The sequence below is a fragment of the Spea bombifrons genome, chromosome 3, assembly GCF_027358695.1.
Source record: "Spea bombifrons isolate aSpeBom1 chromosome 3, aSpeBom1.2.pri, whole genome shotgun sequence".
NCBI lineage: Eukaryota > Metazoa > Chordata > Amphibia > Anura > Pelobatidae > Spea > Spea bombifrons.
In genome coordinates, this window is record NC_071089.1 from 54,161,965 (window position 1) to 54,234,053 (window position 72,089).

Sequence of the window (72,089 nt, forward strand, 5' to 3'; positions counted from 1 at the left end):
ATAATAGATACCAAAAATGTTAAAATACATGTATTCCTGTTCATTAGGTAAAATACTGTTTTACTATTCCACTAATGTGTCATTTTTCTTTACAAATATTTTTTCTTTAAAATAGCACCAAACTTTAAGAGTGCGGCCTATATTCGAGCCAATGCGGTATATACTTTTTATATTTTAAATTCAATTCTGTTAATAAAATAATGATCTCCCTGGAAGGAAAATGTACATTATCTTTGAATAATGTTTTTTTGTTGTTGTTGTTTTGTCCCCTCGATGCCATTCCATATTCTGGCCAAGTACCAGAAAGAAATGTGACTCTCGCATACACTTTCCCCCAGCGAACCTGTGGTAAATAACTCGAGGGGAAAAAAGAATCAACAGAATGTTTTATTTTCAGAAGTTCTATTTATAGGAAGAACACAACATCCATATAAACAGTGAGGGTTTGTGATCTTTGGTGAACAAACTTGTTTTGGCATATTTGGTTTCATACTTACGTGCCCTGTAAAGAGGTATTTTCAGCTACAATTATTATTCATAGAAATTAAAGACTTTAGAAAAAGAACTGGTGTGTGTGTGTGTGTGTGTGTGCTTTTTTGAACCCTTAATAGTTCTACATATATTGACTCCGGCATATAAATGAAACATGAATTTGATGAAGGCTTAAACTTGTTTTTAATTTTCAAAATAAGGCATGTGATGTCCATGTCTATTTCAACAATAACACCTTTCTTCCTGTAGGGGGCAGCAGCACATAGCAATCCCAGTACACTTGTACAACACAGAAGAGGGCTGACATCTATCTGCCTTCTGTATGGTTATAAAAAGTTAATTACTATTATTTATTTATTTATATAGCACCAATTTACACAGCTCTTCTTACATAAATAATGGGGATTCTGTCACCCTATATGGCCATATATTGCTTAGCCTGCCACTACGTCAAAATACCAGAACGGTCATGGCTATATTGCTTACCAAGGAGCTGAATCAATTGGACTGCACTACATTTTAACCCAAAGCTATTTAAAGCCTTCTTTGGACATCAGTACATGACCTTCCTATCTACACTATATGGACAAAAGTGTTGGGACACCTGACCATTACACCAACAGGGACTTTTGTGACATTGCATTCTAAATACATAGACATTACTATGTAGTTGGTCCCCCCCCCCCTTTTCAGCTATAGCACCTTCAACTCTTCTGGGATGGCTTTCCACACGATTTTGTAATGTTTGAATCTTTTTGCCCATTCATTCAGAAGAGCATTTGTGAGGTCAGGCACTGATCTTGGAAGAGAAGGCCTGACTCACAATCTCTGTTCCGGTTCATCCCAAAGGTGTTCGATAGGGCTGAAGTCAGGGCTCTGTGCATCCCACAAACTCATCCAACCTTCTCTTTATGGACCTTTCTTTGTGCACTGGGGCACAGTTATGCTGGAATAGAAAATTGCCTTCCATAAACTGTTGTCACAAAGCTGGAAGCATAGCATTGTCCAAAATGTCTTGGTATACAAAAGGGGACATCCTTGCCTGTGCACTGGAAACTTTATCTCCCTAGCATTAAACAAACTATTTTTTTAACAATTTCCTTAAAGCACCTATTTATATGTCAATAGGAGAATGAATGAGAGCATTCCTTCTTTCAGAAGAATTGGCAAAAACCTGTTGTTATCATGGGGCAGGTATCTAGGTGTGTAGCCAAAAAAATATATGCATATGTAAAATGCAATGCAATTTTAATTAAAAATAGATATTTTTAAAACAATTGTTCTGCACAAACAGAATTAGCAGGTTCTTTAGTTATAAAAAAGAAAAAAATAATTATGCTAAATCATTAGGTTTGGGGAGGGTTAGTGCATCTAATGTTTCAGAATTAGAGGGTGAGGAAAAATGCATCATTTAATCATCTGATTAGGTTTGCCTTTATGATCTATGCAGTCAATTTATTATTGCTTCCTCCCAGATACTATAGCCTTGTAGTAAGTGTATTGCCCTAGATCTATCATTGCCTTTCTTGTTTGTCATAAATATTTTTATTACCATTACCATCTATTATGTACTTTACAATTTAATTTAAAATACAGTATGGGCGATAAAATATTGTGCCAAAATAAAGACCTGAGTACAATGCAAAACATGAATTGGCTACTTTGGAGAATCATTTACATACAAAGAAAATATATTATCTTAATTTCTCATTTTATTGAACAATGTTGTTCTTTTCAGGGTGAACAGAACCCATAGACAGCTTAAATGCATCAGAAGAGTTTCTTGGCAACATAAAATTGTGTGAGCAATTATACATCAGGGGGCCAGCCATAGCAAACAAACTGAAAAGCGCATGCAGCATTTATTTGAATTATAGCTTAACTTTCAACAAGACGAGAACACACATTTTGTACTTTACCCATGAGGAAATGAAAGCGTTAAACTACACTGTAAGTACTCAACTAGCTTTATAATGTTAGGCCTATTTGTCTGATGTGGAGCCTCTATACTGGGCACCATGAGTCTTATAACTGAAATCATAGTACACTTAGCATAGTGCAGGGTATTCAAAGTGCGGCCCGCGGGCCAAATGCGGCCAAGTGGCAGCAGTGCCTCAGCTCTTCGTCCTGCCCCTTTTAAGACGCGCCGTTCAAGGGGGAGGGCTCACAGAAGAGTTCCTCCTGACAGCGAGAGGATCGTCACGTCAGAGGACTGCAGGGTAAAAAACAGTAAGTATTTTTTTTGGTAAGTATTACCAAAAAAATTGTTTGGGGTTATAGGAAAGTGGACCCATATTCAAGGGGGAGATTCCCTTGGGATAAAAATTTAATAATACAAAAGGGGGGGGTGGCATTACAAAATCAATAGGGGATGGCTGGGGGTAATACACATGGCAGTGGGGCATCAATAGACAAGAGGTTGGTTGGGCATCACATTAGCCAATACACAAGGGAGGGGATTGGCTGGGGCATCACATAAATCAATATGTGTGGGGGCATAAATATACAAAGGGGGGCAATACACAAGGTTGTGGGGGGGCCATTAATCAATACTAAAGGGGGCCGGGCTGGGGCATCAATACACAAGGGGGCAATAATACAAAAGGGCAGTTAATGACAAAGCAGTGTAGAAAATAACAAAAATGTTATGCTTCAGTGAGGCAGAGCCTCAATGAAAGTGGTAGAGTCCGGTATGCGAGTGAAGAATCAACACCATAATCTGGACAGCCGGGTCTGGTACACGAGAGGTTAACGTAATCAGGATAGCCGGGTTTGGCACACTAGAGGTTAAGGCAATTAGGATAGCCGGGTCTGGTACACGAGGGGTTAACATAATCAGGATAGCCGGGTCTGGTGTCTCCTGTGCTAGATATGTCCCAATCCACTGTAAATGCTATTATTATGAAAATATACCATAGACAGACCATGGACACTCACAGAGTGTCTGCTAAAGTGTGTTGCATGAATGAATTGCCTGTCCTTTGTGGCCTCACTCACTACAGAGCTTCAAACTTTATCTGGAAGCAATACCAACACAAGCACTGTGTGTTAGGAGCTTCATGATATGGGCTTCCATCATGGCTAAGCAACTACACAAGCCGAAGATCACTATGCACAAAGCCAAGTGTTGGCTGGAGTGGTGTAAGGCATACTGCCACTGGACTCAGGAGCAGTGGAATGTGCTCTCTGCAATGATGAATCTTGCTTCATTATCTAAAAGCTTGATGGACAAATCTAGGTTTGACAGATGCCAGAAGAATGTATAGAGCCTACTGTAAAGCTTTGATGGAGGGATAATGTCTTGTGGCTGTGTTTCAGTGTTTGGGCTGGGCCCCTTAGTTCCACTGAACGATAATGTTAATACTACAACATACAAAGAAACTTTAAACAATTGTATGCTTCCAACTTTGTGCCACCAATGTGGGAAATGCCCTCTCCTGTTCCAGCACAACTGTCTCCCTGTGCACAAAGCAAGATCCATCAAGATATGGTTAGATGAGTTTGGTGTGGAGGAACCCGATTGGCATGCACAGAGCCCCGACCTAAACTCAATTAAACACCTTTGGGATAAATTGGAACACTGATTGGGAGCCAGGCCTTCCTATTCAACATCAGTACCTAAACTCACAAAGATTCAAAATCTTGTGGACACAGTTGTAGCCATATAGGAGAGCCAAGTCTTATAAATGCCCATGTCCAACAAGCTCCTTAGGTGTGATTGTCAGGTTTCCACATGCTTTTGGCCATGTATATATAGATATATTTATTTATGTATGTGAAAAAATATTTGTGAAAAGGGAGAAAAAAGTATTATTTGAAGCACTGCTTGCTTCTTAGCTCTTAGGGGGAAAAACCTATTATATGCAAAACAGAATTGGTCAGCATCCATTGCAGCATCTAGCAAGTGTGTGTAAATAGTCAGTATGTTCACTAAACAAACAAGATAAATGTCAATGTAATCTAGCTAGAAACATATCTTCTAAATAAAAGCATAGTTAATGTACATAAAATGCAAGCGTAATTATATATGTAACAAAAAAGTGATTCCCTACATAAATGCAACAGAGGATATGATTGCAAAACTTTGTAATTTTATGTATAATTGGAAATCAACAATTTGTCAATGCAGCCATTGTACTTAACCATTACTACAATGGTCATATTCATTTTAAAGGGAAAAAACCCTGTAAACCATGAATAATATAAAAATAGAGAAGCCCTCTTTCTCAACTTTAGGACATTGCCCCAGTTAGAGAATACTTAAATCTTGAGGATGCCTCAAATAAAACTGTTTAAATTAAAGGAACAATTGTAATTTGAATGACACAAATTATGCAGCTGCCAGTTAGACAAGAGCTCAAATTCCTGTGTGCTTTCAATATTATTCAATATTATTGAACAGATGGCTATTTCCCAAAAATGATATACAATATTCTATCCTACTATCAATTGCACGTTTTATTTAATGCAATTTTGCTGAAACTCCCAAGCCTATCCAAATCACTCCCATTCTGAGATTTACCTAGAATTGAATTTCCAGCACATTTCAAGATGTTTCACTCTATTAAAAAAAACAAAACTATTAGAACTCTCTTTGTTTTGCACAATATTGGGATATGCTGGGAATCCCAACCTCTGTAGCTCAAACTAGACACTTGGTTTGTACGTCCACCTTCTTCACCAACATCTTGTGGGCAAAACAAAGCTGAATGGAGTGTGGGTGAAGAAATGGTGCATAAACACAATGTGTGAAGTGAGTTAATGTTTATTAATGAGGGAAGAGGTCTGGTGATTGTATGTAATATTTTCCAATACCCAAAGCATATTAAGTATTCATGGTAAAGCTATAATAAATGACTTATTTGCACATAGAAGCCCGTGTTAGCCAATGCAGGAGACCGGTAAATGTTAGTAGCAGAAGAGTATCCCGGCGGGTGTTCTGTCACTTATAGTTAAAACATGTCTTCAGTCCCAAGATTAATATATTTTGTATTTGGCAATCAGGGCAGCTCTAGTTTTATTTTTTTGAAGGCTCTAAGTAATAACATTTAGGGGGGCATCCGTAATGAAAACAATGAAAATAATTTATTTTAAATATGCCCCAAACAAGCATTAATCCACAAATTAACCTAGAAACTTAGAAACCTAGTCAACATGACTCTTTTCCTTAAATTACCAAATTACAACAAACTCAACTATAATTGAAGACTTGCAAAAACAACTAATAGAATAATCAGATAAATACTACTTAAGACACAGTATCCGTACATAACAATAAATTAAATCTACCTTCTCTCCCTGGGTCCCAGGGATATCGTAGTTTATGGCTGACTCCATCTCCTCTTGGGCACAAATGATCAAAACATAAATAAGTTGAGTCACTTAATAAGCAGCTGTTGTTGGCTATATGAATTAGCTTCAATGTGACAAGTGACCCAACAATTCTAAGGTACCATTGGATAAATGAAATGACAATAACATTCTAAATAAAATAAAATGATTTATAAGAAAATAAAGAGCTGCCGCTTTAATGACATTAACAGGATTTTAGTAAGGAGATGTTTGTCCCTATGCAAACACTGTAGTCTGGAAAGCTAAACGGGAGAAACTCAAATTAAACTATCTGCACTGGTCCAACAGGCATGTGCCCAGTACATGTCATGAGCAGCCTGGGCCTCTATATGTTAGCAATATATAAATATTATATTTTTAAAATTTCATTCATCAAGTTAACTCAGATGGCAGATCTAAAGTTGTTTTACATATTATTTTAATTTTAGGAGGAATGTCCCTTTCATCATGCTCATGCTAACAGCACCAGCCGTGACGTTTCCTGTTTAAAAAAAAAAATACAAAGATACATTCTTTTGAAATAAGTCCAATAAAAATAAACAATTATATTTTTAAGTCTTAAAAATGCGCCAATTGTGGTAAATTCCTCAAAGGGGACTTCGGGAATACATATACAAATGGATGGTAACATTTCAATGGGATGGAGATAACAGGAGATCTTGGAATGGATTTCTGTCTACATATTTCTTGGTCTTGTTTATTTGTTTTTCATTATTATGATTGAAACGTTCTGTAGTTCTTTTAAATGACTCACAACCTCAACCCTTAAGGTTTAAAGTGGAGAAAATAACTAGAATGCTAAGGATTCATGTTGTGTTAGTTTGTGAAACAAATTTATGCCTGTCTGTGGGAAATTCCTTAATCCGGATGACTAGAGTATACGTGTTATAAATACAAGAGTTTTGTTTATACTTTGTGTTAAAACTTTTAGATATAGTGGTTCCCTATTGTCTTTGTGGCTATGATTTAGGTGTCTAATGGTAACTTGGCAAAATGTCAAAAATATTGTATCTCACAATCCCTGTATTTCAGTCATCATCTTCCCTACCCAGGGGAAAAAGGTCAAGCTGTTCACTATAAATATCACTATGAGTGTCTACTGGAAATTGAAAATGATTGGCACTTCCACAGCTTCAAGACATAAAAATTACAATATTTGACTTTGCATACTAAATACGTTCTGCCCTTCGCTACTATTCCATAATTCCTAGGCAATAAAATGTTTGGGCAAGAAGTTAAATGGTTGTTACATGGCACCATTTGTAGTCTTCATTGAAGTCACAGTCTTTTTAATTTGATCCCAATTACATTGGTAGAGCTTATCCTGACTACTTCCCAGTGACTACAATTAAGGCTGTAACTTCCTCCAAGAGGTTCTGACACAGTCTTCTTGACCAGGTTGATCTTTAAGTGCCACCACATATGAGATATAAGGTTGACCTCCTATGCAGTGGCGTACTCTAGCCTAGGCCCAAGCCTAGTGTGTCAGGTCCAGGGGGGCAGCAACCCCTCAATTGGGATCACTGATCTCCCCAATCAGCTTATTAATAATATGGTGGGCTGTGCGGAATTGGCACAGTCCTCCATAGTTTCCTTTTAGCCGCACTTACCGTACTTTAAAAGTGGACAGTGGAGGGGCTGTAGGCAGCACTGCCCTTGGTTATGCCACTGCTTCTTTGCTCCCTTGGCCATATAAATAAAAGTAATATATGAAATAAAGTGGGTCTATTTACATATTATCTCTAATATTATTATGTAATTTTGCTTCATTTTAAAGCTTGCAAGATCATACTTGATAAACCTCAGTATTGAGAGATGGTAATGGCAAATCTGTTAGGGTTGTGTAAAGGCAATGGTCCTGTGGCTTAATATTCTGTACAATTCCGTACTCTTGGTTATGATTGGGAGCCCTCAGGGCAGCCTTCAAGAGTAAGTAATTTACATTTTTCCATGAAGCTCCATATATTCTTGGTGTAATAGGCTCGAAACTTAATTCTAAGACAAAAAATTGAGAGAGAGAAAGAGAGAGAGAGAACAAAAGGATAGAACAGCTTTTGCTTCTATGAGAGTTTCTATTTTGGTTGCCCAAGATACCAGTCCTCCCAATTTTTCTACTGAAAAAAAGGCATCTTGTTAGAGATTGTATGGAGAGACTGATGCAGCAAGGAAACTAATACATTTATGGTATAATGTTGGAGACATTCTAAGTGTTCTTTTCTCCCCTTCCAGAGTTCTTAATTGTTTTTGTATTCCCATCACACTGAAGCTGCAGAGGCCTTAATAGATGACCATTTGGAGATGACTGTAGGGATTCCTCCTTCACATCACTTCCGTTGATGGGGTCTTCTAGGAGCTGGTATTCTCAGTGGTTTTGAGACTAGTGATCCTTTATAAAGAAACAAATATAAAGAAACAAATATTGTTTGACTGGATATTTTTTTTATGATCGTTGCAGCTGACTCTAGGAAATAGTCTTTAGAGGCGTTGGTTTTGATAAAGTGTTTAGTTCAAAGCTATTCTAAAGCATAAATTCCTTAATTCTAAAAACTGATGGTTGTGAATCGGGTGCCAGTGCAGTGTTGTCTTCACATTCAACTACTTCAATCCCTGCCCTTATTTAGCTAAGCAATTTTCTTTCACTGAGAAAAACTATAATGTTGACAATCAAGAATTGTCAGTAAAACCTGCCTTAGAGGAATATCAACACCTATTACAAGGCTCAGGAACCCCTATTATGATTATTACAGACCAAACGAACTTACTCTACTTCTGTTCTTTCCAGAATTCAGTCTGCTCAAAATTCCATTCCTGCCTTTATTCCTCTCAAAATACCTTATGTAACTACCCAGTTTCATACATTTGTCCTTAATTGAGGTATACTGTGCTAGCTGGACATCCAAAAACCTAGGGCAAATTATTTGTACCTTATGGTTGCCTATCTTGGCTAGAGATGGCAGGAATAAAATTTAAACTGTGGGTAAAGAATAAAGCCTCTAGCACTAAATGGCATTCCTTGCCTGTGTTGGATCAGCCACTAGCACCCACTAGCAGGTCCAACAGTACCACAAACACCTGCTGCTCCAGCAGTAACTTATGTTTTTTTTTTACAATCCTGTGGCACTTTCCTCAGTTCCTGCTATTAATGCTTATCTTGGTGGCCTGCAAAACCAGTGGATTAAATGTTGCACTTATAACATATGTCACACCTGATATCGGTTCCCAATAGTACTCAATCATTCCCTTTCCTTGCTGTGGGTACATCTTATGACAATTTTCCTTAATGCTGTGTACAGCACTGTATTTCCCATAGCACTTGCCCTTTAAAAAATGATATTTCATATTATGAAATTTGGTAAAGCTATAGATAAAATAAGCAATATGTGTGCATATTAGGCACCACTATTTTAAGTGTATATCAAGGAAAAAGACAGCGTTGTATCTCTCCCCTTTTGGTAATGATAACCATGACAACAACACATTTGGAGGGGAAGTATTAGGTTATGAAGCCTAAATATGGTGGTGGATTCTAGCACCAATATATCTTGGACTTAAAATAAAATGTATTTACAGATACAAGTGAACTTGTCAATCACCTCACTTTAATTGCATGTCAGTTGCCCTCAAATGATACCCTTCAATTATCAATTCAATGCACTTCATGCGCGTTGGTAACATTTGTACTAGAGATAATAGCTTGTATTTGTAATTTTTCTTTTTTGCTTTGTTGTGCAGTACAGAAATAGCTTGCGCTACAACCAGGAATTAGAATACAAAGCAGAACCCAAATGCTCTTGTTATTTATAACTTACATTTAATTATTATTATTATTAACTTGAATTTAATTATTTTTGTTTGTCAGTTGAATTTTGGAAAGATGTCAAAAAAATAAAGAGACTTTAAACTACAGTTGGGAATTATTTTTAAGCGTTTCCTGTGGATAAACTTTTTTTTTCTTTGTTGAAAAAATGCCCAAAGCTATTAGCAACATGCAGAAGGCATGCAATTAGATTTTCTGCATGCTTGCATAGGTGAGTCAATTTAAATTAAGAGTATTGCCTATTTAACCTGATGTGAACTTGGAATTGAGTCCTGACTCTCAATACCTTTCATTCTGCTTGTATAATTCTAAGTAGGGTGTATGCAGTACATTTAATGTCATTGCCAACCTTTACACTTCCTTATATGCAGAGAATTGTTGGTCTTTGTTTGGAAATTTGGGAAAATTTTAAGATAAAATGTCTAATGCTCATTCACCCTTATAAACACGGATTAAGATTTAATTTCTGAAAGTTTGAAAATATATATATACAGATATACAGAAGAGATGACAAGGCAAAACGTACTCCAATTTGTGACCTATTTCAAGATGAGAACATAAATACCCAAAACTTCCCTTGCTACAATTCTTCCTACAATGTACCATTGAATAGTCTTGAGATCTAAAATACATATAAACAGAGTGTGCCCCAACCACTGAAAAAATACAATTTAATAAATCCCAACTCATAAGTATTTAAATCTAAAATAATAGGGTAGTCCCAGGTGTCCATCCGTGGAGCGGTAGGGATGGAGGTCCATCACAGATGCCTCCTCAAGGTCCTGTTACCCACAGCAAGGCAGTGGGAGGTGGAGCCACTAGCCCTGTGCAGGCAAATGTGCGCTCACCGCGATCAACACTGCTAGTGGTGTCTGATCTGGTGAACACCCTCAGAGCCCCTAGAGGCGTGGTATGCATACACCTCTCGTCATGTCCATCACAGGAGGACAGGGAGGACACACTCATAATCCCAGAATGCTACCCCGGGAAGGGTAAAGCCCCACCTCCATCACCCTGGCAACGTGGGAGTGTCCAAGCAGCTGGGGCTATAAATCTCCAACATACCTGTAATTCATTGGCAGGTTATTTTGTTGCCTCATGCACAGAAGCCCAGCATGCTCCTTGTTTCTGCGCTCCTGCTCCCCTTTTTGGACTCCCAGCGACATGACCCTCGTCTTGTTATACGGACCTGTATCTTTTTTGCTGCCTGCCCCAAACCCGGACTGCCTATCCTCGATTCTGCTTGCCCCTCTTGGATTTTTGACCCCTTCAGACTTTCTTGTCCCTTACACAAATAAATAATGCAATAATGCATTTTATGTGTATGTTCCTACAGTTCTGTTCTAAGGTGTTTTTTAAAAAAAACCTTCTATTTGCCTTAAGAACGATTAGTAAGTCTGGGCATACTTAACATGGAAACAGGAAAGCAAGGTTGAATAAAAATAAGTCACAAACAGGAAGAAAGCTCTGGTCTTCAGTGTATGAAAAACCATGGCTTTCAAGTGGTTAAAATGTACATGCCATAAAACACTTCCTACGCAAGACTCAGTAAAACATTTGTGACTCTATTTTCTATAGAGGGAAAAAGAAAACAATTTCATCATTTCAATGAAAACATTTTTACTTTATATCGGTTGTTGTACCAAAAGTGCAATTCATTAGGTGTATTTCAATTACTGAATAATCTCAAAAAGCTTCTTTGTGTAGTGATTCAATTTGGGCATCTGTAATAAGTAGAGCACAAAACGTGCTGAAAAGTAAAATTTCATTTGAATCATAATCTTCCCTTTTGTAGTATTTAGTTGTAATGGCCTTCAGGGGAAATACATTAAAAGAAAGCAAATGCCTTTAAACATTCTGTAAAATTATAGCCAATCCCATTAACTGTCTATATAAAATGATCCAGAAAAAACAAGAAGTCTGTTAACATCATATAACATCAAAGTGTCGTTGTCTGGGAAAGACTATATAAAATGCAAACGTATGAATGAACCCTGAGGATAACTTTATATATAGAAAAATAAATGTTAAAGACTATGCTTCATATAATTAGCAGTAGTCAATAAAGTGGAAAATAACAACAGTACTTAAAATATGGGCATCGAAAGCAACAGTGGGTGTTTTTTTTTTTAAATCAGTACACTAAGTACAACAGTACCTAAGCAGGGTATCTTCAAAGGATACCAGATGTCCTGACCTGTGTGCCATAAGCTCTTACAGGGGACCAGGCACTGGGGTCACACGGGGGCACAGCACAGAGTTATGATTTGAGAAATATGGTTAAGTTTCCATAGTAGAATCATGACATGAATGTGTTGGCAGTGTGCCCTTTCTGTATGTCTCTTCTACCATTATTTCTGTAAAGCACTGTGACTAATTTTGGCAAATAAAATATAAATTAGTTCCGTCTTTGTACTCTAAATTTGAACTCTTAGCTTCTGGAGATAGCTGTAGTTATCACGTTACCGTTTCTTATAATTTGGAAGTGCAATTTTTTAACTAAATTGGGTTTTCTATAGTTTGAGTATAGTTTTTCTATAGTTGAGTATCGTGCTCAGGCAGCCAGTACATGCACATCACTTTCAGCCTCCCTGTGCCCCCTACACACGGATCCATGCTATCACACACACACACACACACATATATTCATTCATTTACTCCCCCACCCTTACCTGAACTGCAGATCTTCTGCTGCCGCTCGCAGACTTCCGTGGGGGGGGGGGCGCTGTTTCCCTCTGCGTTGCTTGAACAGGAACGGAGCGGAGTCATGTGATGTACATTCACGTGACTCCACTGGGTTCCTGTGTCTCCTCAACAAGACGCTGCTGAGCAACACAGAGGTAAGCAGCAGGTCCCCTTTCCGGTTTAAAAAAAAATTACCACTACTGTTTTTAGGCCCCAAATTTTTCTAAAAAAGGTGCGTCTTATACATGGGGAAATATGGTATTTTTAAAACCTTAAATAGAATTTGGTGGTGGCAGCGAATAAAGTTTGGGGCTCGTGGGGTGAACAGGTTAGGGGTTAAGGTGTAGGCCCTGAGAGGAGAGCGGCGAGTGAGCCTGCAGTCTGTTTTTTGCCATAAACCCTTGTCACGTCCATGGTCCCCTTAACGTCAAGGTTTGTGTTTTGGGGAGTTGGTGACAGACACGTAACGTAACTGTTACGTTCTGCCCAGGCTGCGGAGCTGCATATCTGTCCTGCTGTAGTTTCTCTGCTTTGCTTTGATCCATTCCTGGATTTCCTTTTGCTTTGTTCTATTTTCCATTCCTTGCTTCTGCTCCGGCTCTTTGCTTCAGCTCTGCTTCCTTTATTAGGTGTGCCCCACCTGTGTTCTGTTTGTCTCAGTCTACAGTCTGCAGTCTAAGGTATGTCTCTGTGCTGTGTTTGGTTTACATGTGTGGTTTGTTTTGTATCTTGTCTGCAGGGATTAGCGTTAGGACCCACCGTCATTGGAGTACTTTGGCGTAGTGGTGGGCTAAGCATACTATGGCCATATCATGTGACGGAATCTCCAATAGTTATCTTGTAGTCCTAGGCTGGTTTCTGTATTCATGTTTGTGTGTCTTTTATGTACCTTTGCCCTTCTTCCTTGAATCATCTGAGGATTCCGGTTCCTCTCTCCTCTCCCCATGTCCCAGTTAAGATTTCCTATCCTTGCTTAAAGGAAGAAGCGTCCGAGGGTTCCGGCTCCTCACTCCTTCCCCTGTGTTCCTTGCCTTCTTCCCTGTCCTTTGTTGTGCCCTGTACCATGTATGTCTTGTCAGGTTATATTTATTCCTTGTCCGGTGCCTGTTTATCTTTACGCTACTCATGTCATGTTTCTAGCCACTTCTCATGTATATCCTATATCATGTTTCTTGCCTGGTCTCCCTTTCCTCTGCTGTGTTAAGTGTCTGCTACATTAACCCTTTGCTTAGCTTTCATTCTCCCAGCCTGCAGCATCCTGCTCGTGATCCGTGTGCTATGCTTCATGCCTGCTCCAGGGTGCCTGCAGGATTCGTTTTGTTCTGGACTCCATCTGCTGCCATATCAGGGCGCTGGTGTTTGGCTGCACTTCCTAGGTGCTCAACGCCTGGGCGAGTGTGGTCACCCTGCAACCAGGCCCTGCCCCGGACTCCACTGCTGCATCGTGACTCCTGCAAACAACCATCGGGCGCGCTGGGTCCTTCCGGTCACCAGCTTGGACCCAGTCCGTGACAGTAACGTCATGTAACGTCACTGAAGACAGGCTGAGTAGACAAATGGTAAGTGAGTTGCATAAGTGTATGTGTTAGTGTCTGTGTTTTAGTTTGAGTGTCTGGTTGGGTTAGTATGAGTGACCCTCCCAAGATCAGGCTCTGGATCTGACAATATTAATCCGTAGAACATATAGTGTTCCTAATCAAGTGTAACATGCATGATTTTGTAGCTGATTAATGGTAGCAAAAAAAGGAGTCATTATAGAAAACTATACAATGGTGTTCAAATATTTGTATAGAAAACCCACAGCCCACCATGGGAAATTCTCAATTATCTCACCTGTTAAGGTGTTCATTGTTGTCGATTTGATTCAGGCATTATGTGTAAGGGTAGGTTAAGGACAAAGGAGAAAAATTATTAAATAATAATAGCCTTGCCTCCAGCTGCCACTGGTCTCAGATTATTTTAAGTTTTAAACTAAGTAACTCCATAACAATCAGATATTGAATGACAAAAATAATATGCAGTTTCTATGAATAAATTCATGATGCTAAAACAAATCTTAAAAAAAAGAGTCCCCACACAGTTTACATCCCTTATTTAATTATGCTATGCCATATGGTTCCATGAAACACTCAGTGGACTGAAGTCAATTATAACATCTTTCCTCAAGTCAAAACAACAAAGGAAGTGTTTTCTTCTTTCTTTTCATGCAAGAAAACATATAATGCCTTAGAACTGCTGAACCCTTTTATGACCAAAGGTCTTGCTAGTGACCAACGCTTATTTGACATTTTTACTCTCAGAGGAAGTGGTCATCAGAAGTGGAAGTGGTCGGTAGAAACGGTAGGGAATCTGGAGGGAAACCAGACAGCCCTCCCTTCAGTATTGATTTATGTGATGCCTCCAGCCACCCCCCTTGTGAATCAATGCCCCATTGGCCCCCACACCCTTATGTATTTCCCCCAGCCAGCTCCACATTGTATATTTATCCCACCATCCAGCTCCACTCTTTAATTTATGTATTGCCCCCAGCCAGTACCCCCTTGTGAATTAATGACCACACACCCTTGCATATTGCCCCCAGCCAGTCCCACGTTGTGTATTTATGCCACCCAGCCAGCTCCCCCTTAGTATAATGTAAGCCCTGGCACCCAGGTTTCATCCACAGGACCTGCCTAGCACCCAGACTGGCAGCATAGGTGTCGGGGATAATGAGGAGGAGTCCGGAATACAGGAAGCCACCAATCCAGAAAGCACAACACAGCGTGGTCAAACGAGGATAGCCATGGTCAGGGTCACAGAATGCAGCAAACTATATAAGGATAGCCAGGGTCAGGTTTCCAGAGATCAGCAAAGTCCAGTAAGAATAGCCAGGGTCAGGTTCACGGAGATCAGCAAAGTCCAGTAAGAATAGCCAGGGTTGGGTTCACAGAGATCAGCAAAGTCCAGTAGGAATAGCCAGGGTTGGGTTCACAGAGATCAGAAAAGTCCAGTAAAAATAGCCAGGGTCAGGTTCACGAGGATCAAAATAGAAAACAATAGAAAAGCTCAATGCGGCACAATAACTGAGTAATACTCAGTGCCGGTTTTTAAACTTGCTGCTCGTGGAAGCCCCTCCCCCTGTGTGTGACATCATCCAAGCGTGTTCCCCGTCGTCTCCACTCGTGCGCACAGGAGCAGACATGCGGGAGCCATTGGAGGGGGCAGAGGAATCGGCGCTGTACCTGGTACTCAGGTGAGTGTCTCCGTTGGGGTCTCGGGCAGGGATCCTGACAATAGGAAGTATAGAACCATCTGTGCCCCCAAACAGCCTCCCTGTGCTATGCCCCCCCACATCCGTGCAATCACACACATATCTATTCACTCACAGATACTTATTCACATATACTCATTCACAAATATTCCCTCATTCAGATACTCATTCATTCAATCACACATACTTATTCATACACCCTCCTCCACCCACTTACCTGAACTGCAGATTTCTCGGCGAGGCTTGCAGACTTCTGCATAGGCGTGCTGCTTCCCTCTGTGTTGGTCACACTCTGTGTGAACAACTTCTCTTTTACCTGCCAGGGGAAGCAGGAATGCAACAGGTTCATGTGACTCCACCGTGACGTGACTCCACCGTGACGTGACTCCACCGTGACGTGACTCCACCGTGACGTGACTCCACCGTGACGTGACTCCACCGAGTATCAGAATGGGGAAGGGGTTTTAAGTGACTTTGAAGGTAGCATGGTTGTTGGTGACAGAGGGGCTGGTCTGAGTATTTCAGAAACTGATGATTTACTGGGATTTTCATGCACAACCATCTCTAGGGTTTAGAGAGAATGCTCTGAAAAATAGAAAATATCCAGTGAGCGGCAGTTGTGCGGACGAAAATGCCTTGTTGATGTCAGAGGTCAGAGGAGAATGGGCAGACTGGTTGGAGTTGACAGGCAACAGTAACTTAAATGGCCACTCGTTACAACCAAAGTATACAGAATACCATCTCTGAACGCACAACACATCAAACCTTGAAGCAGATGGCCTACAGCAGCAGAAGACCACACCGGGTGCCACTCCTGTCAGCTAAGAACAGGAAACTGAGGCTTCAATTCGCACAGGCTCACCAAAATTGGACAATGGGAGAATGTTGCCTGGTCTGATGAGTCTGGATTCCAGCCGCGACATTCAGATGGCAGGGTCAGACTTTGGTGTAAGCAACACGAAAGCATGGATCTATCCTGCCTTGTATAAACGGTTCAGGCTGGTAGTCTAGTAGTGTGGGGGACATTTTCTTGGCACACTTTTGACCCCTTAGTACCAATTGTGCATCGTTTAAATGCAGCAACCTGTCCATCCCTTTATGACCACAGTGTACCCATCTCCTGATGGCTACTTCCAGCAGGATAATATATCATGTCACAAAGCTCATATCATTCTTAAACTGGTTTCTTGAACATGACAATGAATTCAACAGTCACCAGATCTCAATCCATTAGAGCACCTTTGGGATGTGGTGGTACGGGAGATGCGCATCATGGATGTGCAGCCGACAAATCTGCAGCAACTGCGTGTTGCCATCATGTCCATATGGAGCCAAATCTCTGAGGAATGTTTCCAGCACCTTGTATGCCAGGAAGAATGAGGGCAGTTCTGAAGGCAAAAGTGGGTCCAACCTGGTACTAGCAAGGTGTACCTAATAAAGTGGCCAGTGAGTGTGTGTGTGTATATATATAGTGTATAGTACAAGGGAATCTGCTGATCCTATATAAATGCTCTCTCTCTCTATATATCTACAGTCACATATAGTGTGTGTGTATATATATATACAGTACATACATATACCGTATTTGCTTGATTATGCTCTGAAAACTACCCCTTGTCTTATAATTGAAGTTGTCTTCTAATCAGACCTCAAACAGAGGTCTGACTATGAGACTAAGATCCAGATCCCCCGCAGCTCTATGAGACTAAGATCCAGAACCCCCGCGGCTGCCCCTTCTATCACCGAGCGCCGGGCAGCAGTGGAGGTTGTCTGCGTGCATCGCACATACCTTCCCCAGCTGCCAGAGAGAATTCCCCGCAGCGCTGCCATGATGTGCCTTTTATAGGGGTATAAGGCATTTCTGAAGGCAGAGTGGCATATAGGGGGTATAAGGCATATCAGGGAGGCAGAGTGGCATATAGGAGGGTATAAGGCATATCAGGGAGGCAGAGTGGTATATAGGGGGGTATAAGGCATTTCTGGGGGCAGAGTGGCAAGCCTGGGGGCAGATGTGCATAACTGGGGAGCAGGTTGGCAAATAAAAGGAATTAAAACAAAAAAAAATCTCACTCATAGCTTTTATTAAATATGATAAAATAGTTACCATGAATTAATATTTACTAGTAAAACTTTTTTCCTATAGGGTCATATTATATTCAGGCTCTTTTTTTCCTAAATTAATATTTTTATATATGAAAGAGCAATTATTCTATAATTGGTCCATTACCCTATGACCACTCATCCCAACGATTACACCTTCCAAGAAAAGGAGCTATAAGCTGTGATTAACTTCATGAGCACTTTTATTACAATTACAATTATTAATTGTTAGGACACCCAGTTGCATAGAACTGGATTTACGACCCAATAGGGCGAACAGCCTTCTACAAGTTCTACTTTAATAGGATGAAATAGTCAGCATACAACTGGAGCTGACGCACCGTACAACTTCCACACACCCGGTAACATTCACCAAACCCGCAACCGGTCACTCCCAGGAGCACCGCTCAATAACGAGAACGCATGACGTAACGGCACAATGCCTCCTGGGTGTTGTAGTTCTCGAAGCAACCTAGCGTTTATTGGCATCTCAGGCTGCATGGTCGATGGAACACTGCAATTCCCGAGCTGCTCTATTACTCTCCTCCTACGTCTGTATACGGGGTTGTGTACGTCAGCGTTGACGTTGTCTGTGAGTGTGCGAGCTGTGGGATTCTGTTATCACCAGAAGGCGGAGGGAGAGAGTGAAAGCAGCAGCCGCGGGAGACCGAACCTACTGATTTTCGGGAAAGGAAAGGTGCGCTGCTGCTGAAAGGTGGCGGAGAGCCGCGAGTCGCTAGCCATATACGGCCCGGCCGAGGCGGCGAGTTAGCCACCAGCCGTGGGCTGTGAGAGATGGTAGCCCTTTAGCACCCAGCACCGTTCGAGCGGCCTGCGGGGTATCGCTAGACCGCGTATTTATACATGAGTAGCGAGCACCCCAAGTGCGCCTTGATTGGAGGGGCTGCTCTTGTTCGCGTGTATGTTTTTCCTCGTTCGTGAAGGGTGTGTATCTGTGTGCGTTTGGGTGCAGGGAGCGCTTTGCGGTGCCTATTAATTCATGGGCACATGCGATATGTGTGGATATGCCGCCTGTATCACGTAAAACTCTAATAAACTAGGTATTTGGGCAAGCCTGGAAAATGCAGTAATGTATGTATTCGCCCCAAAATGAACTTTATTATACAATCCATCCGGTGCTCCTTGTGTAACTTATAATTTGATCCTGTGTAATTGACTTCCTTATCTGTGCTTTGGTGATTGTTACCTAAAGAGATCCACTGATTTATTTATATATATATATATATATAATATATATATATATATGAGAGAGAAATATAAATAATAATGCTCTTGATGGCTGTAAATTGCATTATTTTTTTTGTTATAACCTTACTATATCTGTCTGCCACCACCTACTCTTTCACTGACACATCCACAGGGATCTGTGTTTATGAAGCTGCACATAAGGTCTGATGATTGAAATTGACTTTATTTCAATTAATATTATTTTGTATTCATTTTTTTACTCCATTTTCACTTTGATATGTGCCTTGTTCACTTAATTTATATTTTAATGTATACATATCTTGGTAGGGATGCCAAGTCCACTAGACAAACTTTTGAACTTAGTTTGCCCTGTGCCATATCTAGAAATGAAATGGTATAAACACACATATATTGTGGCCCCAGCGTGTGTAGTAGAAGGAGGAGTAGGAGAAGAAAGGTTATGAAAGGACACTTGTAAGGAAGCCTGATGATTGAAAAAGAGGAACAATTGCTGCTTTTACATTCGGATGCCTTTTGTAATTGTAGAACAGTCATACGGAGCGCATGAAGGGGGAATTGTAGACTATTTGCTTTCTTGTATTTATTGTACTTTCACCTTCTTCCATAGGGCAAGCGATGTGTAAATGTCGTGTCGAGCTTGTGCTCCTGTCTTTACGTGGAAGAAGCCAGACTGAATTGGTACAGAAAGCAAAGCATATAGCCAAAAAAAGAAGATTCCTTTAAAGATCTCCGGTATGGTTGAGCATTTAGGCACTTTGGCTGTTGGGGTTTTATCGGTTGTCGTTTAAGACGATACTGGAGAGAGGATATGATCCATTCTGGTGACAATTGCTCTTGTCGGATATTCTTTTTGTACTGGATTGTTTGTGCCGCTTCCTCCAATACGTAAACGTTTGATGCTTTGTCAGTCGTCAAGGAAAACGTATTGTAAAACAGGAAGAAAAGTAAAGGGGAGCGCTTTTTCCAAGACTCGAGGGATATTGCAAATCCTATAGTTTGGCCGTAGCAATATTTTCTGGCCGCTTTCAAGAAGTAAGGTCTATCCTATTTGTTTTTTTTTTTTTGTTTTTTTTTCTACGTTTATTAGGTTTGTTATCTATAATAACCTTTACCAGATAAAGCTTCATGATGGAAAATACACTTCTGAAGCAGTAAGGTAACACCTGAACACTCATAAAGATATTATTTTGGTATTTTATGGTTGTGGTGATGGAGACAATCGCTCACTGGAGGAGCTAGTAAGTCTGTCAGGATATTTGGTGAACAATTGTCCTCCACAGGGTGCAAAAATAGTTATTTTACATGCCGCTCATATGAACGCCACAGTGAACAACCATTGCCTGCAAAACCCAAGAGAAAGGCCAAAGATTACCCAAAGGTTCAACTCTCGCAAATTGGGCTTCTTCCCACCCTAAGTATAAAAAAAATACATTGTGTATTTTAAGTCTCAAATATTTGAAGACCACTACAGCTGGATTACAAAATAATGCAACTACGCGTATAGAACTATTTTTTGAACCAGATCAACCAGGATTTGTAAATATTTACTGGTTTGCTTGGTTTTTTTTTTTTTTGGACTCTTATCATCAAAGCCAACATAGCCAAGGAACTTCAGAATTACTGTGGATTGCCTTTTATATTTTTTTACGTTTCCATTCTTTGTTTAATCTGCGCACACTTTGTTTCCTGAGGTTTTGTCCCATTGACGATTCCAGGAGTCAGACTCATGAAAGAGTGTGGATACAGCGAAATTAATACTCGTGGCACATTCCCCATGGAGTCCACTCACAAACAGAAAACTGCTGTGAGGAGGAAATGGGAAGTCTTCCCGGGAAGGAACAAGTTCTACTGTGATGGCAGGATCATGATGGCTAGACAAACTGGAGTCTTCTACCTCACATTGGTCCTTATACTGGTCACCAGTGGACTCTTCTTTGCCTTTGAGTAAGTAATGTTTATCTTTTTGTAATATGGATGTATTAAACATTTGTGCAATATCCTTAAACATGGGTGCTGTTTGTAGTGCATATTTTGTCCCATTACCACATGTTGTCATTTGGACCTAAGGCTCAAGAGTCTTAGAATATTTAGTTATCATTTCCGTTCAAGCAATTACTGTTGGCAGCATCGTATTTTTGTGAACATAAGCGACACTACAACACCAAACTAAGCGGTTTAAGGGTAAATACTATATTTTAATAGTCTATAATTGAAGATGATACGATCTATTGAGCCATGTGCCGGGGAAAATGTAAGTTGTCAAGCCTTTGGGTACCTCAGAGATCGATATGGCTTTTACTCAGGTTTACTTGCCTTAAATTCATTTTTTACCTAGTAGTTTGAATGAAACCCATAAAATGACATTTCATTGCTTTTGGAAAATTGTTGTCAACTAGGTATGTAGATGATTTGTCTATTGCCTTTATTATTTCTATAGTGATATGGAATTGTGTGCATATGTATTTACAGATAATGCCAGTCAGGGGTTATTGGCTGGTACTATACCCCAATTCGGATAATACTTTTTTCATTTCAGCCATGGTTCCGAGTTACACTGCTGACAATATCCACTACAAGCAATTTCACACCAAACTTTTACTCTGTGAAAGCAATTTGCTTTGGGGTTCTCTGCAGGGAATTTAGCTGTTGACATTGACAGAGAGGGGAAGCTTTATCTAAATTAGCATAATTGGTATCAGGCGTTTAAATCTTCGGTCGCTCGCTGTAGACTTGAAAGGTGTCCTTTTCCTGGAGGTATGATTTTATCGATTATGGAACTCTTATAGTAAAATTCCATTATGTTTGCATTTTCAATAGATGCAAACATAGAAACTGCCAAAATAGTTGGCTGCTACTGCTAAGCTTAATGTTGCAATTCTTCTTAAACAGATTTCAATCAATGAAAATACTTAATCTTAAAGACTTTGTAGGCAAGGTTGGAACAATCATTGAACGTAGTCTTAAAGATTTAAAGGGATGTTGTGGCCATCGTATGTGATGGTTCAGTGTCCCTTTTAGCTTTGGGTTTTTTCCTCTTGCTACCGCATGGAGGGGTTCATCAGAATGTATTTGCCCTCTTTCCCTGTCTCTAGCTCCTTGGCTTTCAGGGGAGACAGTGGGCCAGATACATCTCTTGAGTAGCGGTGCACTTGTGTGGTATTCTCACTGCTAGTCAAAGTGCTAGGGGGTCTGATGAGGCTTCCCATGCATGTTCACTGGAAGTGCTCCCATTCATTCCATTGGTAATGTTTCATGCTAGGCGAGTGGCTGCTTCAAGCATGAAAATAAAACAAGCGTTGTTGCACTTGAGCTTTTCTTTCAGCTTAATAATGCACATTATAGTACTATATGCATTCATCATTAATGGACTGTAAGGGCCACGGGAGTACGCCTTTAAACAAACTCTTACACGTGCACATTAGTTACCTAATCTAGAATGTTCTTCAAATAACCAAAGCCAACCTGTCGCGTGCACAAGTTTCTATGGCAACAGCCTATCTGCAAACAATATAAATGAGGTGTCTGGCAATGGAGGTATTCAACAGCACAAGGAATTTGTAGTTCCGGATTTAGTCCTCTGAAGTGGAACAGCACCTTTAAATCTTTTGTTCACACGTACCTTTAATAACTGCCAGAGGAACTTGTCTTATCGCACCTCTTACATTTCAGCTCGACCTGCAGCTTGAGATTTGAGCTCCCATTAATAGAAGCTGAACTCATGGCTGTCTGGGTAGAATGATGAGCTGGTAATGTCCCCTTTTCTAAATACGCGTTTACTTCACTGCCCCGAATCTGTAATACATTTTTTAATATGTAAAGTATGTAACAATACATTGGGGAGAAGAATTTTTGCTTTTTAAACCACAAATGCTGAAGGTTGATAAATGAGTCACCAAATACCATAATGTAACCGTACAAAACACTGCACTCTAAAGGTGTTTGCGTTGCCATCTTTCATTTGCTTTGATGGGTTAACTTACGGGTCACCATTACATGTGCTCGTATATGGTCTTAAAACCGTTAGTTTCATCCCTACGATCTTATTTATAAGCGTCTTAAGGCATGAAGATTCAGGATTCCGTCTCAATATATGGCCATATATTGCTTTGCCTGCCACTACATCGATGTACCCCAAGAGTCCTATGTAATGTTACATGGGTATATTGCTTACTAAGGAGGTGAATTAGTGGGACTGCATTGCATTTTACCCACTTAGACTCAGGCCCTTTAAAAACCCTTTCTGGACACCATTAATGAAGCGCGTGTGTGCTGTTCGGGTGCACAAAATAGAGACAGAGAAGAGCACCCTAAAACTCATTGAGATAATATGTACGTACCGCAAAAAACTAATTCTGGCAAATATTGGGGAAAACTGTTTAAAATATTGTTTTTGGCTCCTGTTGTACGTTCAGAATTTGATTGTTTGGCTTGCGAGTTTGCTAAATATAGATTAGAGGATATTACTTGGCCCGTTATTTTATTGCTCCTTCTGTAATTCTTGGAAAGGCTAGATGTTTTCTTCACCATTGTAATTGGGTCATTTACAAGCAGTATAATAATAATATACCTGTAGTATTTCAGATAAGCTTTCACCAATCCTGTAGGATACTTGGGAAAAGTGTAAGGATGAACTGAATAGAACCAAATGGGGTTTGTGGTTTTTATAGCCGTAAGCTGCATGGGTCGAATGGCCCTTACCTCAAGTATTGTGTTTGTATGTGTGTGTCTTGTGCTCTGTACCTTGTTGCCAAAAAGAACATTAAAATATGTAAACTTTGTGATCTCTGTAAATTTGCTCCTGCTTAATAAGTCTATTTAGAAAAAAGTCTTGTTTTTGTGTGTTGAGAAGTGTTAGAAACATTAGTTGTCAGCTTTGTAGAGTGCCGTATATAACATTGCTTTCCTCTTGTAATGGCTGTTTTGTGTTATTGTGTTCTCCTCTTGCCTTCTTCCACACACTGTGAGGGGGATCTGCTGTAACCTTCAGCTTTATTGAATGTTTTAACACGTTGACGCTATCCCCTACATTTTTAAGAGCCCTTACTCCTGCTGTGGTCGTCATACATCATGTTTGGGAGCAGAACACCTTTACCTCGTGTAGAGGAAAAGTAAACACAGCCCTGGACAGGTACAAACTGGCTTTCAGTGCTGGGGGTTTGGATACATTATTTCCCCTATAGTTGTGTTGAGGCAACAAAGGAAGTTGGTGGAATGTTGCGCAACTGGTAAAATTGCAACATGTTGAGGTTACCCTGGGCACACTTCTTCACTTGTACTAAATGTGTAATGTTGCAGAGTGCATTATAGATCAGAAGCTGCTTGCTGGGGTAAGAGGGAGCTGTGGAATATTGCGTGGAGTCCTAAAATTGATTTCTTTATGTCTTTTAGTTTCTTGCTTTGTTGGAAAATAACAAAATAAACTTTGTCATTTTAATATTTCCTTTTTTTACTCCCAGTTCTTTTGTATACAGTAATATTTTCAGTGTATGATGCTGGATTGCCGGTTTACACCGTAGACTCTCCATTATCTCGATGGATAATGTATTATTTAAATACAGAGGTCTAATTAGCAGAAAGCTACTTCTGAGATTAATTATGTGTGGAACCAGCATCTATAAAACTGTTCTGCCCTTAACACCTGGTTGGATCGCAGTACTTAAGACATTTACTTCGTAACTGCACTGAAAAGGATTACACTGTTAATAAGGCAGACCAAGTTCAAAAATCCTTCACCTTCCAACGATATCGTTACTCAAGAGGCAAACTCTTCGTCTTTGTGTTGCTATGACAACCCTTATAGAATTGGATGTTTCCCATTAAGCTATTCTTGGTACCAGCATTCTTCCCCCTAAATGTCACGTGCATGGCTGTAGTAGCATCCCTCGGTGTGACCTCTATCCTCTCGTGAGACCCTCCCGAATAGGGCTTATTAGAGCCAGACTAGCGATTGGGGACTAGGTGACCTATTATAATAAACTCTCATGCCGGTTCTTTGTCATTTTCTGGTCAGATATCTGTCTGTCATACGGTCATTTGGTATAACACCCCCAGCATAACGCTGGCCTGCGCTTTTTAATGTTTTCTGGGTCCTGGAAATAAACTTATTACCAACATGGGGAAAAACTCGCATTCTCACTGGGGATTACATTTTGCATAATATAGTAAAATTACATTTCTGTTCCAAAGTGTAATGTGGGAATAAGACATTTTATTACTTTGAGGAAATGTGGAGATGTTTGGGAGGACATAGACATGAATCACTGCACTGTTTTATGTGTTGTGGTGAATGTAGGCTAAATATGGGTTTAGAAACATGATCCTTGAGATTTTGAATGTTGACATCCTGCCCGTGAATAATTATTTGGTCATGTCAATTGTATTCCATACATATTATTGAAATGCTTCATTGAAAATTCCTACCAAATGTGTTTACTAGTATGAGATAAATAATAAATTGGCTTTTTTTAAAAAAAAAAAAACTATTTTCTTAATTTCATGTTATAACTGTCTCAGCCAGCCGCATGTTTGCCATTTGTAGGTGTTCTAGCTCTGTGGTCTTACCCAGTGTACAAGACAAACACCCTGACGCCTTATCTTACTGCCTGCGGTAAACAATATAATGCCTCATTGTTAGTCGGCTGGACGCTCTGGGGTTTATTTACTAAAGGGAGAGTTGTCAGGGGACTTTGCCGGAGAGTTGTGGTTTGACTCAGCATACATAACCTCCAATGAGCTTTTGCTGTGGGAAGAGCTTGGTTGGTCCTGTATAATCAGTGACATTTCTTCATAGTCTCCTCACGCATTATATTATGCAGGGTCAGCTTAGCCCTTCCTGCTAAGGGAACTTACCAGCCAGGGAACAATCTGCAAGTCTCATTAGTAAATAGTAAACCCTTCTGACTAACGAAAGGCTATGGAGGAACAGACTTCATGAGCGTTGCTATAAAGAATCCTCTTGGTGTGGTCATTGAGCAGGGGAAATCAAAATATGAAAAGCAGATAACCACCAAGGGCACTTGACTAGGAGTACGTGGACACTTGTCATGCAGCCATATGTGTATGCCACATTACTGCAAACACATCTGCTCAGTTGCATCTCTAGATTTTACAAATACTCCTCATACATATGTTTCGGGGGTTTAATTTTTTTTTTTAGTTATGGAACAGCCTTCTGTCAGATGTGGGATTGGGGCCATTACAGTAAGGGAATATAAACATGCTTTGGATAGGCATAAAGCTAGCATGAATCTAAAACCAGATCAAGGACCCATTAAGGCCAAGTCCTATGTTGCCAAATGTTTATCTGCTGCCAGCTTCTATCAGACACAAAACATGCCCATAGATTTGTTCTGGACTTGTTAAAAATATACTTGCATATCTTGAACCTCTGAGTAATTTATACTTTTCAATGTTACCCAAATAAATAAATTTTTTTTATTACTGTATATAATATAAAATGTGTCGGTATGGTGTTCTAGGTTTGTAGTGTAATCCCTAAGACTGCTATGGATGGAGGGAACTGGTAGAGAGGACATTTTGTAACTCGCTTGTTTTAAAACATTTTTTTGGAGATACTGGACTTTGGGATTTGTGGCATATATTTTTCTCATTCGGATCAAAATTTGTGGGCCTAAGAAGCTGATCCAGATTGAAATTTATTAGAAAATCCTAAAGAGAACCTTTAATGTGCATTCCTCTTTGCAGGGGCTGTCTGGGACCTTAGACTGTCCCTTTAAGCACTTGCTACACCCTTTTCAGTTAGTGTGACATTTAACAAATGAAACCTATGAGTCCCCATGAGTCATGGAACTTGTGCAAGACTGCAATCTTAAAGAGCAAGCCTTTATTTCCTTCTTCGTGGGTCACAAAGATCAATAACAGTGGCATGAACATTTTAAAAAGCTCCTTTGTTTCAGATAAGTAGTTCTCTTCCATTGTTTTTATGCATTGAATCAAACCCTTTTCTGCAATATTGAGCATCTTTACAGCATCTGCGTCGTTTAATACAAAAAGGATTCATAATTTATATAGTGTAATGTAATGCTGATATTGTACAATACACAGCATATAATACTTGGTAGGGCTTTTTATTTTTTTTCTAGAGCCTTATTTTGATTAGCATTAACAGGTCTGCGTGTATGAATACACAAACCTCGGAATCTGTGTTTTTATGGCAATAACCACAAGATATGTTCTGAATGAGAGGTCTATTTTAAGCTGTGACATGATTTTTTTTTAAGGGAGGGGGTGTAAATGCAGCTTGAGTATTTTTACTTCCTTAATAAATATACAAAATATAGTTGTGAAAGGGCTACCCTTAAATTTGATGTATCATCACATTTTGGACATGATTCTTTTCGCATTCTCTGAAGCGATGGATGAAGATTCAGAAAAATGTGATGACTGCCAGGGTTCTTTGACTGTGAAATGGTCATATTACTGACATGTCACTATGGGAATGCTGTCTCTAGTAGATATGTAGAGTACATCTTGTACCATTAAAATCTTTCCTAGATGGGTGCTCTTCTTGGGCAATTGGATTTACAAGGTGTGCCAAGTTTTTAGAGATCCTTTATGGCACAATGCATCTATTAAGAGGCATTAAACATCTTGATGAACACTGGGATGGTGGTTCTATATTAAAGCTGCTGTTCCACCTATACCTTTTGCCCCGTAACTTCCCTGAATGCTCAAATTATTATGTACAGTTGAGGCCCAAAGTTTACATACACCTGGGCTAAAGACATTTAAACTCGGCACATTTCATGTTACCATAAATTTAGTTAGGAAAGCTGTTAATTGCAGGCAACTAATCCTGCCGATTACGCCATTTTGTTTTAATTGCTACAAACCTAATCATGCCACTTCAATATTTTTTATTTTAAAAAAAGTATATTAGTCGAATATATGGATAATAAAACACGCAGTTGTAATATAGAGTGATATACTTTTAGTTAAATAGCTAAATGCTAAAACAATATATCAATAAAGAGAACACCTGGTCATATGGAAGGTGCTATGGAAGGAAATGCCCCCTGTTCGGGTAGGCTTTTGTAGGTCTCTATCAATCGTGTGACTTGCTATTATTGCCAATCAGGTATGGTCAGCCATTATTACCAAGTATCTAACTCTGTAATCGATAACCATCATCCTGAGTACAAGCTTTATGTTGTCTGTATATGGGTCATCTTAAAACAATTAAGGCAACTACTCTGTAAACTTGCTAGACCTAATTATTTCCGCTTTAATTCACTATATCAGAACTCCAGTGGTTCAGAAGTTTACATACACTTTTAGTATTTGGTGGCATTGCCTTTTAATTGTTGAACTTGTGGAAAGCTATCCCAAGTGCTTGATTCAATAACTAGCTGGGATTTTTGCCCGTTCCTCCTGACAGAACTGTTGTAACAAATTTGTGGGTCCCCTTGCCTGACATGCGTTTAGTCCACACGTTTTCTATGGGATACAGATCAGGGCTTTTTTATGGCCACTCCAATCCATGCATACCTGTTAAAGCTAATTGGAATAGGTTTCTAGAAAAATAAAAAGTCCTACCAAGTATTACATGTTGTGTATTGTACAATATCGGCATTATCGGCAATATCACTTTGGAGGTATGCTTAGGGTCATAAACATAAAATTGTTTAGCTAAAAAAAATTAGCTTCATTCCATAATTTATTGACAATGGGGGCATACAGACATAAAGACACATAGTATATCATACTTTATTTTTTGTTTTGGAACGTCAGAGGGGATGTCGAGCATTACACTCTCCCTTTAATTATGTCAGGGCTGGGTAAATCTGCATTGAATTTAGATGCTGGGCTTGCATGCATGCAGCACAGAGATGCTTACACAGCTCTTCGGCGAGACCAGATCCCTGGGGCGAAATAGCCATAGCTACTACAACTTGACTACAAGATGCTTTGTGGTATTTAATGCAGATCTGTATGTATGAATTAATTTTTTAGCTTTTATAATTTGTCTACCTAACCAGGTTAAATTTGTTTAACCAGGCCTATCGTTTGGTTTTGGGGTTTGTTCAGCCCTACATAATAATCCTAATTCTTATCACTATTTCATCTTACCTTTCCTGTGCTGCCTCCTCCCTTGAGTATCATTCCACAAATGCTTATGACGCTGATTCACATACACACATCTGGGCCATCTTTAATATAAACGGAGCCTTAGGCTAGCTTTTGCTTCTTGACGTTATCTCTATGGCCTCCAGAAATCCCCCTCTTGTCAGTAAATTGCAATTTAAGGAAGTCTATATGGCAAGTGATATGCCATAAGGAGGCTATATGGCAAGTGAAACATAATAAAGCTGGAGCTGAACTGCCCATGACAGTGAATTGTCCTGCTGTAAGGATCTTAAAATATGAGCGATGTCTTGAAGCCTAATCTGAATACCTGTTTTACGGACACAACGATTCTAAGTGGGAAAAGTAAGAAAATGTGCCAAGATAGGCAGACCAGAAACGATTAAGTCAGATAGATGATTTCTCTTTTAAAGAGATTTACTTTTCTTGTCTTTTTGTGATACACGAAGAACCCGTAATGAATTTCAGTAAGAATGGAGACCAATAATTCCATGGAGTTTTTTTTGTTTTGTTAAGCACCATAATAATAAAAAAAAAAAAAAATTCACTTTTCTTCAATAAGCTTTTAGTACGTGATAAAAGAATAAGGGCCCAGCATCAGCTTCTGACATCCTCTCAGCATTAAAACCCTTTGGTTCTTAGTAATTGCGTCATTAGTATATATTTTTTTTTTCTGTGCGATATCTCTTATTTCTTAAAGTTTGGTAATTTCTTAGCCCTAAACAAATAATGCATATGGAATTAATTTTGCAATGTTAAAATAAAATAAAAAAAAAAATGCACTTGGAGCTAGAGCTTCCCAAACGCCACAGAACCAACCCAATAGAACTCTTCTGCGAATGTCGAGTCAGCCCCGGAGCACACTGGCAGTCTTATCTCCTGCACAGAAAATAACTGGGGACTGCATAATAAAAAATATTATTTTATTTTAATTTTTTTTTTTTGTCTGCACCTTTCATGGGTTTTTTTAACCCCAAGGGTAAATATTGGCTCGTTTCTGCTAGGAAACTTGCTGTTAATGGAACTTCATTTAAATATTTTATGTACGTGATGTTTCTGCTCAACTGCTCTTCCACTTTAGTAAACGTGTTCATCGTAAAATCGCATGCCATTAATACGATTTTAGTGGAAATTAGTGTTTAAGCAACGCACACGCACACACGCACACACGCACACACACACACACACACACTCTCTAATGCCTTCCATGGAAAAAGATCACATGTCTAATGTTTGTAGCATTGGGTAGTTGGTACACAGACTGTGAAACCAAAGCTTTATTTGTGCAGGAGGCTACGTAAAAGCTGCAGACATGTTTGCGGTATCATCCGAATGCTCGTTTTTATATATGTTTGTGTGCCTTTCATGCTTTTTCTTTGGGTATAAAAGCCGTGTTTCGCTTTATTTTCCCGATAGAGCCAGAGATACTGGCTGTTGGCTATCGCGCATATGTACCTGCTGCTTCTCTCCCAACACATCCTTCCTATGCAATGGAATATTTAATAAAATAATTTTAACTTGATAGTATGTTTACAATAACACAAATCATGTAAAGATTGGAACATTTGAATTGTCACTGTATAGCCTTGTCATTTATGTTCTGTAGTATATGCTACGATCGACTTGCATCGCAAGGCATTATTCTACTTGAGATCCTATAGGAAGACTGTTTTTCCCAGTGGTGTAAATTCAGAGATGTTTAAATAAAAAATGAGCACCAAAATCAAACTCTGTGCTTGGTGACCTAAATTTCCTTCATTGCTTTCATCGTTGTACCCTGGAGATGTGAGAGCTTACGTTTTTGATAACATTTGTTTTAACTAGCTGCCCTTAACCGTGTGTAGTGTTGTGTGAACATAAACCATACATATAATCATATTTTACCCTTGTGACCCTGATCACATGTGTATGCAGCTTCCCTCAGCCTCCCCCTAAACCTACTGTGGATGGAAGATTCTTCTCTTGTCCATCAGCTCTTCTTCCTGCTGGCTTTGAGCTTCTCCAAGATGCCCAGGCTGATGAGCAACGTTTTCACAGCATGAGGCTTCTTCACTGTAGGGATGATATCATTTGAGGCATGGTCTCCTTTGGGTTTTCACTGCACATACATTTTTGTTTTAAGTCTCATCTGTCTGCAAAATCTGTTCCCACACCATATCTGGCTCTCGTGCTTGAAGGCTAGTTCTTCATGTACTCTCAGGTGTTATGCTAAGCTCTTGGTTTGGTGCACCATTGCTCTAAAAGAACTTTGTGGCTCCTTTTAAAGTGTTTGTGGGCCTTGTTGTGGCCCCTTCATAGGACTCCTTGTCACAGTTCTAAGTATAGGGGGGCAGCTTCAACTTACTGATCTGACTTTGCCCATTGAGGGATCCAATTATTTTAGATGGTATTTTATCTATGCGTTTGTTACTTTAACCTTTCTAGAATGGTCTTTGGTTTTCATTAATTTTCAAAGGCACGACCCGGATAATGATCTTCCAGCAGTGGGTTTTTATCCTGAAATTTGATAGACGCTTTAATGGTTCACAGGTGGAGGCCAAATGGTAAGGTTAGGGCGATTTACTTTCATGTGTGTGAACCGGGACCTTCAAAGCATATTGAGTACTTATGGAAACGTCACTTTAGATTTTATTTGTTGAAATAATAAAAGATAAAATCAATGTCACTTTGTACAATAACTGGTTTTTGATTTCATTGTTTTAAAATGATCGTATAGAACAAAATATATTGAGTTATGAGAGAACTGGTAAGATGTCTGAATACTTTTGCACTTTGTAGAATAGTATATATAAAATGTTTGTGTGTAACGGTTAATCCATAAAGTCATGGCTTTCATGTAGTATGTTGTGTTTTAACATTTCAGTCTCATAACAGACAACATATGTAACTTATTACTGTTTACAGAATATTATATTTATAGAATCCTAGTTTTGTAAATATGAAAACAACTAATTGGATTTAAAGGGGTAAGGCGGATTTAGAACACTCATTGAAGGCATGTATGTATCCTCGCAGTTGGCAGTCAACTACTCCCTTTTTTTAACCTAATAAATTAGGTTCAGGAGGCCCTACCTTACCTTTTTGTTTTTGTTGGTAAAATTGTTATGCCCTGCTTGTTTGTCCTGTTAACCCATTGTACAGCGCTGTGGAATATCATATTACATATATGTATATATGTGTATATATATATTATATATATATGCAGTATCTGTTGTTCACACAATCCGTTATGAGATGATAGCTTCATGGACGGTTGACTTCATTCACTGTGGTGAGGAGCGATCCACTTAGCTTTTATTTTTTTCATGCCTATTTCTGTGATTCATCTGGAAAAAGCATCAGCTTCCAATTATTTGTTGTCTTCTCTTACCTTAAACTTGCATTATTAAAGTATGAGTGACAGCTGAGCTGGCTCAAACATCCCCAGTTTAGCGTCTTGGTCTTGTGGGTGTCCAAGTGCCTCTTACTGAGGGCATCCCTTATGTTGTAGCCAGCTCCAGCATTCTAAGGCCTGGGGTCTGGCTTGGTTAGAATGCTAAAAACACGTGAATAAAAAAACGACCTTATGTTACATGATTTTTATTTCTAAAGCTTCCACCTCTCAATGACCATGGACCAATGACTCATTACAATAGGTTAGTTTAATAGTAAGGTTTATTCCATTTTTGAAACTGTTGTTGCTGATGTAGCATCATGGGTCTTAGAGACCACCCTGGGTTTCCATAATAGAATTAGCACTTCCTACGCCTTTCTGTAAGTAGCTTAGAAGGCCGCACTGTAGGAAACTATCAGCATGCTTGGTCGCCACATCCATTTGTCTTGAAAATTCAAGTAATTGGCCTCCCTGCAATTATGGAGTGTTGGCCCTCAGGCAAGAAAACAGTAGGGTTTGTTGCAGCTTTAAGTATAAAGTGCATTTCAATAAAGACTATTACTTTCAGATTTCAAGAACGTTATAGTGACTTTGCATGTATTTAGAAGCATTTTTCCCCTGTGTTTTTCTACCTCAGTAAGTACAAAGTTTACTTATTACAAAGCGATGCTGTTCAGTACAGATGGCGTCTTTATTTTGGCATGATTGTTATTCATTTTCCGGGTGTATTTTGGTATAGTAATAATATTACTTAAGAGGGGTTATTCTTTAGTATCAGAGTTGCTAATGTGATCATTTGCATGTAGCGCCTGGGAAAGTCAGGTATGTAAATAGATATACCGTGTTTGCTTGATTGTAACCTCTCACCTTAAAATCAAGGTAGTCTTCTAATCAGGTTGTGGGGGGTAGTCTTATAATCAAGCATATATATATCTATATATATATATATATATATAATCTATATCGTTCAGTATATCTTTCCTAGTACTGATGGACTGGTTACTGTTGTGAGAGGTTTTATATTATACATGGTACCACCTGCTTATTCATCCCTGTTGGTGTTTCACCAGCTGTGGATCCGTTTGGGAAAGATTTGTGGGATCAGGCACCTAACCTCCTACAGCCCTGCTCTAAAGGTCTGCAAGGCAATACGTACAGTTTGAATTATGTATCTGAACTGTAATCACCAGCTGAAGAAGAAAAATAAAGGCTCACAAATGCATTTCATTAGCGGTTACCTAATGTGTTCTATCTCTTTGGGGTAAACAATTGGTTAGGTGTCCATAAACAAAATGATCTTTTCATTAATATATATAACATAACATTTCCTATGTAAGAGGGACAGTTGCGCACTCCAAAAACTTGGCATTATCTAAATCTGAGCATTTAAAGCAAGTACGCTCCTGTTTCAAAATGGAGGGAGCTCAACTAAATGTTTGTAGACTACTCTGAAAGGTAGTCCCTTAGTTTGAAAACAAAGAATAGAAGAGGCCGACCACATAAGTGTGTGTGTGTGTGTGTGTGTGTGTGTGTATAGGACTACATGATTATGAAACTATTGCCCTAGTATATCACTTAATACTATTCTTTTGAGTCAAATGACGGGATAGTCTCACTGCACAATTTGTCCTGTGATGTAAACATTGATGTAAATGTCTTGAATAAAAGGCCTTTCAATTGGAAGCTGTGGTAATACATTAGATGTTGCAACAAGGACTTCCAGAAATAAGTAAATCACATCAAGTTGTCAAGTATATTTGTCCCTGTGCGTATCTTAGTTTGTTCTTGTAACGATAATGACGGAATCAATGAAAAAAATAAGTACCTTATACAATTTGGAGCTTACAAAATGATTTTCACTTGTTTGTCTAAATTGAAGAAAAGCAAACTGTTCTTTCAGAAATCCTGTTTACTGTTAAAACCGAGTGTAATGTTGTTTTACAAATATGTGCTCTCTTTTCAGTTGTCCGTATTTGGCGGAGAACATTACCCCAGCAATTCCTGTAATAGGCGGAATCCTTGTTTTTTTTGTCCTTGGGGCTTTATTGAGGACCAGTTTCAGCGACCCTGGAGTTCTTCCTCGTGCCACACCTGATGAGGCAGCAGACCTGGAAAGGCAAATAGGTAATCTAACTCAAGTTTCCACTCTTCAACATCGATACTTATGAATTTATCAGGAGTACGTTGCATCCTTGTTATCTTTTAAATTATGACCCAAATAATTGGGCTTCTTGCACTTATGGAAACATGGGCTGGTGATGCAGTTTTCACTCCCATCCTTTTCCATACAATAACAAGCCAGCGTGCTTTGTGTTGAGTACGAGAGCCATTTCAAAATAAATGAAGGTACAGTAGTTATCAGCTATGCCAGATCAGTATGCTGAAGACATATTCTCATATGTCACTGATATGTTCTGATATGTCACATGACCCAAATGGTAGAATGGACACCAAATGTTTCTATCCTAGGTTTGAAATTTTGTTTATTTAGCCACAACATTTGTGATGTTGTATAACGGCAGATTGCTTTGTGTAGAGAGCTCCAAGATCGGTGTAATTTGTGCAATGCTTGCTGAGTTCTAAAAAACAACTCCCTCTTTCTTATACTGTGTAAAAACCTCTGTGTCCGACAATGGGGTTTATTTACTAAAGGAGGAGTTTCTAGGTGTTTGTCAGCCTGTTACATCCACAAAAATTTGAGTCTGAGCAGACCAGCACAGCCACTCCGAGCCTGCCCCCATTTTGTATCGGGCTCTGCTGCTGGTGGTCTGCCTGGAAGCCAGGCAGACCAGCAACAGCAAAAACGAGCCCCCACAAGCCCTTTGATGACTCCTGTAGGCATGGAAGCCTACAGCAGTCATCAGAGAGTCCCCCCTGCAATGGCTGCTCTATAGACCAGCAATTGCGCCCCAGCTGCCAGAGACAGCTTCAGGGACAGGGGGAGAGGGTTCTTTGGTCTCCACATGAGTGGGGAGACCAGCCCCAACCCTCCTCTGCTGCCCAATCCCTCCATGAGAGCGACAGTGCAGCGTTAACCCCTTCAATGCCACAATTGTGTATGACACATTCGTGGCATTGCAGGGGTTAACATTTGTCCCCACAAGCTTGTGGGGACTAAATATCAGGCAATGCTGTGCTCCAATGGAACATCCGCATTGAAAGATTTAAAAAACAAAAAACAAAAAAAAAACAGCACTGACCTGAAAGTCTAGGGTGCTTCCAGGTCAAATGATGTGAGTTTAGTAAGTGGGCTGATGATCAGATCACTCCTGACCAACTGTTAGTTTATAAAAAAAAAAATCCTGGCTCCTAACTTTTTAAGCTGGCGCCTAGATTCACAACAAATTTGTCAAGCCCTGATTAAGGTGATGTGGTGTGTGAGAGCTGTCGGCATGATTGAGTGGTTAGGGGGTGTAATGCAAATGCTTATGTTTAAGGGTTAACAAGGCATCTTGCATGAATAAGAGAAATGTAACATTTTCTTAGGCCACATCCTGCCATAAATGTTATCTGGAATCTGGGCCAGGCCCCATCATAAAGAGAATCCAAGAAGGGCATCTTCAAAGGATGCCAGATGTCCTGGGTTCCATAAAGTATTAGAGGACCAGACACTGGGTTCACACAGGGGATGCAGCACTGAGCAGCTTTAGCGTTATGAAGAAGCCTTAAATAGAACTTGTGGGTGGCAGCGAATAAAGTTTGGTGGTCGTTGGGTGTACAAGTTTGGAGTTAAGGTGTAGTTGCTCTGAGCTCTGCAGAGAGAGTAGTGAGTGAGCCGGCGGGCTATGTTTTTATTCCCGTTACCCATATCACACCCACATTCCCCCATTAGCATCACTGGGAGGACAGGCAGTTGGGTAGCTGTTCTTTCTGCTGTCATTACAGTGGGTTTGAGGTATCTGTTTGGCAAAGGGCTGTCAATGGTCGTGTGATTAAGTGGTCGGTGTGTTTGTGTTTGGCAGTGTTGCATTTCATGCCCTGTTTAATGCTGGGAATTCCGCATTTAATTGCTATTACTTTTTTTTAGTAAAAATGTACTTTTGAGCGTATAGAATGTACATGTACGAGTGTGGGCACTCCATGTTGGCAAGGTGAAAATCACGTATGTAATACACTCAATTATGAATGTAATAAGTGGATCTGTTGCCATCACCAATTCCCAATATATATATTACATATTTTACATCTTACGTGTTACATACCCAAAATATCGCCATACTGCCCCAGTAAGCGATTTTATTGCTTCCTTTTGTTGGAAGCTGCTTGTTTATAGCTTTTCTCTTCTTCCTCCCATACATACATTCTTCAATCCACTTGTACAGTGTCTCAGTGTGTGAGTAAATTATGTATTAATATCTTAAGTGCCTGGAATATGGATCTGCTCAGTTCTGGAAAGCTCTATGTACTTGGTGCATACTGGTAACCTAATGTTTTTTTTATATCGATAGCTATCTTTGTTTCCTTTTGGTTCTCACTCCCTTGATAAGGTTGAGGTAGAACTAGTTGGTTTACTGCAGTAGAGGCTAGTGCAGTAAACCAACAAGATTTCTAGCTTAAATTTAGCATAAATTTGAGATGGCTCAAAAAAAGTAGCTAACCTACAGCAATTTTTTTTTATGTGTGCATAAATGTAATTTCCATCATATTTGACATACGTACCAGCAGCCTGATATGTGTTTGCTTGCTATATTTGATGTGATGAAATACAGTAAAACCAAAATGTAACCTGCCGTGGTCAGGCCAATTGTTGCCTCAGCTTGCAATGAGGTTTTCATAGAAAGTATCAAGTTTAACACAGATGTATCAGAATGTATTTTTCCGTGAATTCTCTCAAGTAAACCAGTAAACGCTCAACGGGTTTCCCTGTTGCTGTGTCTGTGCATATTGATTTGCAGAAATTATCCCAAATCTTTTTGCAGATGTCGCTAATGGCTCTACTTCAGGCGGTTATCGGCCCCCTCCTCGAACGAAAGAAGTCGTTATCAATGGTCAGACGGTGAAATTGAAATACTGCTTCACCTGCAAGATATTCCGCCCTCCACGTGCTTCTCATTGCAGCTTGTGTGATAACTGTGTAGGTAAGTATTTATAATGACGATGACCAATTGCTAGGCAACATTTATTAATTTAAAAGGTAAGGTGAAACTCAAAAGCTCCCCACACGATAGTGTTATCTACCACAAAGAGCAGCAGCTTCTTAGCCCTGAACCATGGTGGCTAAATACTGGATCCAAGTCTGAATCCCTCCTATAAACCGTCATGTGTTCTAAACAAGGCTTAGAGCTGCAGAGTTTTTAGTAGTTTGATTTGTTGCTCAAGGTCCAGATATATAAACAGTCAGGATAACTAATGGTGTTTTGCGTTACAGAGCCAGATTCAGTTATTCTTCTTCGTCTATTTACAAGCTGCATGTGCGTTTTTTTAAATGTCATTCATTTAGTCAAACTATAAAACTTGAAAATTGCATTATAAATGGCGCATTGCAATGCATATATAACAAATAATGCATTATACAATAGTGCTTACTAAAACATTGATTAGCAGACGGGGCTTCTGAAGTTTTAACTCTTTCATCCCTCTAATGTAAAATAGTACTTTCTGGGAAGTGTGTAGGTAATCTATAGGAATGATGCTTGTGAGTCTGCATTTATTTCTAAAAGTGCTAAATAATGCAGAGCAGGTAAACAGCACAATGAGTGTACAGACTGTGCAGAGCACTTTTGTCACAGTGTGTTTTGTGAACAATAAGGGATACCTAAAATAATAGTCTGCTCAACATACCTGGGAACTCCCGGAGTTTGACCATGCGTCCTCTGCGTTGAGGGGACAGGTTCTCAGGGTCATATAGTCTGGAGTTGACTCATTCATACTCTTCAATTATCTAATATCTAAGACTCCCAATTAGTGTCTTTCCTACTGGTATGTTATGGTTGAAATTCCTGCTTGAATACGAGTGACTCATTTAAATGTATCTTTGAATAACGACAAGTCAAGTTTTCCATGAGGACTAGAATTGGAGCTATTTGGTTTACACAGTTAATCAATCGCCATGTAGACATTAAGGGGGTAAGATATGCTTATCGCCAGCATGGCAAGCTGTTTCGTTCTGATTATAACATTATAGTTTATAAGTGTGTCGATTCTTAAGACCATCGTGCCTCTGAAGCTCACAACGCAAGATAAAATATACCTGCGCATAGGTGGATGCTTGCTTTTCATTGCTGACTTTATGACATGGGTGCATTAAACATGGTTTTGTTTTACCTGTTTAAGTTGTAAAACAGTCCAGTGTCAGTAGGGCCAGAAATGCAGTTTGAAGGGGACTTCGTATTTTTCTTTGAGTTTTTCTTTTTTTCTGCATTAAAATTTTATACTTGAGAACTGTAGTATTCTAGTATACCTAGAACTCCCAAATAGGGCTGCAACTAACGATTATTTTAATAATCGATTAGTTGGCCGATTATTTTTTCGATTAATCGATTAATCGGATAAAAAAAACAATATGCAAATTTTTCGTTTATTTAAAAGAATTTAATGAACTGGATGTTAAAAAACAACTTAAAATTTACATTAACATTCTTATTTTGTTATGATGTAATAAAAAACAATATTTTCAAAGTACAAGAACCCAAACACAATATTTATGAAACAAAATAACCCCAAACATTCTGAAAAGAGGTGGACTATTACTGTTCAAGAAACTTTGCCCCAGCACTTTGCACTTTGCACCCAGCACTTTGCACCCAGCACTTTGCACCCAGCACTTTGCACCCAGCCCTGGCACTTTGCACCCAGCACTTTGCACCCAGCACTTTGCCCCAGCCCTGGCACTTTGCATCCAGCACTTTGCACCCAGCATTCAGCACTTTGCACCCGCACTTTGCACTTTGCACCCAGCCCTGGCACTTTGCACCCAGCACTTTGCACCCAGCCCTGGCACTTTGCACCCAGCACTGGCACTTTGCACCCAGCACTTTGCACTGTGCCCCTGCACCCAGTCTCTAACTCTGCCCTGCACCCAGCCCTGCCCCCACATTCTGCCCTGCCCCCACACTCACACTCTGCCCTGCACCCACTCTGCCCTGCACCCACACTCACACCCTGCCCTGCATCCCCACCCCCACTCTGCCCTGCACCCAGTCTCCCACTCTGCTCTGCACCCACACTCACGCCCTGCACCCAGTCTCCTGCCCTGCACCCCCCACCCCCACTCTGCCCTGCACCCCCACTCTGCCCTGCACCCCCACTCTGCCCTGCACCCCCACCCCCACTCTGCCCTGCACCCACACTCACGAACCGCTCTGTGCGAATGGAGCCACTCGCACAGAGCGAACCGCTCTGTGCGAATGGAGCCACTCGCACAGAGCGAACCGCTCTGTGCGAATGGAGCCACTCGCACAGAGCGAACCGCTCTGTGCGAATGGAGCCACTCGCACAGAGCGAACCGCTCTGTGCGAGTGGAGCCACTCGCACAGAGCGAACCGCTCTGTGCGAGTGGAGCCACTCGCACAGAGCGAACCGCTCTGTGCGAGTGGAGCCACTCGCACAGAGCGAACCGCTCTGTGCGAGTGGAGCCACTCGCACAGAGCGAACCGCTCTGTGCGAATGGAGCCACTCGCACAGAGCGAACCGCTCTGTGCGAATGGAGCCACTCGCACAGAGCGAACCGCTCTGTGCGAATGGAGCCACTCGCACAGAGCGAACCGCTCTGTGCGAGTGGAGCCACTCGCACAGAGCGAACCGCTCTGTGCGAGTGGCTCCATTCGCACAGAGCGATTCGCTCTGTGCGAGTGGCTCTGTGCGATCCGTGCACATAGACATGAAGAATACTTACCTCCGGAACGCGTCACATCCGTCACGTAGCTAAAAGAAGGCGGAGACTGCAGAGCGTGTAGCAGAAGCGGGGAACGCTCGCGGAGGTAAGTAAAAGGAGCCGAGTGCTCCAACAACGAATTGATCACTCGATTAATCGATAACGGAAATCGTTATCGATGATTTCCGTTATCGATTATTATCGATTTTATCGATTCGTTGTTTCAGCTCTACTCCCAAAGTGCTATGGAAACTTTGCACTTTTGTGGGTTGAGAACAGGATTAGTTTTAGACATGTTCATATTGACGTTGGTGTATTATTTTTGCTTGTTATGCAAATGTCAAATCCACCGGCAGAGTGGAACGCGATGACCATATAAAAACAGATGCACTTCTCTTATCCAGCTGTAGTGGATAATCATCTGTAATTTTAATTGTTGTGACAAATGCAGGCCAGTCATACAGTCGTATATGATTATAACTGACCAACTTTGGTATAGGAGGACATTAGCAAGGTCGCTTAAGGGTTCAACCAATAATTCTAAAGAAGGCAAGAGGTGCTCTTCCCAAGCTGTGTCGCTTAAAAAGAAAAAAAAGGTTGCACTTGTGAAGCTAGTCTCTAATTAATGTCTAAAGGATTGTGTTGGCAGAACTACATATTAGCAGCTATATGTATGTGCGTGTTCTAGGCTGGAAAAATGTGCAGTCATTTAAATGCTAGCATAGTGTTAGGTAATGGCCTCTAACATCTGATGTTGTTCTAATACCGTTAAGTTATACCATATTAGTCCGATGAAGAGTATAAGATGCGCAGTATGTGCTGTAAAGATTTTTATGTGCAGAAATTCCATATTTTGCTCAGATCATTTTTCTGACAAGTTAAGTGTCAGGCGTTTTAGCTCTTAGCGTGAATTCCAGTAACATGTTACCATTCATTCATCTTTGATCTATAGAAGAGTGTGAATTAATTGTGAGCCATTATATTTTTTTTTCTTTTGCCTCTCATTTCAGAGCGCTTTGATCACCACTGCCCCTGGGTAGGCAACTGCGTGGGGAAACGAAACTACAGATTTTTTTACATGTTCATATTATCTCTGTCCTTTCTGACAGTGTTTATATTTGCATTCGTTATCACGCACATCATACTTCGTAAGTATGCTGGTGAAGCCATGTTTTCTTCTTTTGCTTACTTAGTTTATTTTGCTTTTACTTACATTCATATAGAAGTAGATTAACTATTTCATGATTTGCTTTTTTGTGTGCGATTTCACTTGCATAACATGCAGGGTAACTTGGTCCTTTGTATGACTTGTGGTAAAGATAACGCTTTAACAAAAAAAAACCTCTCAAACTATCTCTATCTATCTTTCTGTGCCTCTATCTATCTTTCTGTGCCTCTATCTATCTTTCCCTCTTTGCTAATATCTGGTTGTCTGCATTTCTAAAGACCTGTTTTCTAAATGTACATATTGTTGAATTAGTTATAAGGCATAAAGGCCAATTAACATCTCCCAATTCTTAGTTTCTCCTTTACATTGCTATTGTGTCCCACTAGCCACTTCGTAGCAACATGTGGCATCTAACATGGTATGAATTTTGTTTGTTTCGTGCCACCATATTAAAATCTAATATTGACGCAACATAATCTACCCTACATAGTGTTGGCATCAGGGTTATTGTATTAATCACCCCCCTAAGGATTTTTTTTAAAAAAAAATTAAATTGTTTTTTCAACTGTCTCTCTGGTATGCATCTATATTGGCTTTCTATGGGAGATAATTTGTATGTTCTCAACAAAAAAAGGGCACAATTTGCTGATGCTTGTAATTAGCTTACCTTGCACAATTGCCACAACGCCACTTGGAATAACTGCTGAACCCAGCCAGAAGGCATAAAAAGCACTGTAAGCAGGGTTATCCGTGCCCCCAATACACGTTCAGATGGAACATCTGATGTTCCAGTATTAAAATCCGAGCAGCGTTTGGTGCACTGCTCTGCCGTACGGAGAACGGGATAAGTAAACCTAGTTTACTTGGAAATAAATTAAGAGAAATTTGACTGGCCTTTTTAAATGCCTTGTGTCGGCATAGAATACAAATTATGCGTACCCCATTGACATGTTTTATTTAGCCCGAAGTGCAATAGTCCTAAAAATAAGTAGCAATGCAGAGCTAATACAAAATGTTTTTGGGAAATAGTGTATTCAAATGTTACCCCACCTAACACACGTTATCTAAAACGGCTCAATATTCTGGGTTGTATGAAATACCGAATGTTAAATAAAAGCTTGAAGGTAATAAGCACACTGAGCCCCTGTTATTAAGTTGTCAAAAAACCCTTTTACAGAGTATGAGACTGTAGCTATAAAATTAAACCACTGCACGTGTGTCTGTAAAGACAAAGTAACCATGGACATGTGAAGATTGCAGTGCTCTTCAACATCAGTTAGATTATAATGTGCCTCATATAAGTCTGAATGCATGGAAATGTGCCATTAACTTCCTGTACATTTCAGTTCCTTTTTTTGAGGCAACAGTGTATACAATTTTTCTTTCTTCTCTTTATTCTGTATACTTGTCTTTCGCATACTCTAGAGTTGCTTGACCCGGTTTTTAGAAAACACCACAAAGGATTTGGTTCAAGCTCAAGCAAGCAAATCGCAAAAATGCAAAGAAAGGGGTGCAGTCTTCATTCCCTCCGATAATCTCCTTCTTGTCAATGTATTTAAAATATATTGCCATTAATGTAGCACAGTAATTGAGTTTTGGTTGCAATCATATTTTTCTGATATTCTATTTCATTGTCTCCCCCCCCCCCCTGTGTTTTTAGGTTCACAGAAGTCAGGATTTCTCGATGCCTTAAAAGACAGTCCTGCAAGATATCCTTTGTGTGAAGATTGTCGGCTCGGTACTAAGGCTGTGTTTTATGAGGCATAGCCAAATTCAGAATAGCCAAATTGTTTTGGCAGTTATTTTGTGTGGGGTTTGAAGGATTAAGTTACTATAAAATATACCACATGCATAACCTGGGCATTACCTCTCACACTCTGACACAGTGTGGCCTGGGCCAGACTAATAATGTCCTCACATGCCACTGGCTCACCATAAATTATCATCGCCATAAACACCAATAGATAATTTTAAACCCCTAAAATAAACTGTAACCTCCGATCTCTCCTGTTTCAAGTGGTATGCATGATAATGTAAAGCTTCCTATTTTAAAAATATGCATTTAGGTTTGCAGAAATATACCATGAAGAATGCATAGGTTACCAGTCACTTGGCATAACTACAGAGGTCACAGCTGAGTTTGAGTCTCTAGGGGGTCCGGTGCAACCCCTTTCTTCCTGTCTCCATGTGCAAGTTCAAAATAGTTCAGAAAGGGCGCTTTCTAAGCTATTTTGAACCGGCACGGGGAGATAGGAACATATCGGGGTCACGTGACCCCTGTTGTGAACCCAAGGCTCCTTGCACTCTCCGCACAAGCAGCCAGAGGGAAAGCTGCAGGACTGGTGAGAGGTAAGCAGGGACAGGAGGTGGGATATGTGTGTATGTGTACTTGTGTGCGTATGTGTGAGAGCATGAGTTGGTACATACGTGTGTGTCTGTGTAATGGTGGCACTGACCAGCCTTTGAAGTTGGGGGGCCCAGGGCAATTTTCGCACCAGCACCCCGTGGTTTCTAGTTACGCCACTGTTACCACTTACCATGTCTCATAGAAGTAGAAAGAAGTATGTATTACAGATAATTTCATATCAGAATGCTGTTGTCATTTTTTTCGGTCTGTTCTTCCTTGACTTTATCTTTACCGTTCTGGAAGCTGTAGTTTGTTTCTTCTCTGTTTGGTCAATTGTTGGCCTTTCTGGATTTCACACATACTTGATCAGTTCCAATCAAACTACCAATGAAGATGTAAGTCTTAGAGCTTGTTAAATGTTTATACAAATGACTTGGTCCTCAACCTATATGACAAATTAAATGTGTAATGTATAACAGCTGTGGATGTTTAAAAAAGGCACCAGGACACAGAGACAATGTTTTACCTCATATTTTCATCTTTCTTGTAGATTAAAGGATCATGGTCAAGTAAAAGGGGCAAGGAGAATTATAACCCATACAGCTATGGCAATATTTTCACTAACTGCGGTGCCGCTCTCTGTGGACCAATGAATCCAAGGTAAGCCTCTTAGATGTCTTTTATTTCTTGTACAAGGCCTAAGGACCATATATAACCAGTTTGGTCATCCCAATTGGCCTTGTCCTCTCCATCAAATTTGTGTGTATGTCTCTGAAGAAATGTACTGTTTCCTGAAGTAGGAAGACAAAACGTCAACATATGCTTCTTGTTCTATAAAGTAATTCTTAAACCCATTCCCTCACCATGCGCTGGTTTGTTATTGACATGTACAATTTGTGTCTTGTGGATGAATTTATGCAAATTAATGGTTGCCAGAAACAACAAAATTACCAATTTGTCTTAATCTTTTTGCTTTAACCATGAAATTATTCACTATGAAACATTGTAGATTTCATCAGTGCAAATAGGAGCACTGATATGTAGATGATTGGGGTGCAAATGCTTACAGGGAAGAAAAAATAGACAATAATAGTGCAATATGTACAACAGTGGATAGTGCTGTATGTGGTGTGGTATTCACTCACAAACAATCTTGATGCATCAGACCCATCAGCGAACACATTGTGAAATTCCTTTTAATAACTTCATTAAGAATCTATAAAAGAGCAGACTACAATGGTGCAGTATCTTTGGGGAGACCAGGGTCGGCCTTAGGTGTTCAGGCGCCCTGTGCGGACTAGTTCTCTGGCGCCCCCCTCGACAAAAAAGATAGGGAATAAATCTTGTTTTAATTAGAGATTATTTATGTGCAAGTGCAAACAAGCACAATTAATATATAATTGGAAACACTGGTAACAATAATGTACTTTAAATACATTAAATATAGGAAAAAAAACAGCAATCTTTGTAACAAAAACATTTCCCATAAAATATTGAAAAAACTGGACCATAGGCAATTATTTCCTTTGCACCCCCTCCACGCACCCTAGCATGCAATCACTCCCTCCGCTCCCACACCAAAAAAAAAAATCTACACTGACTGCAGATTAGGGGAAGACTGAGAGTCGGTCTTCCCTCCTGACTCTACTGTGACTTTGGAAGGTCCCCTCTCCCGTACTCTTCCCCTCATTCACTAAGCCACACCTCTCTTTTCCTTCCTCCCCGTAGCTCAGGTATAGATTAAATAAACACATGTAAACAACACTTGCGTGTATAGCATTGTAGGTATATCCAACAGAATAACACACAAACCCAGTTTTGCAGGTATAGATCAACTGGGGATCACATGCAAACTCGGCACTGAAGGTATAGATCAAGTAAATAGGATGTACAAACCTTGTATTTGCAGGTTTACATAAATAATGTACGGAAACATAGCATTTCAGACATAGATCAACAGAATAAAACAGGCTTTGCAGGTATAGATCAACTGGAAATCACATTTAAACTCTGCATTAAAAGTATAGATTAAAAAAAAACTAAATGACAGAGACAGATCACAGGTTGCACACCCCAAAGCCAGCCCTGGTGTCCACATAGAAACTGACCAGCACCCAGATTACACACACAAATTACAGCCCAGCGTGAGCTGCCTTTGTCCCATAAACACCCTGCCTGTGCCATCTTTGTCCCATAAACACCCTGCCTGTGCCATCTTGGTCCCCAAAGCTCAAACACCCACCTTGTGCCATCTTTGCCTTTCCCCAAATCACTTATACATCTATCATACCCAGAAAACACTTATACAGTCACTCCTTCAATCTGTCATTTACACAATTCCTTCACACAATTATTAATTCTCTCACTTTCACACAAATAATTTACACGTATTCATTAATGCATTCTCACAATTCATCCACGCTAATTCATTATCGCACGCTTTCATACAATTCATCCACATACCAATTCATTCAGCCTCATGCATTCACACAATTCATCCACACATTAATTCATTAATTCTCTTACTCATTCTCGCTCCTTTCTTTCAAGATTCTTACAATCTCCCTTTCTCACAATCTCCTCCCCTTTCTCATTATATCCCCCCCCTTTACTATCTACCCCCTCCCTCCGCTTGCAGTTCACTTACCCTGGTGAAGTCCTGCGGTGGGAACGCGTGGCCTGTCTCTCTGTCCTGCCACGGCGGGCGCAACTTCACTGCTGAGCGTCGGAATATGATGTCATATTGCGGCACTCATCATGAAGCGCTGCACCGCCATAGAGGCCTTGAGCTCCCACCGCTGCAGTCAGGGCAGCGGTAGGGAGCGGAGAAGACAAAGGGGGCCGAGCGGTTGCTAAAAACTTTCATGTGCAACCTCTCAGCGCCACTCTCTCCTCCACTCCTTGCCGCCTCGGCGTTGGTGATGGGACGGCCACACGGCGCCCCTGCTGCCGTGTCGCCCTGTGCGGCCGCACAGCTCGCACACCCCTAAGGTACAAATTATCACTTGATTTTATAAATGAAGGGACAAGGTGAGAATTGCATAATTAGGAACGAATTACAGTTGTTCAGAAAACACAAAATGCTACATTTTTGCTTTTACTTGTATTCTGTGTGTGTGTGTGTATGCTGTAGTATAAATACCGTATTTGCTCTCATTTGGTAAAGACTGCTAGCTTTGCAGACTATTTAATAAAGAAGAGAGGTAGATAGAGCAAATTTGGTAAAGCTTTTGAGGCTTTTTCATTCTTGTAGCAAACATGGGACAACTCTCTACCTTTTAACTTTACACCCTTTTTTGTTTCTCAAGCCTCATTGACCGAAGAGGACTTATACAGGCAGATATGGCGCTATCAGTTGCACCGTCCAGTGGACTGACTATGTACGGGTCTACTCAGTCTCAAAGCAATATGGTATGAATTAGTCTTTTTTTTTTCTATCAATGCATTGCTTTGGCAGCTATAACATTACTAAAGTCAAAGTTTAATGTTTATTTTCTGCTATAAAATCAGATATTGAGATAGCTCACAATCTTTTACAAACCATGCTAAATTTGTTACATTTTACACAATGATAGAATTTAAACTTCTCATTGATGAACAAAGCCACAAGTCAAGTCCATTATGGTTCGGTCCACAGTTAGCATGCCAGATTTTAATTAAACAGTTGTTCAATAACCAGTATTATGGTTGTTGGTGCACTTGTGGAGGAGCAATGGCTTTTATGTAAATAAACAGTAGAAACATTCACCTCCTTTTTACCGTGTTAAGAGTGTTGGGGTAAACAATATTGGGTACCTTTTTTGTTTTTAACCATAGTTCAAGATGTAGCTGCTAACATTTATACAGTTACAAAGACATGGGGCAATGCTTACTCCACACGCTTTCCATTGACTTTTCACGCAGTTCCATCTGTTAAGTGTTAGGATATTGGTCATAATGTTTACTAGTGTTTTGGCGCTGTACAGCAACTTCTTGCCAAGACGAGAGTTTGCCTGTTTTCAGTGGGAGCTCAACTTGCATACTTGGAATCATGCATGCCCAGAAGACCCTGTTTAAGTACCCTACTTAAGTGACACAATTCTAATTTTCTAACACCTATAAAAATGAACACATACATCTCCCTCAATGCAGGGAATTTCACTCGAGTCTTTTCGTTATAAAATGCACTCTGCTTTCTCTCAGCGCTGGAATGTTGCGTGCTGTGTACACAGCTAACTTAAGAAAATCTAAAATAGTGCCTCCAAACAGAATTTTCAGTGACCCCTAAAACAACATATCCAGTTGCATTAGTCACTCTTCTTGGTACTTAAATAACACGCTGGCTGTTAGTGGGCATTTTCTGTCCTCATGGTGGGACTGTTTTTAAATAGAAAATTTGGCTATAAAAAAAAAAATGCAGACTTCAAACCATTTGTTGGTCCGGATCTAGTTGACAAGAGCTACTTTTCCATGCTGCTCTGAAAGCCAAATTGCACAATTAGTGATTTCTGTTCTGCTGACTGACCATTCCATTTAAGTAGCAATAACTTATGCTTTAAAATGTGTGGTTTTCCTTCATTGTTTGTTGTTCAATTCACTCATTCAGTATTTGAAGGTGAGGTTACTGTAAAATATCTTGTATAATTCTTACATTTTTCCTTTCATAAAGTTTTCTGGAAGTTTTTTTTTTTGTTGTAAAGTGAATCTCATTTATATACTTTAATTTGTCATATACCAGAGTACCTGAGATCTTACAGTACATGTAAAAGAGGAATGCAGTACCTCCATTGTATGCCCTGACTGGGGATGTCTGTCAGTTTACCGCATTCTTCATTCATCAGCATATATATCTTAATATACACACAATCACTCTAGCGCTTATATAAAGTAAATGCAGTGCACATATTAGTGTGTGTGTATGTATATATAAATATGTGTATATATATGTCTTCATATACCATAACGCCAAATGTCTACTATCTAATTATTCCATATCAATGTGCAAAAAATAGGCAAATGTGTGACTGTACAGCCCTATGCACAACCAATGACAGCAATGAAAAAAATTAGCAAAGCATTAACATTATTAGTTATGTTTGTTACATTATCCAACATTGAACAGATCCTCATGGGGTTAATGTAATGTTTTTGGAGATAGGTAGCGGAGCATTTAATGTTTTTTTTTGTTTTTTTTTATTAAAACTGCTGATTTCTGCATGTTTCAGTTCATCATGACCGTTTTATGCAGTGATGAATAATTGAATTTTGTTTTTAATTACTCTCCGTTCCTGTCAATGCACTTGGTGTAAAAGCAGTACTGTGCTCATTTTTCTAACCATGCTGTATTTTCTCTTCATGTTTCTTTCCTTTTAATTTCATTGCCCTCATTTTTGTTCCTGGACTACGCCTTGTTTTATATTTCTGTTCCTCCATCCCTTCCATTCTGCAGTGTGACCAAGACCAGTGCATTCAGAGCACCAAATTCGTTTTGCAGGCAGCAGCCACACCTCTTCTGCAGACTGAGCCTACAATAACCAGTGAGGAGCCACCACTGCCAGGAAAAACCAATATAAATGCCCCATGTGCCTCATTGGCCCTTGGGCAGCCAACACCACCATCTTCAATGCCAAACCTTAATTCAGAGACTGTTTTAACAGAAATGATCCCACTAAAAGAGGACATTGGCAACCATCAATTTTTAACACCAGATGAAGCACCTTCTCCTCCAGGAATGCTGCCAGTGAGCAACTCTGTAACTTATAGCCATACCATGCATGTCCTAAACCTTGTGAGCCAAGACTCATTGCATGAAGACTCAGTACGTGGTCTTGTGAAGCTCAGCTCTGTTTGACAGTGCCACTGCCCAGTAACACACCTGTCAATTCCTGTGATCTGCTTGCACTGTGTGATTAGAAATGTGCATTGTACAGTAATAAAGTTCAAACAGAAAATCTCTTGTTGAAGAAAGATGGATTTATTGGACCAACTTGGTGATTTTAAGTGTTGGGATATTTTTGTATATATGCATTTAAAAAAAAAAAAAAAAAAAAAGCAGACTGCCTCATCTGGTGAAGAAATAGAAATGAATCCTTCAATTCAGAACTGTGGAAAGATGAATGACTAGATCTTCCTTCTAGCCTATAAACCGCAGGCTAATGGAGACCCGTTGGATTACGGGTACCTTATTTTGTCCAACACAATAATACACAAAACTTATATTTCAGTCAGTTTATCAGTCTTCTACAGCGGTTGGAGTGTTTACAAACCTGGTAGGACATCCAATGAAAAGTGCGCAGGAAATGCAGACCTGCACTACTGTCTGAAGAGGAAACTCATTCCATGTAATTATGAAATGTGGACCTCCTGATGATACCGTGTTTGTTTTATGTTGGCATATGAGAGAAACACATGCTGCTTTTTTATTGGTGTTTGAATAAACACAGAGCACCAAAATGAAATATAATATTGTATACTTTTTATTACTGTAATGCTTCAAGTTTTGATTTCCTTTGAGGTGTTTGCATATGAACAATGATAAATATAGTCTGCTCTGTTATTAGCAGTGATAGTGTCGTCTATACTTTTGACTGCCAAAGGGGCATGTGCATTAAGAAGCAAGACATTTATCTTCTCTTTTGGCATCCAAAGGGGTTATTGTGATGACGCTTTCTTCACCTTTTTATGTGCTCATATCAGTGGAAAACTAACTAATAAAACCTATTTTGTCTTACTATTTTTTTCCTTAACCCTTTGCTTTACCCTATTAAGTATTGTAAGATTTGGGCTTAAGTAATTACAGGAGGAATGGTAGTGTGGGATATAGATATCTATCGATAGAGATATAGACAGTGGTGTATAACCAATATGTGTTAGAAAATAAGGAACACAAAAATCACTGCTTCGAGTTCCTGAACTGTTTGCTTTCTTTTATTCCACAAACAAAAAAAAAAACAGGTTTGGAGCCTATGAAAGACAAAGTTCTAAGTGATTTCTGGAACTGCAAATGGAGTTTCTTGTGTCTTCCTATCTTGAAAATTATATAATCCTAAAAAAAAAACCATGCCTTTAAGAAAAAAGTTATTTATAAAGTTATGATTCTCATGAAAATGTACGCATTCTGAGTTCTACAAAAATCCATTGAATAGCCTTCACTGCCCCATACTTACAGCTCTGCACCAGAATTACCATATATAAACGTTGCTAAATTTATGGGTACGTTTTAAACCTAGTCTGGAGGAAGGTGCGTTCAGTATTTTGTTGAACTGTAACGTCCCTCATTCTCGCGTTTACATTTTTCTTTTCGCAAGGAGGATTTTCTTTTTTAACCGTCTTAATCTATATAATCAATCAGGAATATTTTTATCTGTTTTACCCCTTTTACATGCCTAGTGCAAATGAGAAATAAAATATTCACGTGCCTGTGCTGAGTTGGGATACACCTCATTTATTTTGGCAGCTATAGGATAAATATTAAAAGGTGCATTCACTTTTTCCCCAAAAAAATGTTTTCAAATTTGGTATTCTGAGGCTGTAACTTCAATGGTGCACCCAGATCATTGTAACATATTTCACTACCAATCTCATCCAAAGTTAATGGTAAAAAAGAAACCAAAAACAATACTTTCCAAACAAACTTAGTAATGCTGGTTTTGGATCTCATGCCCAGGGTATGTCGAACTGCAGAACAAACATGCGTATGTCTTGGGGAAGCAATGGGACCAATGCATAGAACATGCACCAGGGACCCCTTAAGGACCAGGCTGTTTTTTACCTTTTTGTACCCTTTGGGGCCGAGGCTGTTCTAACACCTTACGGTGCTCGTGTTTAGATGTAATTTTCTCATCACTCGTTTAGTGTACCCACACAAGTTATATATTGTCTATTTTTCAGGCTCACTTCAGAAACCATTTTGTTGATCATATTTAATTTCCCATAAAAAAATAATAAAATAAAATATGATGAAAAATTTACCCGAAAAATGTTTGACTCGTCCAAAAAAGCTAATGAAAAAACCTGCTAAATAGATTGTCCTGATTTAGAAATACCCAATCTTTTTTTTTGCTTTTTTTGTCTGCAAGTGTTTGGGCCATAAGTGCAATGAGCATTTTGTTCCATGTGCTATTTCGGGCATCTTTGAAGCTGACAATGCGATTTACCCCATCGAACCATATATTTTTGAAAACTAGACACATCAAGGTATTTCAAATGCTGGTATTTTAACCATTCCATGCACTAACTCTACTACCATACTTTGTCAAACTTTGGTAGTAATTTATTTTGTGTGTTTTTTTTTTTTTTTTATCCCAAAAATTGCGCTTCAGGTATGGATTTACAGCTCCTGGTATACATCACTTTCAGACAATATATTTTTGAAAACTAGACACCCCAAGGTTTTTCAAATGGTAGTATTTAAACCCTTTCCATGCATGCGATTCTACCACCAGCCTTTGCCAAAGTTTTTGTGGTGGTAAGTCTTTTTTTTTTTTTTTTATTTTTTTTTTCACACAAATTGTACTCCAGGTATAAATTTATAGCTCCAGGTATACATCACTATGAAAGACCTCAATGTGTGTACAGCAACATCTCCCGAGTACAGTGTTAAGGGGCTAAAAGGCCCCCCATTTTGGTCAGTCTGTGCCAATACCATATCTTTGAGCCCGGCCACTCCAATTTACCCCCTGAAACCATTCATTTTTAAGTTAGACACCCCTTGGGTATTTCAAATGCTTTTACTTTAACTCTTTCCATGTCAAGATTTGGGCAAGATACAGCGCTAATTTTAGCACTTGCTCATAATAAACTTTTGGGGGGGGGCTTTTTTTTTTTACACATTTTGCTGGAACTGGATGATTCTTCTGATGCATTATTTTTAATAACCACTTTTTTTTTAAGCTTTTTTTTCCCCTGTTTTATTTTTATTTTTTTAAACATTTTACTGGGCTTGCATTGACTTGCATGGTTGAATGCAGTACCTGTATTCAACCTGTAAGTGGAGCCGGAAGTTCTCTAGAGGGTCTGCTGACACTTTTTAAATTAAATTTTTTTTTACAGGACGGCCGCCATCTTGTGAGTGGCAAAATCACTTGCAGTGGCGGTTGTGACCGCTCTCTCCGGAGCGGTCACAGCGCGTCTTGGGGTGAGAGTTCGGTGTCGCTGAATGCCTCGTGATCGAGGCATTTCAGCAACACCCTTGAAGTTGAGGCGATAGTTGTTCGCCTCCTAAACTTTTAAAACGGGCGTCCACCGCCGTACAGATGCTGATGCCCACAAGGAAGGGGCCAGAAATGGCCCATGATGCTGATCTCAGTGTTGCTGAATGCCTCAACATCGAGGCGTTACAGCAACACTGTTAAAGCGAACAAACTGATCTTGTTTAATGAAATGATGTGTCAGGCACGTCATAGGTCGTTAAGTGATGTACCTGACCTGTCAATGGAAGTTAAGGGGTTAAAGGAACGGTCATGCTTTTTTCCCCCTAGACATCCGTATAGGAAACAATGTTTAACTGATGCTTTTCTTTCAGCAACATAAGTTTCATTTTGAAACATTTTGTTTTCTCTCCTAATGTCTGCTTTTTATGTGGTATTCCAATCATTGCCAGGTCTTGTACACAGAACCTGGTGGCCCATCTGGTCTTCCTGGTTGAATGTTCCCAATGTGTTCTTCCCTAGTGGCCAGGTTTAGTCCTCACATATATCATGACCCATCCATGCCAATGGAAAGGAAGCATGCTGAACATTATGAACAAGCGGCTGAGATTATGGAAGAGGGGACCTAAGCTTTCCAGTAAATGTATTAGGGAAAGAACCAGGCATGTAGTATACAGGAAGAACCAGCTTCTCCTTTATTGGAGTATTTGCAGTGTTTTTGGAAAGGTATGTTCTGTTATTGCACCATACATTAAACACTTGCTCACTTGCATATTATTTTAAATTAAACATGACATTGGTCACTACCTTGGTGTTCAAGACCTTAAACAATACAATATAAGAGCACATCTGTTAGATGTATAGTTTTATTTTATGCAAGAGGTTATTTGTGATATTTTTTATAATAAAATATTTTCAAATGAGTAAGTGTCCACATCTTGATATCTCAGGTTTAAAATGTAAAAAAAACAAATCAATTTTATGCTGTATTTAAGGAATGTATAGAATTTTTAGGAGGTCTCATGCTGCTCACATAACTGATGAATAAACTTGATGGGTACTGATTATGGTTTTAGAATGCATCAGTATCTTTGTTTTATAATCAAAAATTGTATGTTTGAGCATACAGTCCCTGCCATTTACTTGTAGTTTACAGACGGCATTGGTTATTGCATGGTAAATTACCCAAACTGTTACCTTGGAAACTGTACACCCATTGCTTATGTGTCATATTAAACATTAGTAATTGCATTTTAGAAGAAAGTATTTCTCCACCCACATTTATTTTCACACTACATGTACTTAACCTAGCTTAGTTTCTTGAGTCTTAAAAACAGGTGCTATTTACTGTTTTTCTTATTTTTTTTGCATCTCTGTAGTTTTCTATCATGGCAAACAAATTATATTTTAATGTATCAGGGGTTGGTCTCAGTCACAACCTCTAAACCCATTTTTTCTACGTGTTTGTCTGAAATCAGGTATTAATGTTAGGACGTTACAGGTCCATCCCACTGCATGTTACTGCTTACCTGGTTAATAGAAGGTGAAGTCAGTGATGCTTGAGAGTGCAAACATGGCTCCACAGACACGTGCTTTCTGTCTTTTTATTAACGTCAAGATAAAGTGTTTTTATCCTAAATATTTTTCAACAAGCTGCTATAGTTTGCTTTTGCATTCGCAGAGAAATATGTAACTCTATCCAGCCTCTAATGAAATACATTTTCAAATCTAATCTAAAAGATTCCAGATGTTTATGGTTTGAAGTAAAATGAATTAAATATATGCAAAGGTCTAATTATGTGATTATTGGAAACTATATAACCTAACTGATCCCCCCCCCGATTCTAAATTTTAACTTATTTTTTTTATAAAAACTGTGTGTTGTAACCGAAACAAGTTTTTTTTTTTTTTTTTTTGGGTTGCATGAAATTGATTAATACTATGTGCATACTTTTTATCTAGATACATAACTATATTGCATGTAGATGTGTTTCTCTGTGGCAAGGGGTCCTCTATAAAGTTGGTGGCGACAGAACAAAATGTCTTTAATTTACAGGTTATGAATCACTGTCCACAATGAGTCATTGCCCATTTAATTTTCAGCGACTGTTAATACAATTTGTACAGTATAAGCATCAAGATTAACATTGTTCTGTAAAATGCTTTTGCAGGGCCAGATACAGGAGACTCCTGCTTTGCTGGAGCGTGATTAAGCGAAGAAAGTTGATGAGGAAGCAGTGCGTGAATGAGAAAAAAGTAACCATGAGAGACCATGACAACTGCTGAACTAGTAGAGGACATGCTGGGAAATGTCTGCCGCTTCTACTGTATTATATGATGCCAGTTTATTCACTTGGTCATCTCTTGTGTATATATTTGTAAATGCCAAATGCAGTCTATAAAAAGCAAATTTACTGCTGGTTTATTCATTTGTATCTTTTGTTTGTAAGTTTCAGAAGAATAAAAGTGACCTTTGTGCCAACTCGTGTTCTGTTGAAGTTTATATGGTGTTTGTTCCACATATGGTCTGTTTAAGCACAGCACCTTGAGGATGATACAAAGGTCTACGGCAGGGTAGACATTCCTGGTGGAACAAGTCCAATGGCAAGTGATTTAAGTAAATTAGAAGAATATTGTGTGGAAGCTATAGGTTGAATAAAATAATGCATTTGGGATGTAAAAATGTAATGCCAGTGGAAGTTTGGAACTCTTCAGCTATGAAATCAGCAGAATGTTGGGGCTTACGCACCATGCGCCTGAACACTCTGTGACTTTGCATGGTCTTCCGCTTTGTGGTTGAGTTGCTGCTGTTCGTAAATGTGTCCACTTTCCAATAATACCACTTACAGGTGACTGTGAAATATCTAGCATGGATGAAATTTCATGAACCTACTTACTGCAAAGGTAGCATCTACTAACGGTACCACGATTGAATTCATGAATTAAATAAGGGTTGTGTGTGTGTGTGTGTGTGTGTGTGTGTATATATATATATATATATATATATATATATATATATATATATATATATATATATATATATATATATATATATATATATATACGGAAAGAAAAAGGGAAGATGTGATCAGAACAAAAGGCCTTAGTCTAAATCAGGAGTATATAAAAGTTATTGAGTCTACACAATGAGAGACAACGTATCCACATATAGATTACAGAGAACTACACTACAAACAGCTATATCGGTGGTGATTTAATAATGTTGTATGAGCATATATTCCTAAAATTTTTAAGAATGCCACCAAAGTATTGCAGGATTAATTGAAATATTTTGCTTGCTATGAACCTCAATCTGTTGAATCAATTTAAAGTTTGCTTTAAACTACTACGATGCATTATATTAGAAGCCGTCTAATCCGGTATTTGGGACATTAAAACGGCACACTTTGGGGGATGTGATATGGGGACAGGGTATTGTTAAAGTTCCCGCGTGGTTAATGAGTTGGATGCTATGTGAAACATCTCCATGTTAAATGTTGAAGGAGAAAAAACATTTTAAACAAGGAATACAATACAAAAAAGTATTTAATGTGCATTCAAATGCAACTACGTAATTATTCAGCAAGTGGTTTATGCACTTTTGTGCAAAATATAGTACAAAAGCTGCATGTTTATTCAAAGGGCAATGTGTTCTTTATTAAATGTGGCTAAATATGTCATTACTATCGCCCAGAAAACTGGGATTGAGCGCTGACATAATGTGTCTTTGTTTAACAGATTACTGACCTCAAATGAAAAATAGCTTTGTCTACTGTCAATCCATCGCTCTAAGATTTGAAGTAACCCTGTAAAGTCCACCTCTCTAGATGTCTATTTGGGGCGCAATTGGAAGTAGAGACCTTATGTATTTTTTTAACAAAAGATATCAACATTTCACTAATAATGCAGCTAAATCCATTGTAAACGCCCTTAAGAAAAGTAACAATCATTATTTTTGTTTCTTTAAATGTATTCCCCTTTTAAATTTATGGCAGATGATTTTTTTGTGTTTTTCCCTTTCCTACTATGTGTCTGTTGCGTGGGAACTTAATGAGATCTGCAAAGAAAACAGCAGGAAATATGTCCCAGCCTAGCGATCTGAATTCTATCTAAAGTAAGACAAACATCCTCAGCATCTGTGAGCAATATGGCTGTACTCACTGCAGGAATAAATCACTTCTAAGAAGAATTTTTGTTAATCCCCAAACCTGAACCAGTGTAGGAACTCTCTGGAACTCAATGTATTCCCCTAAAAAAATGTCAATTCTAATTAGGGTCTGGTTATGATAGATGAACCTCATCTCATTTTCCATGTAGACTTTGTTATTTATTATATTACCCATTTACTCTGAATAGGTACCTAAGGGGGAAGTAGCAGGACTTTTCCATTGGTTCTTTATAGTGACTGCACTACTTAACTACCCAGGTATGGGTCTGGAGTTTGCCTCTCCTGTCCCTTATGGAATAATGTGTCCACAAAAGGGGGGGGTGAGCGGAACCTGGATTAGGAGCAGCTGTGAAAAATGAATCCGGTAGACTTGCAATATTTGGAGTTTGGAAGAATGTTAGGCTAGGCTGCATATGTCTAATGTAGCGAGTACTTTAGTTACGTGTCCGTTAAGGTGCAGCTGTACATACTACATTAATACATCTGACAAATGAAATGTACACTCCATCATATGTACTATAATGCATATAGTTGATAGGTCCCTTAAATTTCTATTGTGTCCCTTTGCTCCTTTGTCTGGTCCCGGTACTTTCTGTGTAGCAGATGTGATCAGCTGATGCCCAGGAAATGTTCAAAGTGATATTAATGGTACCACTTTCCTGCTGCTGGTGGCTGAAAGAATTGTAGGACCACAGAGGAACAGAGCAGCTCCAGAGCAGATAAGTTATGTTTTTTTTTTCATTTTAGAAGAATGCATAGTACTTTCATATGCATTGTTAAGTGGGGCAGTCAGGACCAGTAAGTTGTCATTTTAAGTGGGTAATATGCTAGCCCAGATATTATAGTGGTATATCCATGCCTGGGAACTTCAGACAGCAGGCATCCTAGAGCTCTCCCTCTTCCGGGGCAGTGATTTAATTGAGCAGGGCTAGTCTCATATCTTTAAATGGACTAGAGTGGGAGTGACTAAATGCCACTTCCCTGCCATGGAGAAGAAGGGGTGCTACTTTAGCGTGCAGTCTACCCGTGATCTGTGGTCTACCATTAAACTGCTGTGCCATGCATTCTGTCTAGCACAAGTACCAGTTAGAAGTTTAGTATAACAGTATAATAATATGAACCCTGCTATATTTTCTATGAAAATATGATCTGCACAGAGGAGAACACAGTTGCATTTTTACGTGAATACATTTCACATTCTCTTTATAAAAAAAAAAAAGAAAAAGCATTTTTCCGTTATATGGATATAAATGACATTACACTGCAGACTGAGTTTGTGCCACATTTTAGGTCTTTTCTGTGATGGAAATACCAGTGAACACAACAGTGACTCTTGCAGGAAAGTCTAGTAGTTATGTAACTGACTGGTTTAATATGTGCCGACAGGTGTGTGGAGCTATAGTTTCTCATCATGCTATAGAGGTAAGATGGTTGGCATAGACATTAACCCTACACAAATATTATTGTGGGAGATTTAAAAAACGCGGACTATGGACATAGAATTGATGGGCTTTGGGTTTTCAGTCTGAATCAAGGCTCCGATATTTTTAATTTCATACCGATCATTCATGTGAAACAGGTTCAGTGATACATTCCGCGTATATATCGCTTGAAGGATTGAAAAGTAAATACATTTTATTTGTATGTCATAAAATTAAATATAAAGTTACCCCGAAGGAGGAGAGTTATCCAGAGACCCAGGGAAGCAGCACTTCAGTCAGAGGAACTTCCCAGGTATGGGTATCAGCTTTCATGTAGCCTGGACTGCTTGCAGTTTATCATATTTTCCAAGTATCTCTTTTCTAGGTGCTTTACATTCTTGCTAGGTATTATGAGTGGATCATGTCGTTCTACAGCCCTAAATGACACACCAAGACAAAACAAAACATATGCCCCTTACTAATTGGAATAAACTACAGAAACATGTATGGTAAGAAACAGGAATCTTGTGGTTTCATGTCATGGTATGTCGATGGAATACCAAAAATGTCACGGTGGCTTGGGACAGTTAAAGTTGTTAAGTATCAGAATACATACTTCAGGTATTTCAATCAGACCCATTGTAACAGGTGTATAAAATCAAGCACCTAGCCATGTAGTGTATATATCACAAGTGCAGCACTGTGATAGGATGCCACCTTTGCATTAAGTCAGTTCATGAAATTTCATCCCTGCTAGATATTCCATGGTCAACTGTAAGTGATATTATTGAAAACTGGAAGACCACGTAATCTTACAGAGCAAAGTCACCAAGTGCTGAGGCGCATGATGTGTAAAAGTTGCCAACGCCCTGCTGATTCCATAGCTGAAGAGTACATCATTTTCAATGTTGTTAATATCAGCACAAAAACTGTGTGGCAGGAGCTTCTTGGAATTGGTCTCCATGGCCAAGGAACTGGACGCGAGGCTCACGATGCCAAGGGTTGGATTAAGTGGTGTAAATAATGCCGCCGCTGGACTCTGGAGCAATGGAAACGTTTTCTGTGGAGTGATACTTCTGATGGGCAAATCTGGGTTCGGCGGATACCAAGAGAATGTTACCTGCCTAACTGCATTGCGCAACTGTTAAGTTTGGTGGATGGCTAGGCCCCTTACTTCTAGTGAAGGAAAATCTTAATACTTCCGCATACCAAGACATTTTGGAGACATTACCTTGTCTTGTTCTTCTGTGTTCTTTCTCTTTTTTGCGTCCACTTCTCCCTGTGTCTTCTCTCTTTGTCCAATTTTCTGTGAACCAGGTCTCCTGGAGCACTTCTGCAAAAGGGCAAAGCTTCCGGGAAAACACTCTCCCTGGATTTCAGTAATTGTCTCTGTGTCTGCGTTCTCCAAAGGACCTAAATAATGCACACAGATTTGTGGAGAAAGACAGGTGAAGAAACATCTTATCTAAGGAAACCAGCAGGGCCACGCAAAAATCCCCTGTTCCTTCAGTTGGGGAAACTGTTTGCCCAGAGGCTCCTCCGTTTTGCAGAAGTACTCCAAGAGTCCTGGTCCATGGAGAAGTGGTCGAAAAAAGAAGATAGAAGAAAGGAGAAACAAGATAATAAGCAGAGCCAGGGAAAGAAGACAGAAATGTGGAATGCCATGACGTGGCAGTATGTATGTGAAAGGGTTAAACGCCAACCAGACTTCCACTGCGTTTGTCACTGCAGGACACCAAGCAACCACCACCAACCCTAATGGTCACTCCACTGAGTGTATAAAAAAGGATATATCTTGGCTGAATTTGATTAGAGAACAAAAGGCAGAACTGATTAAAGATATTTAATGTGAGTATAAAATAGGCCCTACTGCTGTTATACAAAAGAAGCATATAAAAAGAGACATAGACCTAAAAGCAAGTACATAAACAGTTCAAAATAAAAGGGATAAAACAAAGTATCATACTATTTTTGGTTTCATTGAAACAGCACATCGCAGGCAGTGACAGTGATGTCATGTGTGATGGGACTCAAAGGTAGGCACCCATCATATTTTGGACATTATGCCTTCAATAATTTTACCATGCCACTGATTCACCTTTCGACAGGTAACATCTTCCGGTAAAATGTGACAATACACAGCATGGAACCAGAATCAGGAATCTGCACACACTCCCCACAGGAACTCAGGTGCTTAGCTGTGCCAGGAAGGGCCAGCTCCCCAGTAAATCAAAATAGAAAAAGGCTCCAGGCACTCAAGGGTTCCATCAGGCAGATTTATTGAAAGAGACGAACGACAACGTTTCGACCTCACGATAAGGTCTTTATCAACTTGATAAAGACCTTATCGTGAGGTCGAAACGTTGTCGTTCGTCTCTTTCAATAAATCTGCCTGATGGAACCCTTGAGTGCCTGGAGCCTTTTTCTATTTTAATACACAGCATGGAGTCATTCGTTTAATATTAGAGTCTGGCTCCAAAGGGAAAGGTGTGAACAAATGTTAATGAACTGAGCCATCCTGTCAAATACCTTAACCCATTCTGTGTGCCAAGCCCAAGTTAAGTCATGTGGTATGACAGTCCCTTTTACATGTTACCATAATACACTGAAATCCTGTGGCTGAAAAAGATACATGCAAAGTTTATCCAAAGGTGCTTTGAGGTTAGAAGGAATAAGCCAGCCTAACAATCTCTGTGAAATGTGCAGCCAAGGAAGATTAGGCTGGCTTTCCTGTTCTTTGCAATAAGACGTAAGAAGAGAAATATAACAGATGCTGTCTTTATTTTTCATTTTAAACACAGCAATAATCTATGCTTGGTACATATTTGGGGATTTATGTATTTGGGCATTTTGCAAGGTATTTACATCTAGGAAAACATTCCATTAATACTTTCCTGGCCGGAGGGCACAGCAATATTGTAAATTAAGGGGATACATCTATTTTTATTTAAATTATTTAAATAAAAAGATAAAAGAATGGGTCTGCAAGGGCCACTGAGGGTAAACAAAGCATATTGAGTTGTTTCAAGGTTGGGTATGGTGTATCTGGCATGGACATTGATACTATAAAGTACTTGGGCACCACGTAAACCACACATGAAAGTTGGATGCCAAGAATAGGTGGTCCCATCCATGGAGATCTTAGTCAGAATGTTATACTTCTTTAGGTAAAATGTTGCAAAGTGAAATTCAGGGCAGACTCAGTAAAGACTGGCAGATCATTGTGTAGAAAAGGAGTAGAAAAGATCTAGATTATGGATTAGAGATAGAAAAAGACTGTGTTTGAAAGAGATACAATAGTAGGGATCACGTCCGTTATTATGAAGTTTATACTCTCAATCCAGTTGAAGCATCATTCATCACTCCAGCTGCACACACAGCTTGCGTGCAGCTACATGGCGGCAAAAACGTACTTCATAAAGCTTCAGATGCACAGCGCTGGTACTGGAGTGTACTTCCTTATTTTTGGGCCGTGGTGCATGAGTGCAGTGCACCTTCCACACACGCCCTGAAGACTAGCGGCCTACCGGGAAATCTCACCACTTGCCCCTATAGATAAGTTTCTGTAAATAGTAATTTCCTGTGAAAATGTAGACTGTAGGAAAGACTGTTGCCTGCCACAGAGGTCTATCTGTTTTGTTTAACATGTAAAACTTCTAAGTGCATCTTAAAAGACAATAATTGCTTCTATTAAACAACTTCCTCAATTATACACAACCAGCCATTATCAGTTCAATGATGAGTTATGTTGCATGACTACATACAATTCCTGCTATACAATATGTTCAAGTACCTACACTGACATATCCTATGCCTAAGGATGAAAGTCATCTATTAAGCAAGTTATTCTAACTGTTAGGATGCGTCTCTTACTTTAATTTCTAAGTGTTCCAGTAAAGTTGCAGCACATTTAAGTCTTAAAACATTAAAATGTGAGTCAGTATAATATAAACATCCAAGTAATGATACTGATAAATTCTTCACTTACGTAATTCGCCATAAACATACAAACTTTACTCCCCTAAACACTGAGATGATGTCAATTATACACACAGCTGCCTTGGATTTGATGTCTTATGTGGCAGGGTGGTTAGGAATAAGCCATTGGCTGAAGTTATGGTCAAGGCAAAAGGGTGCGCTTTTTACCATAATTCAGACAGAAATAGAGAATTAAGTATCACAATTTTACTTTGCAGTCCGGATAGAACAGTGGGGGTTTCAACCACCCAGCGTTTATGAAAAGACCTTGTAACTTGTATATAAATATTAGCTTCCTGTTTAGTGTGCTATGCTTTAATACATTGCAGGTGGCCCCTTGTTATTGTTTTGACGTTCACTAACTGTTAACATCGTTATATGTTCCCTATGTTTCACCCCTCACACCTAGCCGCTAATCAAATTCAAAGTTTATCAAGTTTATCTTTTCACAAGATAAATTTAAATTCTAATGTACTCATTTGTGATACCCCTGTACATTTGCAGTTCCCAATTAATTAGCCCCCATCTACCGCCACTCCTAGTATATTCTGGATGCTTCTGTCAGATGTATGGGCTTCCGGGGGGGGGCGACAAAAGGAGGCACTTGTGGCTCCTCCCCCAGAAATTCAAAGAGGCCCATTGGAGTAGCAGGGAACGGAGAAACAGTAGGCTGTTTTCATTACATTAACTAGAGAGCAGGAGCTTTTATTATGTAAACTCACCTGAGTGGTTTGGTCTGCTCTCTCCCACTGGCTGGATTCCTCCTCTTCACTCTGACAGCTGTTCCTTCACAGGCACCGAGTCCCTGCCTGGGCAATGACACCGTTTACATGCTGCAGACACAAGGTAGTTAAATTCAAACATGTATTTCAGGTAGGGTTAGTTAATACTTCAGCTGTTGAGACTACAGTTCCCATGACTCTCAATCAGTCTGTTATTTTAAGTATCATGGAAAGTGAGTATTCAACATTTAGAGTGCCAAAGGTTAGCTTTATATCATTATGGATTGGTACTGCAGTTGTGGGGTTGTGGTGACCTACAATACACACTAACTTTTTTTGTTGTAAGCATCTCCTATGATATAAAATCACTGTCTGAACACAAAGGAATTGTAAACTGGGATAGTTGTGGCAAATCTTTCTCAAATCAAGTTCTCATGTTGGTCTGTTAGCTTCTACTACCATGGTCATATATCCTCCCACCAGGAAACCCCTATCCAACAAATGTAGGCAGTTGGGAGGCGGTAATAAGGTGTTATGTTGAGAGTGTGAAAAAGTGATTGTGACGGGAGGTCCTGTACCCCAGCTGGGTACACCCCCAAGATTCGTTGCTACCTTCCTGAGACTTGGGCAATTAACCCTCTCAACGCTACAGAGATAAAGCGGGACTTTGTCAGAATGGAGCTGTGCTGGCGCTGTAGCTGACCGAAATCTAGATGATGCAGTGCTGATGCAGTGCTGATACTGTCCTGACAAGGACAGTAATTGATTATAGCAGTCCAAATCAATCACCAGACAGAACCAATGTTGAGGTGAAAACAAGGAACACTTTGTGAAAACACGCAGCCTTATATACAAAGCTCTATTAGATTAGAGATAATCCCATCACCACTAACAATCCCCTGCCCATACAGCCCGACGCAACAATCATCTAGGAACCCTGGGCTATCCATCGTTACCCTCAGATCACCGCTGCTCCCTTGGGATCACGCTGAAAACGTGTAACCTTAAACTGTCGATTTTGGGGTGATCCAGAGGGAGCAGCTGTAATTCCTAAATGATTAGGTCCGAAAAAGCGACTTACTACGTGGACCGGACCAATAGCGATAGCAGTTTGAAGGTTCCCTGGGACAGACAAAGCTCCATAGCCGCGGCTGCTAAACCCAGGTCAACAAAAGGTGCTTTATAACCAGGGTTCCCAATGGGACTCCCTCTCCCAACCACCACTCGTCTGAGCCCCACCACATATTGTATATTTGTGCAAAATAGTGATCTGGTCGGGGTGGGGGCATCCGAGATATTTAGGGTCTAGAAAAAAGTCTAGCGGGCCCTCCTGCAGATCCTTACCACAGTTCACAACTTTCAAAATCTCTCTGAAAACCCACTTGTTCAGGGAATCAATGCCATCTGAACAAACATCACCGAAACCAGATCAACTCATCCCCATCCAAGCTGTCCTCTCCTGTTGTCTCACTCCCCTCAACCACGGACTAGATTGTAAGCTTGCAAGAGCAGGGCCCTCTTCTACTTTGCACCAGTTTGTTGTTGTATGTGTATGCGGATTTGGCCAGCGCTTTATAAATAAATGTAATGTAATGTAATTTTCTAGAGAATTACGGTCAAGTGCAGGGCAAAGTCCTCTGCAACCCTATTTCCGTGACAAGTAAATTTTGCCCTTCCCTGTAAAAAAATGATTCAGAAGCCCATAGCCAGATGTGCCTCCCTATCTCTTATAACCTTCAGCTTTCAATGTCAGTTGCTCCACTGGCACCCATACCATCCAGAAGAAAATGAAGACTTTAACCCTAACTTATAGAGACCTTAACAGCACTGCACTTAAAATCAGTTTTTACCTACCAATACTAACCCAAAACCCTCTTCACTCTGCCCATGATTTACATCTCCCCTCAATCCTCACTTCTTCCCAATCCCATCTCCAGGATTTCACTTATGCTGTACTTTTTCTCTGGAATTTCTTACCTTGTTCTGTCACACTGTTGTCAAATATCACTTTAAACACTCACTTAAGACCATTTGTTTGCTATGTAGCTCCTGGATTTCATGTCCCTTTATTGATTAGTTTTTTTAATTTCCTTGGTTTTCTATTTTCTGTTTGTCCCAGTATCTCCTTATGTCTCATATCTGTAGATCATTGTTAATCTTTTTGTTTTTTTCCATGGTTTAGTTTGCTTTTATTTTTTGTGTGGTGACATTTTACATTGCAGTGCAGTAAAACAAAACACGTAATGGTGCTTACAGATGAAAAGAACAATATACAAAGATCAGCCATAACATTATGACCACTGTCAGGTGAAATGAATTACACTGATAATATTGTTATCTTCGCATCTGTCAGTGGGTGGGATATGTTAGGCCTCAAAGCTGACATGGTAGAAGCAGAAAATGGGCAAGTGTAATGTCCTGAGCGACTTTGACAAGGGCCAAATTGTGATGGCTAGACCATTGGGGAAGAGCATCTCCAAAACAGTTTCTGGTCTGCAGTGGTCAGTACCTATCAAAAGGGGTCCAAGAAAGGAAAAGCGGTGAGCCGGCAACAAGGTCATGGGCGGCCAAGGCTCATTGATCCACATGAGGGGACGAAGGCTGACCCGTCTGGTCAAATACAACGAGCTACTGTAGCTCAAATTGCTGAAAAGGTTAATGCTGGTTATGATAGAAAGGTGTCTGAACACAAAGTGCACCTTAGTTTGTTGCGCAGACCAGTAAGCGTATCCACTGCTGAAAGCGCCTTCAATGGGCACGTGAGCATAAGAAATTACGTGGATGACCGCCGCTTACCTGGAGAACATATGGAACCAGGATGTGTTCATAGAGGCTCCACCTCGCAACTAAGAGGACTTAAAGGACTTGCCGCTAACATCTAAACCACAGCATAATTCTAGTGTAGCCCATGCCTTGACAGATCAGGGCTGTTTTGGCAACAAAAGTTGGACCTACGCAATATCAGGCAGGTGGTCAATGTATAACATATTAGAAAACCTATTTTAAGTGAATATGAACAAATGCTAATCTAAATTTAGAAGAAATCTCTAATCAAATCGATAATTGGTGTGACCAATTTGCTTTAAAACAGCATCAATTCTTCTAGGTACGCTTGCACACAGTTTTTAAGAAACTCAGCAGCAATGGCGAAACTACAGGGGTCGCAGCCGGCGACCGGGCCCTGGAGTTCTGCCAGTCAGGGGGGCCCAAGGGTTGCCGAGCGGTCGTAGTGGGAATGGGGGGGGTAGGGAGAAGGTAGATAGTGAGAATGGGGGGTAGGGAGAGGGTACATAGTGAGAAGGGAGGGAGAGGGGGTAGATAGTGTGAGAAGGGTGTAGATTGGGTTGGCAGTGGGGGGGCTCTTAACAGATTCTCGCACTGGGCCCTGAGGCTTCTAGTTACGCCCCTGCTCAGCAGGTAGGTTGTTCTAAACATTTTGGAGAACTTTGGATTCTGTGGATTTAGGTAGCCTCAGTTGCTTCTCTGTCTTCATGTAATCCCAGACAGAGAAGATCATGTTGATATTGATATCAGTGCTCTGTGGGGGCTACACCATCACTTCCAGTGATTTTTCTGTTTGTTTTTTTTTATTCTAACTTTGTTAAGACCATAAAAATTGAGTTTGTTGATATGTGATGAATTAACCCCTTCAGGACTGGGTTTTTGTTTTTACCATGTTTGCGCTAAAAGGCCAGAGCCGTTTTTGTGTTTTTGCTATGACTTTCTTCAAGTGTAATTTCTCTCTTTCTCAATTAATGCACCCACACAAATAAATATATATATAAAAACCATCATTTAGTATGAAAAATATCTAAAAATGTGGGGGAAATTAGGGGGAAAAAGGAAATATTTTCACTTATAAAAACTATATATAACCAGTGCAAATGGAAAAAAAAACTCCAAAAGTGTATTTATATATATGTCCTTTTTTTTGGAAACACCTCATATGTGTGATATTTTCATTTATTTTGACACTTACAGGGTTAAATATGAATGACATGCATCGCCGTTTCTAAACAAGATTTTTTTAAAATGTGGAATGCTGGTCAGACAAGTGTGGGGGACCCAATCAACAAACAACTCTCCTCCCTGAAGCTGCCTGTGGCAACTGAAATCCTGAGATTGGGGTAGGAGCAGTGCTGTCACAAAGAGTTTCTTACAGTGGCCAGATGGGTGCTCTTTCTTTCCCATTTTCCATTCGTTCTCACTTATCGACCAGGAACCAAGAGCGTGAATGCAGACGCTCTCTCATACATGTACACTATATCCGAGGAGGAGGAGAACCATGCCCCAGAATCCATTAGTCAAGCTCGTATCAGCTGTGCAATTACTTTCTCTAACACCTTTAATTAAACTCATCTCCGGCATGCAGGCAGGAGCTCCCGGCCAGCTATACGTACCAACAAATCCGAGGACAGAGGTTTTAAGACTTTCCCAGGGCTCTAAGACGGCAGGACATCCAGGGGTGGCACATACGAAAGATTCAGTCTCTCAAACTTTCTGGTGGCCAGATTAGAGTAAGGCTTGTGCTGCCAACAAATAATCTAGAAGACCACCTGCCGGTCTGCTCCAACCTCTTCCTCACCCCTCTGCTCCATGGACTCCATCTATCTATGGACTTTATTGTTGATCTGCCCAATTCCAAGAGTCATACCCTGATCCTTATGATCATGGACCATTTCTCCAAGATGCTGCAGTTTCCCTGCCCAACGGACTCCTCGTTGAGGTGCTGCAAGTGACACGCATGCGCATTCGCAGCCATCCTGGAGCCTTCGTCACACAATACCACGTGATGCAATCCCCGTGGAAGCCAAGGCCTGCACCAGAGATAATTAACTGTGCAGCCCATTAGGAGTTGGTGCCGAGGAGCTGGCTGGTGAGGTGGGAGATCAGGATGGTGCCCCCTCTGCTGGAACAACTGGAACTGGCTCCCTCGACAACAAAGCAGTGGACTGGGGCTAAGAGGAGCAGGAGGCCTTGAACGTTTGGTCATCCTCCCTCTGGATCCAGTCGCGGGATGGTCCTCTGCAGGTAGGTGTTCTACTCCGCTTGTTGTAGCAGGTCTTGGAGGGATGAGACGCCGTTAGGTGCAGCTTAAGCTTGCAGCAACTCCAATATGAACAGTCTCCATTAAAACTGTCTTGCACATTTGCAAGACAAGTGAACCACGCTTGTGGAAGGTGGTTCATGACTTGGATGAAGTCAGAGATGCAGGCAACTTTTAACTTCAGTAGAGAGGAATATGCTCTCCGGGGCCTAGCAGAAGTCCATTAAATTGCATATTATGTGACGTCTCTAATGAAAAGTATCTTTAATGTATCTGATGAGGTCTCATGTAGCAATAAGGTATTCATAAAGTGCCTTAAAATAGGATGTGTTTCTAAAAAACAACACCATATGCCATGGTTACTTATGGCAAAGGTTGCACTACCGCTTTTCATGTATTCCATTTCCATTTTCCAAGGAAATAATTGTTTCGGATTGCAGCTATCTGCATTTGTTGTACTAATTTTCACTATGAAACTATAATAATACTATTGTAAAAAAGCCCACATACAATGGGTGAAAAGTGTTGTGTAAGGAGCCTAATTTATTTGTATTTATATATGACTGTACTCTTAATACTATCCATTATTTGGAACCTTGGAAACAGAATTGTATATTGGATTATTGGTGCTCTTATACAGGCAATTTTTCTTTGCTGATTTTATTTGTAATCCTCTGTTCCATGTAGAATGCCCAAACATATATTGTTTTTTCTTATTTGTCCTGGTGTTGTAAACTCACTCTCTCCTATTTTTTGTTTGTTACTACTTTGGTATTAGTATGAGACTCTAAAAGATGAATGCAGCTTTTTTTTAGTTACTTTTTAGTATTAAATGTTGACTATATCTTCAATCCCATGAATGAAGTGAATGACTAGTCCCTAACGCATGCCATCTTGCCATCAGTATATTGAACTCCCGAGGATTACTGTAACAAGTGTGCACACAATCAACATCAACTCGCGTTCTCCTTGGAAAGCAACACTACACAAATTGAAACAGTAAACAAATGTGTTTTATCCTAAATGAACTATGGTTTTTAATGGTCTTGTTGCAACATCTTTAACAGGGCCAATAACTGGGCATAGAACGTGATAAAGCATTTCTCATTCCAACTGGGATGTACTGCCATCTGCTGCATAACTCCGGAACTGCACATCTAAAAGTCTATATAAACAGAACTACTTTTTGAATGTCAGCCAACTATAGTAAAAACTTAAATTATATGTTGTGAAGCACTATAAGAGATATAAATGTGTCAGTGTTATTGTAATTCTCAAAACTACTTTAAAAATATGGTGACTGCGAAAGTGTCTCTCATTGGTCTAACTTGTATACCATGACTTATGGCAGCAGAATAATGCTCTTCCATATGCATGACTGTACATGAGGACAGATTAAGAAGATTTGGGCCCTAGAGCAATTATACAGGGAAGGACCCTTCTCTGGATTCCCTGCCCTGAGCAAACCATTTCCCCTTATTTCTCTTATAGTTTTCTGTCTGTTGCATTTTTTCCCTTCTGTTCTATTCTTTCATCCCTCTTTGTCACTTTCTTTTGCCCTATCTCTATTTTGCACTTCAATTGCTGACATATTTTCTTCACTTTTTTTCTAACTGCTTTTCCTTTTTTTCTTTGATCTTGCTTGTCTGCCTTTTACATTTGTCATCGTCTTTTCATAATGGCACACACACAAACACACACACACATATTTATCTATACACATACATACACATTTCACATACATACATACATACATTTCACACCAAACCTCCACGCCACTCATCCAACCATGTCTTTATGTAATAGTTAGGTGTCCCAAAACTTTTGTCCATACAGTGTTTATACATATGCACACACACTCACACACACACACATGTATACAAATATATATACACACACTTACACACAGTATTTACTCCAGCCTCCATTTGCTCCTGTATGTTTCTTGTGACGTACGGCTCCCTCGCTGAGTACCGAACCAATCGAGTCAGTTTTTCACTGACACTGTGCAATATATTGTGACACAAGGTCTGGTAAAGTGGTAGATGGCAGGTATATTAGACCAGCCTTGGTCAATAGTAGTCTGCCTTAAAATATGTCCCAGGGAAAGATGTTTGACTACAAACTGCACTACTGGCAGTTTGCAAAACATGGTAAGGGTCCCTGGGGCGGAGCATCTGGAAGAGCAGGGTGGGCCAGTGCTCCAACAGCACTAATTGCTGTATTGATCCAGTCCAGAGTGTGCATTCTGGACAGGAGCTCCACAGGTGTGGACTAAGTAGCAGCTCACCTGTGGTTGATTAATTAGCAGGCAGAGGGTAAAAGGAACTGAACCTGATTCAGAGGGGAAGCCACTGTTATGCCAGCTAGGAGCGCTGATAAACTGAGGGGTGGTTTCTCTCTGCAAAGCCATATTGATGGTAACTTGTGACCTGTTTTGTCCTAAGCAAAGACTGTTATTCTGCTTGCAACCGCTGCTGTTTATTCCTTTAAAATAAACATTGAAGCTGAGCTGGATGTGTCCTGGACTTCATTTACCCTAGAAGCCTGTGGTTACACCCATCCTTGACAAAAATCCCAAGAAAAAGGGAGGCCTGTCACAATATATATATATATATATATATATATATATATATATATATATATATATATATATATATATATCTTAAAGTGGTTTACAGAGTAACTTTCCTAATGCTAGAGGCAATACATTTCCACACAATGAATAATTGATTAGTCATAAATTACGTCAAATGTCCTTAAAAATATTGTCTCAAAAATAGTACTTGCAAAAAATACTCTGTCTCCGTGTAGGGAGCTTGTGGTATCAGCTCAGGCTACCAAACTGTAGTTAACAGCTGATGTACTGCTTGCAATTCGCACTGGGAAAAACAGGAACTTAAGAATGGTATGGTGCTTCTTTTGTCCTGCATCTCCATATCTTTCCCATTTGTCCTCTGCATTCCCTGATAACATCCACGATCTTGAGGGTTTCGACTCCTGTGGCGTTACCGTCAAGTTGAGTGTATGGGAGATGCTGGGCCTCCACTCAGATTCTGTTACTGCCCTAGGTGGTAGTTTGGACTGTCTACAAGAAGTAACAGATCTCACTTCTTCCACCGGTGTAACAGGAATCTGGGGGACTAGTTAGACGCACCTGGCCGTCTGTGCCACCTTCCTTGTAGGGAACGCCAGCTCCAAGATGGGTAGCCTCTCTGGTTTTACCCATCTGTTTGTGAGTACAACTACTCCCTATTTCATTTATCATCCATTTATTTTATGTATTGCACTATTGTGTATTATTTATTGTTGTTTCAGGTTGTTTTGGTGTCCCTGCACTTTCAGTTTTGTTTTCTCAGAATAAAGCTGCTCCTATGAGGAAAAGAGTTTCTCAAAGAACCGTACCACCAGACACGACACACCAGCCAGGATGCAAGAGAACATTTTATCGGGACTGGGTCTAGTTTACATAACTATTTTAGCAAGGTAAAGGTAGTTGATTTAGATAGGAAACAGGAAGGGATTAACATAATTAAAACATAATAGCAAGGGATTACACAGACAACATCAGCACAAGACTAATCACCTCACGCATTAAACAATAGCAAATACACGTAGGCTAGACAGTCAGACAGGGCCGGCGCTACATATAGATCTACAGAGCAGTCAGCCTGGGAAGCGCCTCCTCTGCGGTGGGCTAACACGCTGACTGCTGGAGAAGCAAAGTTGAGGAGATCATTGATCTCCCTCTAACCAGCAGCACTCCAGAAGTAGGGCTGATCCTTCCATGGGTCCACCCCAAAGTCATTGGCAGATGAGGTAGAGATAAAGACGTAAGTCCCAACATCGGACTTACCTCTTTATCGCATTAACTTTCTGGATTAGGTGGTGTTC

General features: G+C 39.9%; 1 protein-coding gene across 5 annotated transcripts; it reads left to right on the forward strand.

The window, feature by feature from the left end:
• Positions 1–18,273: 18,273 nt before the first annotated feature.
• Positions 18,274–55,341, forward strand: ZDHHC14 (zinc finger DHHC-type palmitoyltransferase 14). Of its 5 annotated transcripts, none has more exons than XM_053460865.1 (11): positions 18,274–18,393; positions 19,534–19,658; positions 20,618–20,870; positions 34,367–34,527; positions 37,323–37,481; positions 41,227–41,364; positions 43,045–43,093; positions 44,024–44,126; positions 44,282–44,391; positions 47,040–47,142; positions 55,031–55,341. In XM_053460865.1, exons 3-11 carry the CDS (start codon positions 20,653–20,655, stop codon positions 55,070–55,072), a joined length of 1,083 nt encoding a protein of 360 aa, XP_053316840.1. In that variant the 5' UTR covers positions 18,274–18,393; positions 19,534–19,658; positions 20,618–20,652; the 3' UTR covers positions 55,073–55,341. The 5 variants fall into 5 exon arrangements, with proteins under 5 accessions (XP_053316840.1, XP_053316835.1, XP_053316836.1 ...); XM_053460860.1 differs by lacking the exon at positions 55,031–55,341 and adding an exon at positions 49,160–49,677; XM_053460861.1 differs by lacking the exon at positions 55,031–55,341 and adding an exon at positions 49,160–49,677 and having other exon boundaries at positions 20,642–20,870.
• The last annotated feature ends 16,748 nt before the right edge of the window (positions 55,342–72,089 follow it).

Bases quoted from the DNA above. Each gene is read 5' to 3' on its own strand.
- ZDHHC14 (XM_053460860.1), top strand. From the start codon at position 20,653: ATGAAAGAGTGTGGATACAGCGAAATTAATACTCGTGGCACATTCCCC. The intron at 20,871-34,366 runs GTAAGTAATGTT...CTCTCTTTTCAG, and splicing joins GGACTCTTCTTTGCCTTTGA to TTGTCCGTATTTGGCGGAGA. The intron at 41,365-43,044 runs GTAAGTATGCTG...CTGTGTTTTTAG, and splicing joins TATCACGCACATCATACTTC to GTTCACAGAAGTCAGGATTT.